This window comes from Setaria viridis, chromosome 9, assembly GCF_005286985.2.
Source record: "Setaria viridis chromosome 9, Setaria_viridis_v4.0, whole genome shotgun sequence".
Lineage (NCBI taxonomy): Eukaryota > Viridiplantae > Streptophyta > Magnoliopsida > Poales > Poaceae > Setaria > Setaria viridis.
This window is the reverse complement of record NC_048271.2, coordinates 49,744,588-49,816,676: the sequence shown is the minus strand read 5'-3', so window position 1 is coordinate 49,816,676 and position 72,089 is coordinate 49,744,588. Positions and strand designations below refer to the sequence as shown.

Here is a 72,089-nt window from a genome sequence, read left to right as displayed (position 1 = left end):
AACCGATTCCAACTAGAACTTTAACACCACGTGGGATTTGGTCTCAAACAAACTCAGATTCCTAGTCGGACTTGAACACAAGGATGTATTCGAATTCAGTCAACAGAAGGTTTATATGGTAGCATACGGCTGTGACTAGAACGTGACAAGAACTCAAAACTCTAAAGGACTAAAATTAAGACTAGCAACTTGACACAACCGATGCAACCGAAAACTCAACAAGCCCTAACTAAGCAGTGCTAGCAGGCTCAAAGGGTTTATAGGATTGCGGGTAAATTAATTTACTATTTTTTTGGCTTTTCTGGACTACAGGAAAATTAAAAACAGCGAAGGATTGGAAGTCTCTCACCGATAAACCTTGCTCTGATTACCAACTGATAGAAACCACTTGGGTTGGTTCTCGATCTTTCGATGAGAGGGTGTGGGGTAACTCGATTGGTGGATGGAGACGACATTCACGACCTGACTACAACCTTTCAAGCTGCGCCTTAGCAACCGATACACCACCTCCAATTGCTGCCGTGATCTTGTGGAGCGCGTCACCCGGCCACTAGGGCACTCGTCTTGTAAGCAATCGAAGAACTAGCAAGAACAAGTATAACAAGTACTGAATTACTAGATATAGATGAAGGTTCAAACTCAATCTCAAATAAGGTGGGGTTCCGAAGATAGGAAGACGGACAGCTGATCCATCACGCGCACTTACAAGCAAGTAGCAAGAGCTAAAATTGATCTAAATAAAACCTAACTGTTCTTGGTGGCGGCTAAGGGGTATATGAAGGTGGGAGGATGACCAACAGAGTGTTGGGGTTGTGATCCAACCCTAGTGCGCGTCCCTAATGAACCCGACTTGATACACGGTCCATTGGGCCAAAATAAAGCGACACAACACCTTTGGACAGAAAACCTCTCAGTAGAAATTCTGTCATTGCGGCTGCCTCAGGATAGATATAGACTTGAGTCTAGATCCATATGAAAATAGACTTAATAAGGATTCCATGAAGTACTTGAACGCCCCAATCCAAGTCTGTATGCGACCGTGGTGACCATCACAAGCTGGTGCTGTCCTGCAGTCCGAATCCAGCATGCGCGAATCCGTATCCCTTTTGATCTTCTCCCTGGTTCCTAACCAAAACAAGAGTGCACGTGTCTTCATGGTATAAATATGGTGGACAGAAACTCAAGAGTGAAATTACTTGATGATTAAGTTGACGAGCACGGGCGCGAGTAATAGGATCAGAAACTTGTACTTGTGTTGGCGTGGATGTATCGTTGATGGTGATGTCCTCATCACCAAATGTCTCTCTGAACCCATCGACCACCTTCTTTTCAAGAGGTCCCACAAACTGCTCTCTGAACTTGCTATGATCATTTGCATCAGCATTCTTACCTTTCTCCAGTGTCCCACATTTCTTCATCAACAACACAGTGGCTTGCTCTTCCATCATCAAATTAGTCTTTGGTCGGTCTTCAAGTCCGTTACTCCTTCTTATAGATTCAGATGCTTCTTTTTTATTAACATCTACATTCTCTTTACCCTTTCCTTGGCGTACAGTCTTGTTCAGGGTGTTTGCTGCTGTTGGGGTTCCCAGGATTGCCGTTGAGACTGCCTTGGTTATTGGTGTGTTCATGCTTGGCAATATTGTCTCTCTGTTGACTGTAGCTGATCCGACAACTTGAACTTCACCATCACAAGTTTCTTCTTCAACTTGCTGGGATGCCTTCTGGTCCTCAGCCTGCATCAAGACCTTCCCATCCACCTTTGTGCCACTTACGAGCACCGGTTGAGGCAGACCAATGTCGATCTGCTCAAGATCTTGCACATGATCCTGTCCAATTTCATCTCCCCCTCACTTTTCCATTGCCCGTGCTGACTAGTCGATATCAACCACCATGCTGGCTTTCCCTATCTCTTCTAGCTGGCTCATATGCTGTGGTGCATAGTCCTGTTGTTGCACCGTAGCTGTCATCTTTCCCCCTGTCTCTTTGCTTTCTTTATTTTCCCCTGGAGTCTTTCCCTGCTGTTGTTTGGCCATCAATGTAGTTTCCTCTCTCATTGGGTCTGCACCTTCTACACTGATCAAACTTTCACCACAATAGAATGTTGGTTCTGCGTCTTGGAAAGTTGCTTTGTTCATCTTCTTCTCTGGTCCATCTTTAACCTAGCCCAAGCCCCCCTTGTGAGTATTGTCCCTTGTCAGGATCTCATCCTCTCTCGCAGCCTAATAGCGATGGCCATAATTACTGCGCCAGCCACCATGGCTGCTGCTGCCACCATTAAGCCTCTGTCTCAGCCATTTTCAAATCATGCCAGCTTGGAGGAGGGTACTACGGCGCACCCTGGCCACCGGCACCTCCTCCTCCCGGCGGCGACTTATCTCGCCACCCTCCAAGCTGTTTCTGAACCGGAACTCGATGACAAATAAAATGGTCGTTAGGAACACCATAATGCCACACAAATTTGTGTTTGACTTGGTAGTGGTGATTAATCGAAAACACGATCCAGATGAATAATGACTTCATAATCTAACATCTCTGTCGGGCATGTTCTAGTGGTTGGCAACTCCATGTCCCCCATCTGCCAGTAGTACTCCTCAGGGAAAGTGAGGGGTTCAACAACTTTCAAAGTTACCGTTTTGGCTAAACCATCGGGATTAGCTGTCCACACCCAGAGGCACATACAGTCTCTCTCTTGCAAAGTTACTCTCTCGGTGTCAATCGCTTCTATGAAGGTTGGGGCATTGAATAGCCTAGCTATGGTTTCAATCTGTTGTGCATGCTCTGGTATACCCTCAATGCAGATCCTCACCCAACACATGAGCTTAGAAGAAGATGCATTGACCTAGCGCGTCCACGGCATGAGCCGTAGAGCGGTGCACCCAGCAGCAAGTCCCCCAAGGCGTAGTGTCGCAGTGTGTCACTCGGGGGTAGAGAAATGGAGCAGGAAGGTTGATGCCATCAGGCACTTCACCCCCAAATCATGCTCCGGGATGTAGAGTTGTTGTAGAGCATCCCGGTGCACCACTTTACTGGAGAGCTTTGCGCGCCCATCGACCTGCATGCCGATGAGTGTGGTCAAGGACAGCTGCCTCTTTTCCTCCCTCAGCGCAGCTGAGTGCGGCACACAGATCGTAACATGGTCAGGTCTTCTATTGGCCGCCCTAGGGATGAGCTCAGGCTCCATGATAGCCGCAGCAACAACACTCCTCCCAGCAGCCGCTGGGCGCAGCCGTGAGGAAAGGTCCTCAGGAAGCTTGGGTTCTTGGCAGCTGGAGTTGTTGGTGGAAGCGGTTGCTGGAGCAGCAGCGGTGGTGTAAGGAACAACCAAGGGTTGTGTGTTGGAGCGGCAGTGACGAGCTTTGTGGCCGGAGCGCAAGCATTGGATGCACCTAGGCGGGTCTCTGCAAACACCAATGCGGTGGTCGGGAGCAAAGCAATTGAAGTAGCAAGTGCTAGCCTTTGCCTTGAGCAATTGAAGCCACTACTCAAAAGTATGTGGTGTTGCCTGAGCTTGGTTCACCCTCCCCCTATCCCGTCATGAATGCTCCTCTATCCAGCTCCAAGCCTGGACCATACCGAAGCAACACGCTTACGCGACGTCCTTCTTCTCTCTTCATGTTGCCACACTTGCTTGATGTGATCTGACGAAGTGCTTGGGAATCTTGGCTTGAAGGTCCTTGCCTTCAATAGGGCGTTCTTGTACGATACTCTGTGATTGCTTGGCTTTACCACGACCGAGGGAATCCGGCGAGGGGCCTCAGGTGCCGTGTCGTTGCTTGTGCTATCCTCGGATTCCATCTCCTTTCTGTCTGCCATCTTGAATGCCCTCTCATTGATGTGATGAGAGCAAAGGCTTTCCTCCTCTGTATCCGAGCAGTAGAGCAGGTCGAGGGTCTCCTCCGTAGCGTGTGAGGGAGCCGGTGACCTGTGGTTGGCTATGGTGGTAGGTTGTAGGTTGGGTTGTTCGGGTGTCGCCGGTGTGTGGTGGGGTTTGGTTGATGAGCTGCGGTGGAGCTTGGCATTTGCCGGCGGGGTGCCGAGTGGTGTGGGTTGCTCTCCAGTCTCTCCCATCTCCCACTACAATGTCAATGTCATCCGTGGCTATGCTGTGCGAGCTGTTTGTTTGTACCATTCCTTTTGGGTCAACATCTAATCATGGCCACCTTGTGATGGTTATGAGCATGTTCACAAATATTGGGCACAGGTTTTACTACTCGAAAAGTTTCATGTCATTTGGGCCCGAACTATATAACTGATGAGGTGTGGTGCTCCTTAATGGCATTTGTCATTTTGGTTTTTGTTTGTGTAAGTTGTCTTTTATGTTAGGAAAAAATTATGGAACGATAAATGACAACATACACTATCTTATAATTAAGTCTTTAAAAAAACTATCATGATTATTAATTTTGTATTTGTTGGGAGCACCTGATACTCTGGTCTATGTATAGATATGCTACTGGATGTCGTATGTTTTTCTCAATCTAACCTCAGCAATTTGTGACCTAGATGTTGTTCTCTCCATCAAATAATCTTTTTGGTTCATCCCTTTGCTGTCATCTTCTGTGGTCATGATGCTTATGATCCAATCCAAAGTCATCGATCCATCTCCATGGACACAGTGTGGAACCAAACCATAGGGCGACCGCCAACCATGGCACCATCCAATGATGGAACCTGGGCCATTGCCTTGTCTAAGCATTCATGTACGTGGTGTCCCACTGAAAATTTTGCAGATCTTTGGCAATCAAGACATGGACCTATCTTAAATAATGTAATGGTGAGTCGTGAATTAGGGGCTAAACATATGATGTGGAATGGCTCCCTTGCTAAGCTCGACAAGTCATCTAATTGCAAATTCAACAATGTTTATCTCAAAAAAACAAGTTGGCCAATGGCCCAACAGTTTCATATTCACTACTAAAAACTGAGTATTGGTTCTAACCCTTAGTGCCAGTTGGTTTTTGATCCGATATTAATGTGAGTATTAGTACCGGGTCTAACAGCTAGTTCCCAGGAGCCCCCGGTGACCCCCTTTAGTACCGGTTGGGAGCTCCAACCGGTACTAATGGGTAATCTTTAGTACCGGTTGGAGCTCCCAACCATTACTAACTTCCCTCGTATAAATCAGGCGTCTTCTTCCTCCTGCCCGAGCCACTTCCTCCAGCTCGGGCTTCATCCATTCATGGCGAAATAGAGGAGGTGCTGCCGGATTTTTGACAATTTCATGGGGATTTCACTCATTCAAGTGTTCTAAAGGTTAGAAACTTCATTCTTCCTTGATACATGGTTAGTATACTAAGTTTTATGTTTTAGAGCTAGAGTAATTTGTGATTTTTGAATAAGGTACAATGGAGAAAAATTTCATTTATATGCATGTGTTATTTAGAGCTCATATTTGTGTTTTTTAAAATATGCTATAATTTTTTGGATGATATATTTTGTATTAGTCAAAGAAATTGATATGAGGTTAGAGAAATAATTTTATAGTTTAGTTCTTTACAAATATGAGCTAAATAAATTATGGGGAAAAATATAATTTGTTCATATTTTAGTCATTTGCAAATATGAGCGAGCTAAATGGTGGTACATAGAGATAATAAGATGAAATAGTGGTACGTAATTAGTCATTTTAGAATAAGCTACAATGGAGAAACTTTTCATTTATATGTTATGTTTGAGCTAAATAAATTGTGGGAAAAAATATAATTTGTTCATAGTTTAGTCATTTGCAAATATGAGCTAAATAAATTGTGGTACATAGAGACGGCTACTGCTGCTGGAGGTAGTGGCGATGGTGGGGGCAATCGTCATTCTTCTCGTGGCAAGGGAAAACCATAGTTGGCCCTCATGATAAGCCAAAGAAAATGAGCACGTGGGAGAGAGCAATGCTTCGTTATTTGCAAAGATGTTATAAAGATGCTGTTGCGGCAGGTGAGGAACCTCCTTTTGGTGGTCATTATGCTCAACCGCCAATCCCGGGTATTTTAGGTCCACTTAGTACTACCGTTGTAGGAGGCACAAATAAACCACAGGATGAGGCCAGGTCAGTGAAACCTTCGTCTTCGCCGTCCAAGTATACTTAAAGTCCTCCTAGGTAGTACTCAGTGGATGGTTTGTCATAGTGTATCATATTGTTTGGGTCTGAAATTTTGTATATTTCTATCTAAACTTTCAGCAACATTTGAGTTTGTCGTAGTCTATCATGTTGTTTGAGTCTGAAATTTAAATTTGTGTATTTCTATCTAAACTTTCAGCAACATTTGAGTTTAATGGTATTTGTATCATGTTTGTTATATTTCATGTATAATTCTATGAATGATCAGAATATCTTTGGTTCGATAATACTTTGTAGATGAATCAGCAATGGATGTACAATGCAGACAAACGCTCCATGGAGTACATTAATGGCTTGCGTGGTTTTCTCGATCTAGCAGAATCCAACAAACCGCCATCTGGTTTCATTTGTTGTCCATGCAGAAATTGCAAAAATGAGAAGGATTACTCATCCAGAAAGACTATTCACGCCCACATATACAGTTTTGGATTCATGCCTAACTATTTTGTTTGGACCAAGCATAGGGAAAGAGGAGTTATGATGGAAGATGATGATGAAGAAGAAGATGACAACATTTCTGACTGGATTCAAGGAGGTGCCTTTGCAGATGCTCCAATGGGCGAGGCTGAAGAAGAGATGGGCGAGGTAGAAGGTCCAATCAATGGTCTAGGTCAAAAAAGTTTGAGCGTATGTTAGATGATCATAAGAAATTGTTGTACCCAGATTGCAAACAGGGGCACAAAAAGTTGGGTACCACACTGGAAATGCTGTAATGGAAGGCAAAAAATGGAGTTTTTAACAAGGGTTTTGATGAGTTAATGAAAATCATAAAGAACATGCTTCCCGAGGGGAACGAATTGCCGTCCTCAATGTACAAAGCAAAAAAGGTTGTTTGCCCTCTGAGTTTGGAGGTACAAAAGATACATACTTGTCCTAATGAATGTATCCTCTATTGCAGTGAGGAATACGAGAAATTGGAGGGTTGTCCTATGTGCAAAGTGCTGCGTTATAAAATCACGCGAGATGACCCCAGCGATGTTGAGGGACATGCTAGCAAGAAGAAAGTTCTTGCAAAGGTAATGTGGGTTTGGAGGTACAAAAAATACATGCATATCCTAATGACTGTATCCTCTATCGTAGTGAGGAATACGAGAAAAAAGCACAGAAACCACCGTTATCTGACTACGACCAGTAAGTAACAAAGGCTTTTCAGAAGAAGAAGAAAAGTGGGTCAAGTATTCCACAGCTCAGAACCCAATCCAACCAATTGATTGCCCCGCTCCAGGTGCTTTCGGAGTTTGATAAGAACCTGATTCTATTTTCCAAAGATACAAATCTCACCCCAGCTCAACTTCGATGGGAGGATTACATCCCAAAGCACCCTATGCCTGCTAAATGGAAATTTGAGTTAGGAAAACCACTTGTGTGGCCGCAGTTGGTAGACCGTTTTCCAACAAAGATGTACCAATTACACCAATGGTACATAGAGGCTTCAGCCAACGGTTTACTCATGCTTGAAGTTCGGATTGGAGATCAACATTATTTCTGTCTGCTAGAGGACTCTATTTCCTTTACAATCAAGACGCACTTGATAAGTCACTCATCAGTTCCTGGGTTCTGTAAGTTTTTAATTTTCTCTAACTTCAACATCCCCACTCTAGTCATTGTGCGATGTCTTAACTTCTATTCGATTTTGTATCATGCAAGATGGAGATTCAAACTTGCCGGAGAAAAGGATACTATGACATCAGCTTTATGGACCCGGATATTATAAATGATTCAACTATAAGAGATAGACCAAATCGGACCTTGAAGAACATATATAAGTTCCTAGACAACCAACATTACAAGAAGTACATACTTCTACCGTACAACTTCAATAAGCATGTTTCCCATCTCTTTTCTTTTTCGAACTAGCAGTTAAACATAAGACTAACTAGCTTTGGCTATGCATATATGTACAGCTTCCACTGGATACTCCTTGTTAGCGCGGTTGATCGAAGCGCGATCTATATCATGGACTCTTTGAGTAAATCAAGAGATCAATACAAAAACCTCATAGACATTCTGTTGGTGCTAAAAAGTCAGCCGATTGACCCTTAGCGTCGGACACACGACCCGGGAGAATCTGCTTAACTCCTGTTCGGGTGATCGCCCTGGTGCGGTTCGCGCAGCGTGCCAGCCAATCTGACCTATTGATTGGCAAGGAGTAAAACGTGTCAAATTCCAGGGGTTGCGATCGGCTAAAGTTCCGATCTCAAGGAGCATATCAGCGAATCGGCCGATTTGCTATAAAAAGATAATCGGCTATGATACAGCCGACAACCACGTAGCAATTATGAAGAAAACTACTAGAGTAAACTAAATAACGCTACAAGAGCAACACTTGAAATAGATCTAATCGGCTATATATGAAAATTATAAAGAAAGAATAACAATAATAAAGCCGATAGCTCAAACCTCAAGCTGGATAACTGGTATTAAAATATAAACGAAACGACAGCGATGCGCCCGAAGTTAAAGCTTAGATATTACTCGATAAACGGAACTTACAGAATCGGCCGGAGATCGTGTCGATGCAGCCCTGCCAACCCGTACGAGCTCGTGAAAGAAGAAAAGTATTGGCGAAGTCGCCGACTTGAAGGTAAAGTACGAGGAAATAGTAGATTGTTGTATTGATTGATGTGTTGTTTACAAATCTCCAAAGATGGCTATATATAGCCTGTTACAACCAATTTCCTAACCGACTAGGATCTATCTCTAATTTTAAACGAAAACGAATATTTACAAGTACAACTCGTATCGGAGTTGGTTATTGTACTTCCGCGGGCCAATCCCCCTTCATCTTCTCTTTCTGATCCACTTTAAGCCCATATTAGCCCAATTGCTCCAACTTGCCTTTCAATCGGCCGATCTCTACCAACTCTATCCGCCAAAACACTGCAGCCAATCGGCCGATCTCCTACTGTAGTACCAATCGGCCGATCCCCAATCGTGACCTTTTAACTTGCCGCATCGGCCAATCCTTTCCTCCTTGACGCCGATTCCATACGTGTCAAAATCTGGCGTCAACACATTCTTAACAAAGCATGGGCTCACTTCCGTCGACACCACGTAGGTGAATTTGAGGAACTTGATTTCAAGCCTGAATTCCCGATATGTGTTGAATTTCCACATCTCGTGACACTTCCTTGAACACAACAAATATTTCATAACTTCTTTTGCCATATATATAGTGTTGAGACAGAATCCGAGGAATAATTTATGTGGATACTACGTATGTGAGTTCATCCATAGCTTTGTAGGTTCCAAGCGTATAACCGACCACGAATTCAGAGTACGTATACAAATTTCTTAACAATAAATTAGTTGTGCAGACCCATTGATCTACTATTTAATAATCTTTGCCAATAACACATATGAGAGACATGAAGGAACAACTTGTCGAGACAGAAAAAATCAGGGCAATTCAAGAACAACTCAGTGGATTTCTTTTGGATGAGGTAGTAAATCCAGCGGGGGAGTTCCATAATGATGGATCAAATCTGCATCACCTCAGGACTCGGGTTCAGAATAGTTGATCTAAATGTTGAACTTCAAGTGTTGATGCAATGTAATATTATTCATAAATGTGAATGCAGAAGATGTCTATATATATAATATTATATCAAATGTAATATTATAGATAAATACAACTTTATATATATATTAGCGTATTAGAACTAGTATATGTAAAGGAAACAAATATGAAATACTAATATAGAATAAGAAATAGAAAAGAAAATGAGAAAAGAAACAGAAAAGAAAAAGACCTTCAGTACCGGTTTTTTATACCAACTGGTACTAAATTGGGTGCCACGTGCGACGTGGCATCCAATTTAGTACCGGTTATTTGACCCGGTACTAAAGGCCCACCCTTTAGTATCGATGTAGCAATACCGGTTACACAACCAGTACTAAAGGGGGTTAGGAACCGGTTATGAAGGTGCTTTCCCCAGATTAGTTCCATAATTGTGATATTAGTTTATCTATCATCAGTTCAATGATTAGCCGATGATTATTCCAAAGAAGGGCATGATTAGCAGGCAATAAAAAAGATTGTGATATTTGTACATTGACTTAATCGGATTCAGAGAATATTGGATCCAAGTTCTAGCAAAGTTGCCCACTGATCCATGGAGTAGGATCAATTGCCATAACCTGCAAGGCTTCAGAGATGACAGATGTTGGTGTGCTGCAGTGCAACTGCTAATAATAAGGCTATGGCTACCGTACCCAGTGTTGTGGGGGATCTTGCATTGGACTAGTAGCTCAAATTATTGAAGGTGCGGGAATGAACAATGACCTCACCATTGTTCTCTTCTAGATCAAGTAGAAAATGGAATACTTTTTGGGGGTGTCTTCCATGATTCTTTCACCATTTGCACGCCAATAATGCTGTGCCTGTGTGTGAGGTCTTTACTTTTTTCTATGTGCACGAGTACCGATTGTACTAGCTGCATATGCTTTCGCATGCAGTATTGTTCTTTCTGTTTGTCCGTTCTCGGGATTGGACCAGGGTGATCTAGCTCCTCAACTAATCCGACACTTGTTAATTCAGTTCATGATTGTTAAGACCAACCCCATGATGTATCCAAGCATTAGACAGTAGGATATGTAACTATTAGCACCCATAACGTGTACACCTTGCTCGCATACATTATGCAGCCTAACTTGCCCTATTTCTTGATTTAGCAGGCTGATCTAGGCTCCTAACCGATCCGTTTTGTCCGTATCGCCTAAGCATATCGATAATTTTGTCCTCATCTGTGTTTCTCTACAAGCTTCTGATCGATCCACACGTTTCTCAGAGTGGTTCTTATCTTAGCCGCAAGTTGTTGCCGACTATTCGGTTTCCCACTAAACAAAAGCACACTAGAGAGCTAATGACATAATTTGGCACAAAGGTGAATTGTATCTGCTAATGTCTCAGGCACTGTGGAAATCTACTCATGTGCGTGGGAACGAAATCGCCACATTCTTCCCAACTCAAGAAGGATTCCATGCGATAAGGCATCAGGTTTGATTTGTCCATGTGCTCAAAGTGTCTAGATTAGTCGCAGTGCTGCCGAAAACGCAGCCAAGGGCCCCGGCGAATCATATGCCGACGAATAATTTTCAGACAGCATGATGAGCAGAAAGAAGTAATTCTGATTTCCGGTGTATCACAGGGGGGAAAAAAGAAAACAACATTAGTATCTCTCTGGCCTACAAAATATCCTCTGAGAGAAAAGCCTGAGGATACGGCTGCGGCCTCCGGCGGCAAAAAGTCGACGTACTCAGTTCACCTTGCAACACTTCTGGCTCCTTTTCTGAATATTGCTGCGGCGTAAACACGCCCACGACGTGCGAATAAACCTAGCAGTTTGTTTTATTGTTCACAGATTCTTGGTGTCCTGCGGGAAGTAAACAGGCAAATGATTGATAATAGCAACCTGAGAGATCACGTCGAGATCTTTTGTTTGCTTTCTGTCCGGTTGAATTGGCCTATTCGAGAGGCTGAGATAAACCACTCCCCCCATCAGCCCAATAACAAAATGAACAGGCCAATCATTTGGTCATGCAAAGCGCTGATGACATATAATTGTGCCAAATGGCCTTCAGAAAGGGGCTACGGATAACCCTCTTCTGTTTGCACTGTTTGGGCTTAATTTGTTAGGTCAGAACCAATGGCCAGTAAAGAAATCGTCGCAAAGCAACGACGCATAAGCCGGGAACAAGATCCCGTAGTATATTGAGGCATTATCCGGTGCATTCGCAAGTCAAATGGGATGTGCATCGCAATGAGCAGGCCCTAGCTAGTTGCCCTTTTAGAAAGGCTATGCGTTTGACCAGTTATGATGAGGTGGAGATCATTAGGTGTAGGGACAAACTTCTCCTTCACTGATTGGGATGGTCCTGGTTTTCGATTGCGTAATGTGTGAATAGAGAATCGAAAGGATGTGCGATAAAATAAGTGATCTAGATGGGAGCAGGGAGATCAGATAATTTTCTCTGAACATTCATACATACGTTCGATAAGCATGTCAGCATGTGTGCCTTGGTGTTTTGAAGAATTTTTGACTGGGTAGAGTTAGTAGGACAGAATTTGGTTTCTGAAGAACTGACATACGTGCTTATGCAACAGGAAGAGGAGGACGACAAAGACATGGCGGCCGAGAGCTCGAGTTCAGGACATCAGGTCATGGTTTTACCTGCTTCCACATCGCACCTGATCGTCTGAAAGTTCCAAGTCCACTGAACATACGCATAGCTGAAGAAATAGCAAGTTGGCATGTTGCCTTCTGCGCGTGTCCACCGAAGCAAAGCTGTGGAATTCCATGGCATTTCTGTCAGCACTGAAAGCCCTGTACCTACAAGGACAGATGGAGGGCCGTGGAGCTAGCGATAATGATTACAGGATGGGATTAGTCACGGTCCACCAATCATCCGTGCAAATCACTTCAGTTCTTGCGTGACGCCGTGACTCTCAACTCCTCGTCCGACAAGCCTCTGACTCTGCCATTCGTGATCGTCATCTCATCCCTGATGAAGCTTGTCGTGCAGGAACAGTCTGCACTTGCAGCTGCAGCGTACCAATCAAAGTGAAACCTATCATTTGTTGTAAGCAGGTGACCAGAAGTCCCCCAGACCGGACCAGCAGCTTTGCCTAGGCTTCAAGCACAAGCCGAGAGGTCACAACCGCACGAGCCCATGACCATATAATCAAGCGGTGAAAGCGTGGTCAGCGACATCCCCATGGTTCCCTGACGTTGGCACTGAAAGCGGAAAGGCTTCCGGCAAGGCCCCCCGCCGGAGCTGTCAGGCTGCCAATGATGGCGCGCCGGAAGGCAGGCAGGCGGGCACGGCGAATGATACAGCCAAACCACCAGCAGCAGCCTGGCATCGCCATGTCTCACGCAAGGAGCAAAGCGACGGGGCCTAACCAGAAAAGAGCCCAGCGGAGCCCCGCACCCGGGGGTGCAGATGGATCGCCTGCGTATGCGTCGTCGAGCGGCGATTCGGCCGCGGCCATCATGATTGGAAATTCCGACCAAGGCTGGCCGGGGAACCAACGGGATGTCATCATGGGCGATGATGAACGATCGCTGTTCGATTAGTTGGGTTATCCCGCGGGCAGGTGACGTGGTGCTGGTCGGGATGTGTCGGCTCGGGAGAGGGGGAAGTGGGGGGAACCGGGGCAGGGATGATATGGATAACAAATCAGATGAGGGCAGTGATCAGGGTGGGGGACGTGTGCGCGTACCTAAACACTGTTTGTAAATGGGGGCGGGCGAGCTTGACCGGACCGAATCCATCCATCATCGGGCTTGCTCGTGCGTCGTCGTCGTTGGGTGCCAGCGTGCCGCCGCCTGATTGCCCGCAGTCGGTAGTTGCCGCGCTTTTGTGCCTTTGTCTGTGCTCGGCTGCGGAATTTTGTTTAGTATAGGTAGGTCGGCACCGGGTTGGTTTTTCGCCGTAGGCTTTGAGAGCCCTTTTTGAACCCATGATGATGTAGAGAGCGAGCTAGCTAGGCCTGCCTGATGAGCAGCCTAGACAGAGTAGAGCCCGCGTCCGCCGCCGGTAGAAGAAACTAGAAAGAGAAGAGGCGGTTGGGTCTTTGCAGCCCAGCCGCCGCGGCCCGGCGCCGGCGCCCGCGGGAGAAACGCGTAAGGGTGTTATCACATCGGAGGTTTAGATGCTAATTAGGAGTATTAAATATAGACTAATTATAAAATTAATTGCACAGATGGAATGTAATTCGCGAGACGAATCTATTAAGCCTAATTAGTCCATGATTGACAATGTGGTGCTACGGTAACCATTTGCTAATGATGGATTAATTAGGCTTAATAGATTCGTCTCGCGAATTTAACACAGGGTTCTACAATTAGTTTTATAATTAACTTATATTTAATTCTCCTAATTAGCATCCGAACATTCGATGTGACACTGTTAAAATTTAACACCTCTAGCGCCTCATATCCAAACAACCCCTTGCTACTCACCGCCTCTCCTCGTGTGCCGGCCAGGTGGCCTCTGAATTCTGAAACACCAGGCGCCGGCAGCGGCCCGTCCGTCCGCCCCCATTCCCCGCCGCTAGCGTCTAGCGAATCAGCAATGACGTATTTCGGGTGAACTCGCGGCGCAGCTTTATGCAGGCCGCAGTTTTGGGCTTTTTAAAAAATGTCCTCCAGCACCCTCGCTGCTCGTAGAACAGCAGAGCTGCAAATGAGGAGGAACAAGCACGTCCGCTCCCGTTTCAGATCTCCGGCGCAAGCGCAACAGAAGACACAACAGTGGGGGTCCATAGGGCGGCAACAAGAGTGCTGAAACGAATTTCTGGCTACGCACCGGCAATCACTCACCAGGCGTAGCAGAAGGGCACCATTTGTATCTTGGACTTGTAGAGCTTCAGTCTCATGGCCATGGGGGATGGCACCGAAATCTGTTGCTGCGCATTCCTTGCGGATTTTGCTTCCAGGGACGCCTCAATACCAAACTGCTGTCGTTGATGAAACCATACCATATAGATCCTCAACGATCACTCGAAAGCACATGTGAAGGTAAAAATTCAAGCTCAAGATGTAATTAGGACTGCCAAAATGATTATCTGCCCATATCAATATCATCAATAGCAGTTGAGAATGGCTTGGTTCTCAACAGCTATTTGTAGCTCAATCCTGACTTCCATTATTCCATAGACCTCCAACCCTCTGCTGAACAAACCAAATAAAACCCCAGTCACCACCATGCTGCAGTGTTCAGAAATAACGGGAAGCGCAACAGCAAGCAATTGGGTGAAGCTTGGCCCAAGAAACCGGTCACCAACTTATTACGATTAAAGGAGGCCATCACGACGAAGGTATTCATTCGGTAAGCAACATCTTACAACATGGGCACAGGGCATCCAAGCATTTCCTTGTTTATTTCCTACTCCGGACCCAGCATGTACCACCACTTTTGAAGGAACACACACTGCGACTTCCTCGAGCCTCCGGCTTATGCTTATGTCTCCAGAATATGTACATTGGTGGGGAAGCACAGCTGCCACCATTATATGCCATTTTGTCAGTCTCCACTCTTCGCAAACTTCCTTGCACTTCAGGTCCCGCTTAAGTACTTTTTGTACTTGCTTTGGGCAAGACTAAGTAAGAAGTCGGTGAACATGATCTCATATCCCGGCATTTTCCCAAAACCTGCGCAGTTAAAAAAGTCAAGAATATACCATCAGGAGATACTATTGTAAGGAAATGACCATGTCCTAGTATTCAATACAATGTTCTTCTAATGTATTTTCTAAGAGATGAAGCACCGCACGGCATGGTGGTTTTAAGTGCAAACTGTATCCACAATATTTTTCGGTAATGGGAAAAGGAATCGTCTTCTGAAGTGGCAAGGATTCCTATCTCCATACAATATCATAGAAAGGACCATAAAATCATGCACATGACGATTTGGAGGAGTTTATTCACAACACAAAATACTTCTGTTATGAGGTCCCTTATGGCCAAGAACAACTGTATCTGGAGACGAACTAAACATAATTAGCTAGGCTACCTTTGCCCCAACAAAAACAAGATTTGTCATGCAGAAGATACCATACTGGAACATTTTCTGTGTGGACAGAGATAGAGAACAACAGAAATGAAGAGGACAAATGCCAGGTATGAATGACAGGGTCGCAGGGATAGCAGGGATAGCAAAGTAACCACACCTGGGAAGTAGTTGATGTCAATTATGTAGTACCGATCTTTGGTTCCAAGTTCTCTAATCATATCTACGTTGAACAATCTCAAGCCCTGCAAGTTTTTTTTCCCACGTCAGAGTGAGGAAACAAATAAAACAGATATGTGCAGTTCAAAACAAGAACTCTCATACCAGCCGGCTACGAAGCTCCCTCCCTAGTTTCTCTAGAAGTGGCCTTGGAGGAAGCTCTATCATGTACAAGAAAGCCATGTTAAGTAATGTAACCAAAAGTTCATTTGCTGCAATTGAAAATATGCAGCAAGAAAATCACATTATATAATCTATTTTTCTAGTTGACCAAATTTTGTCCAGGACGTCAGAATCATGACTGACTGAGATATTGACTGTTCAACTCATTTGCATTGACAATTCTAAGGACAAATTGCATCTTGAATTAAGGAGTCGCTTATATTAATGAAAAAGGTAACATCAACACTGCAGAAGTCCCACCTGCAATAAGAGGGTCAAGTTCTGCATCATCCGCACTTGCTGCAGCACATGAAACTCTTGGCAACCGATAGACGCCCACATTGTTTAGTAAGTCATATGCGTTAACATCTGGTAGAGAGAATCTGCGGACAACCTTTACCGTTTCACCAATGATATACACCTTAAAGAGGATCCCGCCTGTAGAGGCAATAAATCAGATCCCACATTTCTACTGTTTCAGGGCAAAGTGTCAGGATACTGAAAGAAACTAACAATATAGATGGAACCAGAAAATCAGAACCTACCATGGTTTATGAATTCCTGTAGAACCAGCGGTGGATGAAGCATTGACAAGGATGCCTCATCATATGCAAGATAGAGCTCATGGCCTTTAGATGTCCCATCAACAACCAATGGCTTGGCAACTGCAAGAGGATAAGTACTTTCAGTCAAACAATTTCCATTATTAGCTCTGGATAGCAAAGAAAAAGTCTATGTAGCCAGTTATTTAAGTATGGAAACAGCTTAAGCACAAAGCTCCAGCAGCAGAGTGAGTTGAAATCTGCAGCTGAAACAATGGCCGCAAAGCCAAAAGTGTTTTTGGCGAGAAAGGAGAAGAAGGAATCAACCCATTCTGCTGTTTCTGGTTTCTGGGATTCTGCCTTCTGCAGCAAATCTAGGAAACAAAGGTGTGCCACGTGCATTTCAAGTGGACTGAAAAATTGGAGCAAAGAAGCTCACAAGCTATTAAGCAAGCCATATATAAACAATAATGATGGAGCTTGATGGGAAATGATTTTGCAGCCTAGCTACGGTAGCCCGCACAATGACAAGGAGAGAACCAATCTACCAACATAAGGGGAAAAATAGAATAAAATATTGTAATCAATTAAGTATAAAATGCAAGTCTCAGAGCATAAACCAAATTGAGCAGACCTGATTATTTCAAACAAATTACTCACAGGATGACAGCATTTTCCAATGTTCTTTATCCAAATAATTGATAGCTTCAAGATCAGAATCAATTACCCAAGGGCCAGGTTAGTCCAGCCATGGCTACAGCTGTTGGTATGGAGGATGGATCCTTTGTGATCACCAGTTGGCGTGGGGTACAAACTTCTCCTGCGATATTTCAAGGCACATATAATCACATGTTTAATGCTAACACAGCATGTCCTCTGAAAATTTAAATTAAATATGCACTTTTGGAAGACTTTTATGAATAGCAATATGCTACATCTTTACGATCAATCAAGAAAAAATTTCTGCCAATTTGAACGACAGTTGTCCTTGAAATCTCCCAACAGTAGACATGAAGGAACTCAACCAAGACATTCCATTTTTCTAATAGCTAGGAGTAAATATAGTACCGTGATAATTCATAAGTTCGAATAAAGAACTAAATAGCAACCTTAATTAGAAATTCCATGGTTCACAATCAATGGAATAAAACCTTACTGAAAGAAATTAAATGGCAAACATTTTATGTGCCATTATTATGAGAAAAAGTCTCTTCCTTCCTAGTATTGCAGTTGCACGATAATTTGGTTGGAACAGGATAGGTGATTGTGTTAATATCTTAATGATCAGATGGAAGTTAACTTAGACTATGAAAACATTAAAAAACTAAATGAACAGTATCATCATTCCTTCTAAACCTGCGTGTGATATTACCATAGAGATTTGACAGGTTCAGATCAGCCACTTCCTCGAGCATTGATTGTCGATTGTTCAGATGCTCAATAGCATTAGGTGGGTCAAGAACAGTAACTTCTGGATGTTCTTCGTGATAGTCCTACAAGAAAATGGAAGAAATTAAGTTAGCAGAGCTATGCAAAGCGGTAATATCAACTTGCAAGCCAAGAACAAAGTACAGCAATTATGATAATCTTGTGATCAACTGATATTGCAAAACAGAATGCTGGCAGCAGCTTTCCCGAAGATGTGTCAGCGGACAGTTTTAAGGGAAAAAATAGAAGAAGAAAAAACATGCAAAGTGAGTTATATGGCATGATCTTACCTCCAGAACCTGCTGCCACTCCTTGCTAGTAATCTGCAGAAGGAAGCAAGAACTCTTTCAGGATGGTTAAATAACATAACCTGCACAGATTCTGAGGATCTTTTTTTGGGAAGCATTAAGAACAATTCGCCTTATTCCAGGATCAGAAAGTTCACGAGAAAGAACGGTTCTTCCACAAAACATAAGATGATATAGGTCCTGTGCAGCTGCATTCTTTCTATTACAGTTTAAAATAGGATGTGACTGACCTTGTGCAAAATAACATCAAAAGGGCCTTGTTCTGAGAGGGGAAGAGACTCATCAATGGATACAAAAGTGATTCCATTCTTCCTGCCAAAGCACATGATAAGAAACTCATCAAGCAGCAAGAGGAAAAATAAAATATTGGCAAGAGCCACAACATTCAATTCAACATGCAGAGCTAGAAACACAAAATATTACAGAAAATATTCATGCAGTATGCCATCAATTTAAATTTAGCAACGGCATAAGACTCAAATCAGAAACATAAAGGGATGTTAGAAGGGTGTACCTCCAGGGGTAAAGAAAGGACTGTTACATGAGTGAACTACATTGTATCAGAACATTTATTGTTCAAGTTACAGAAAGGACTACAGGAGAAACTCAATTGGTTTGAGGGTACGAAAATTATCAAGGAAAACTGCTCAACTTTGTGAAAAATATTTTCCTTGTCAAATTTTTTTTATTTTACTTTTCCCACAACTTTCCTTATGTCTATAGCCTGGGAAGCATTTTACAAGGGCAAATTGCATCATATCAAAATGCAGGGAAACAGGGCATTTACTTTTAGGTTACTTACAATCTCAAGAAATCAGAAACTCAAACGATCGCAAATTAGACAAACAATTCAAGCAAAAAAACACTTTATTGTGCATAAAAATATTCTCCTTAATTGTGTTTTTCTTTATTAGTGTACATGTGTTCCTTAATTTTTGTCACAGATGAATCAACAAGTAAACAATTGAATCAGCTTGGCTCTTAATCCAGAGAACTAACATGAAAAGATTGTTTGTTGGCGGCCCATGTTGCCATCAAATCTAGCGATTGAGCAAGTAAAGTATTAATGAATACGGCAGACACACTCCCATCAATAAGTTGTCATTTTCCATGTGATGTGCTTATCCACAGGAATATTCCAAATTAGAATCCCAGATACCAACCAACAAGGATTAGCGCGCTTTGGCCCATTCCGCCAACTTGATACGATAATATAAAGCTATTGACTATTGAGACCCCCTCAACATGGGATGCACATATAGGGCATATCTACTGATGCCATAGGAATTCCAAATAAACACTTGCCAGCTGCATCTGAGTACTAGTAAATCATTAACCCAGCATGCTTCACTCAGAAGCCACTCTCACTGGCCGCTCCCGCCAACTTTGCGCTCCAGTGGAGGTCCGATTCGATCACTATTTGACTAGTGCAGCAAGGAATAGAATAGCATTCCCCTCCACCCCATGCCGCGGAAATTATAATTCTTTCAACACCAGAATACTTTCCTGGTAATTGGTATCGCATTACCCTGTTCATTCAAAATTCTTCTGGCCAGCAAGAACTAGGCAGAACAGCATTGGATGAAGACACAAACGAAAGTTTGCTTATCAAACCATGCATCGTCTTCATCCCTCAAAATTTTCACCATTTTCATCCAACAGCAACATCTTCCAAACTCTTTGGGCTATTAAAAGAACAAAACGAAACAATCGCGGAATTCCTCGCCGCCCGACCAACAAATACTAACGAAAAATCACTCATTCCCCTAGAAATCCATCGCCACTCGGCATCCCGCAAGAAATCTCAAATCGTCACTACATTCCCTCTGGGCGGTGATCCAGGCTTTTACCTCGCCAGCTGGAGCAGCTTGGGCTGGAGGAAGCTCTTCACCTTCTTCTTCGTGAGGGCGTAGCCCACCACTAGCCTGGGCGCCGCCGCCGCCGCCGCCGCCGCGCCCATGAGCGGCGGCGACAGCACCGACGAGGCCATCGCAGCTCCCTCCTCTCCCTCCCCTTCCATCTGATCCAGTACATCCGCGTGCAGGCGCATCCCCGCGGGTCTTAAAGCTAAATCTCGTCGCAAATGGACAAGGAGCGGAAAGATAATCGGAAGCGTCACGGTTAAGCCTGCGGCGTGGGGGTGGGGTCCAGCTGGGGTGGTACTTCGCGCGGGAGAGGTAACTGAAGCGGGGTGGCAAGCAAGGCGAGGGGAGCGGCACTGGCAGCGAGGATTCGGTGGGCGAAATTTTGGCCTTCGCGGAGCTCTTAATAATGGCGGATTGGCGAGACGAGTGGAAAACGGAGGAGGAAGAGAGCGGGCGGGTATTTGTAGACGACGAAGGGAGAATGGGTGATTCTCTGCGCCTACAATTCACCTGCCCCATCCTTTCAAAGAAAAAAAGGTCATCTGCAACCGGATTATTTCAACTTGCTACAACTTGTGTAATTGTGTAGCACCAACAAAACCTACAGTTCTTTTTAGCTCACAAAAAATAACTATTTTACGGATGTTAGATGAGAAATTAGTGGAGAATTTGATATTTCGCATCTTCACTACCTATTTCGTAACGCTCTCGTCCATTGTCCTACCTTCACAACTCTAATCTAGATTACCGTGGTCTAGCAAGAGAGGGTATAACAGGATATGGATGCCAGCATCAAATGACGACTGGATAATGACAAATCAAGGCATGTTAAGATTTAAGAGGATATAATTGGAGCCTTATGTAGCTACAATATAAAGTATCGATATGGTGCCAATAAGTTGTTGGGTTGACCAGTTAGCTTTTTACTGGCGATTGTGCATAGGTAGCATGAATAGTAATATGGCAAATACGAAAACAAGTGATGCACCCCACAACCCAACGTAGAGTGGGAGGGATAGCATTAAAGTATGTACTTATTCAGAACAATCAAATCATATGTCAATGAGATTTTTAGATAAAAGATAAAATCCGACCTACTATATTCACATCATGAATATATACAACCAAAAGTTACAAGAGTTCTTATACTCTAATCCTTAATACTGAGGGGTTAATAACATAAGAAAGAAAGTTCTAGGATAAAGGAAGAAAGCTAAAAGCCTAAGCTTCAGTCTTCTTCTTCATCCATATTTCAACCTTGCATTGTCTTTATGCATCACCGATCCATCGCATCTCTCGCCTGCTTAGAAGCTTGATGTCGGAATCGTCCTGCCAAAAAACTCGTAGCACAGTGACTAGGGAATGAATATCAGTCTAAAGGACCTCCAAGGCGACGCCTCCAAGGAGGACACGACATCAAAGACACCATCATCGCCCATCCGGCAAGCCGGAGTTAGATTTTCACCTGGAGCATCACTGACCTTTGCCTGGAGATAGGTGAGTCCTAAAATTTAGTAACAATATCTATGAAAGGTTAATAGTTAACCATATACAACATTTACAAACAAAGCATATGGACTAATTTTCTTCCAAACCGTATAATTAATTGTTGAAAAACCCTATCGTACGTACATCTATAGGCCCACCAGAAGATTTGGACAGTTCTGCATATAGGGCTGAACGCCGAGACGCATCTGACATGGAGACCATGGTGCATGGCGGTGGCGTCTATATGGAAAGATAGGAACTAGTCGAGAATTAGGAAAGTGCTCGTTGTAATAAGAGTAGAACTCCTCTAGTCGTATCCAACTAGTATTCTTGTATCAACCAACATGTAACCCTACTCCTAACTATATAAGGCGAGGCAGGGACCCCCTCTAAAGCAATTCAATCCAACCAACACACCAAATGTAGGGTATTACGCTATTCAACGGCCCGAACCTGTCTAAATCGTGTGTCTGCATTTACCTTCGAGTTCCTGATCTCAACAAGCCCCACCAACCAAAACACTACCTCGGGCATCCCCTCGGTAGGTTGCCGGATCTAACATCGACAAACCCTGACAGCTAACACGTAGTCTTATATATATATATATATATATATATATATATATATATATATATAGGTATATAAAACTGCATTTACCTCATATACTCAAGTGGTTTTGGCATGACCGCATGAGCATTCCATGTACTCGTATGACTATATCAACAAAGAGTGACAAGGCATACAACAAATACTTATATAGACAATGCTTTAGAATTCCTGAGCAACTACAACTAATTCAAGCGGATCAGAACAGCCTTGACAACTCGAATTTTATCATTCACCGAAAAATTCCCAGTATGCGTTCAACCACCAACACATTACGTTCTTGGGTTGAAATTCAGACCAAAACTACCGTGACATTGGCACATTGCCACCACTCGGAAGAGCACATCAAATCAAATTGATTATTATAGAAGAAGGGGAAAAAAACCATGCTAGCGAACCAAAAGTTCAACTCTGCTGCCTGTACGTAGTGCTACTAATCCGTAGTCCGTGGCAATTCCACGTGTCGTTGCACTGTTTTTTATGTCACCAAAAAGATTTGATGACAGGCGTAGGTCTATGGACTATGGCCACAAAGATTCCTTGTCCTATTTCCCCTCGTGCCTCAGCCGTCCAAAGATCCGCGTGGAGCGTCTACGCGGCCACGAGGCGGGCGGGACACACGTGGCGGACTGGCGGTGGAAGCGCGCACGCTTCACGAGCCGTACCGCCTGCACCCTCTCTGTCAGGTGGCCCCGCCTGTTCGGCCCCGATGTCTCTGAATCTTCCCTTTGCTCCTTGCGATCTACGAGCTGGACAACGACCGACCTACGTGTGTGGCTAAGCATACCCTGGTAAGCTACTGAATCGCAATCACTGATGATCGCTAGTCACCTCCCAGCTTCACGATTTGCTCAGCTACAAGGGTTTCTCTACTGATGACTGTCTAAACAAAGGTCACACTCAACAGCGAAACGCAATAATAGGCTCAGGTGCTATTTGGCCGGCCCACGATTCAATGGTTTCATGCATTAATCTTTTCAGTCTATACAGATTACATGTTACACAACACTAGTAAAAAAATAAGGATTGAAACATCTCAGAAAATCAGAAACTGCGTCTATCCTGTTGGTTAATGGAAGAATAACATTGCTGCGAACCCCCCTCTACGCCCTTGACCAACGGAAACTAAAGCGACAGAAACAAAAGTAAACCCCCTCTACTCGGTACACACAGCTGGCACGTACTGCATCGTTCGCTGGAGTTATAGATCCACCGCGTCCACCACCACCACGGCAAAATCAGGAAGGAGAGAGACCTTGCGCCGCGCACTAGCAACTTAGCATCCTCGGAGTTTCTTGGCCACGGTCGTCAGCACTTTGTCGCCGATGTAACTGCGAAGGAACCGGATGAATTGGTCTTTCTTGATCTGCCCCATCTGCAGGAGAGAAAAATTGTGTCATTGGAAGTTTCAGGCTGCTGCTGCGCTGTTGCTAACACTACAAAGTGCGGTCTTGATCCAAAAAATCATCTGCCGTTTTCAGAATTATAAAGTCGTTTACAAGGGAGCAGCAAATTCTGCATTTTCCCGGATGGCAGCTTATGTACCAGTCAAAAGAACAGCTAAACTAGTTGTCACAAAATTGTCCGCATATGAGTTTATCAAATGCTTGCAAAGGAAGTAAACGATGACAAGGCATAAAATTCGTCAATCAAATGCCACAGCCCACAGTCCTCCCCAACTTGCACACTCGAGGATCAATCTAAACAAGCTGTGAGCACACTCGAGGATCAATCTAAACAAGCTGTGTGGAAGTTTATAGGAAATGATCACCAATTTACCTTGAAGCTGCTGTAGTACTCCTGCAAAAGACCACACTTGTCTGGCACCAGCAGCTCGATCTCAGCAAGAAGCCTCGGGAACATGTCCCGAGCCGGCGAAGGCGTCTTCGGCTTCGAGGTCGCTTCCGATGATTCTGAAACCGAAAGTTCATCGAGTCATGATGTGAATAACAGCTCCAACCTTGTATATGCAAAACAGTTTGGACAGGACGCTAACCTTGTACCGGCTGCAGCTTGGGGCACTTGAAGCTCACCACGTACTCGGGGAGGACCCTCGTGTTCATGTCCTTGCTCCAGACAACGTACCACTGCGGATTCTCCAGCTTGTCGACGGCGCTGTCGTAGTCGTCGCTGCTGGGGCGGGACTGCGAGGACTTTGCCGGGACAACCTCCGGCCGGCCCATCAGCACGCGGCACAGCACGATGTGTGCCTCGCCGTTCCCGTCGGCCTTGGTCAGCATTGCACTGATCAAACACAAGTTCAAAAAGATCGTTAGCTCATATGATGAGCTGCTGAGCCGGACAACATATTTCAGGACTGCAGTTATAGCTAATAATGCCCCATGCTTTTCAGCTCAGATGAAGTATGCTGGTTATAATCAGAGATCATCACTCTGTGGTGTGTAGTGATGCTCCCAACTGGTGGCAGCTGTTTTCCACAGTTCTCACATATACAAATACTGAAATACTTCTATATTTGTTTTTCCATATACAGATGATGGGTTAGCAACGGATTCATTTTGATATAAAACAACAACTGATCAGTATCTTCGTTATTAAGCAATCAAAGGGCCAAGAAATGTAAGAATTCGGTAACTCATTTCATAAGAAAGGACAAACAAGCATGAAATTTGTTCAGCCTTTAATATGATATGCTAAATGCTAAAGCTAGAATACTCCTATATGGAGAAAGGAACAAGAGCTTTACTCAGGTTCTTATCATAGGAAAAAACTAGTACAAGAATCAGATCAGCAATTCCATGATTTATTTACTAACTAATCAGAAAGGCTGGCTAGACAGAACGGGGATTATTTATGGTCAAAATTCAACAAGAAAATCGTCGATGCAGCTTTTGTTTTTCCCCCAAAAAACAAGAATTGATGCAAAATGGAGAAATTCGAGATTTGCCTGAATCGAGACGCCAGGTCGGAACTCACCTCGAGTAGGGGCACTGCGGCGGCGAGAGGTGGAGGCCGTCGCCGTGCTTGCGCGCTCCGAGCCGCGGCGCGTTGGTCCTCGCGAAGCCACGGCCCACCACGGTGGCCACGTCCTCCGCGGACGCGCCGTACCACGCGAACTTGGGGGTGCCGGCGGCGTCGCCGCGCGCGGCGGCGAGGAGCTGCCCCTGCCGCTGGAACGCCCTGGCCCTGGCGCCCTGCGCGACCTTGCGGACCGCGGTGATCGCCGCGCCGAGGTTGGCCATTCCGTAGCTGAGGAAGAGCTTGCTGACGACCTGGTAGTACTTGTCGTTCTCCTCCAGCCGCGCCGCCGCGCTCCCCCACGCCCCGCCCGCCTTCCTCCTCTTGGCGGCGGCTTCCGCGCCGCGGCTCTCCCCGGAGCGCTCGTCGACGCCCGAGGAGGACTCAGCCTCGTCCTCCGCCGGCGCGCCGTCCCTCCTCCGCTTCCTGCCTCCGCCGCAGTCCGGCGCCGGGAAGAAGCAGGCCCCGCGGTCGTCGATCCACCCCAGCGCGGCCTCCTCGCCGGTGGCCGCGTCGATCCTCACCATGCGAAGAAAGTCGAACAGGTACGCCTTGCCCCCGCACGCGGCCTCGACCATCGCCCTCCTGTCCTGGAACGCCCGGCGCAGCTGCCCGACCGCCTCGCCGTCGACGTCCACCCACCCCCCATCGTGAAAGCAGAGGAACCTCGCCGGCGCGGCGCTCCTCTGGAACTCAAACCACCCCCGCACCAGCGCCGGCGTCCCGGCAGCAGCATCGCCACCGACCACAACACCCGCGGGCCGCATGATCGCCGCCTTGACGTCGCCGGAGGAGAAGTCCATGCCGAGTCCGATCGATCTGTTATGGCTTTTATGCAAGGCTCTGCTCCGTTCCCTACGGCGGGGTATATCAGGACTCGGGTCAGGCGGCCCGCCGGAGGGGTTAAATGCGCGGGAGATAGGTTGAAGGATTGGGAGAGGAGGAGCGTGGCGGCGGCGGCGGCGGCCGGGTCGGACTCGTGCGCGGCACGTCGATGCGACGTCGGTGAGGACGTCGGTTACAGAAGCGGGGCGTGGTGTGTTGCTCGTTTTATTTCGATCTGTGTCTTCCGGCGAGGCGGCGCGTTTTTAATTGCTTCGTTGGGCAATGTCGGTTCTGCCCCTGGGTGCCTTGCGGGAGGTGACTTGGTGGAGAAGTCTAGAAATGTCCAGTTAGCCTGACGACGGTTTTGTGAGTACCTGCCTTCTTCTTTTATCTTTTTCTTTTTTTGTCAACCACGCTTACTTGAATCGGAAGGTACTGTAGAGGACATCGCGCAGGGTCGTAGTATGAGGGCGCACAGTTTGCAATGTAACGGAGGAAAAATAAGTTTATCCGCATCCGAGTATGTAATTGATGTTAGCTATTTTGACCGATTAACTGTATTCTTCTCCTCCATCAATCGATTTAATCAGTACGTAAAAGGAAATAATCAACAAGAAATCGAAGATCTTTCATGTTCCAATGGAGAATTAGCACCGGGCAGTTCTAGTCCCACGGAGTCGTCAGCTCAGGTCCTTGTTTCGCCAGACGGTGATTAGCAGAGAGCCATTTACTCAAATTTGTCGCATGAAACATGCCGGATGTGCAACCCAGCTGCCCCGAATCTGGCGCTGCTGGATCTGCCCTTTGCTTCACCTACCTACTTGAAAATTGTTTTCCTTGCATGGCAGGTTTTTCGCTTCGCGCACGAAACGGCGCGTTCCTTTCACTCCGGGTCTCGGGCAGGCGAGCACCCGCTCCTTCTGGTCTCTGGTGGTTTTCGGCGATTTTCCTTGGCGCGTAAGGTTCTCTCGTCCGCGCACGCACCCCGCCCCGCGACGACTTCTTGAGACGCAAGCACCACAACCACACGAGGCCAGCGGCTGGCCTGGCAAACCCGCGCTGACCTTGTGCTCGGGCGTCGACCATCTCCCTGTGAACGTACCACTCCTGGTACGTACGTATTCACGTGGTGGTACTGGTGTTGATTATTGAATTCGGAAACGAGATGGCCGACTTCGAATTGGCGAGGTACCCATACTTTAATCCACCGTGACGGTCAAGTTATTTCATCAGCAGGACGAGTACTACTGAGAGTAGCTTCGATCATTATCGCGGCACATGCGAGCGATCCATGAGGATCAACTTGCCGGTTCTGCTCCAAGCACCAAAGCTGGTTTGCTTACCCTTTTTTTCCTCTTCTGTTGTGTCTTCTCCCCTGCAGCTGTAAGGCTGCGGTCGAGCCTTGATTGTGCTGGAACACTCTCACCTGGTCCTCCCGTGTCTCATCCTTGCACGCATCTCATCACCTCGCCGTCAGGCTGTCAGGAACCGGCCGCCGTTGTGGCCTCGTCATCGTGGGTGCCTTGGCTGCCTGCTCCAATTTGTGGAGGCCCGCAGCTTTTTAGGCCTTCGTGTTTACACACAGTATAGCCATTTGCAATTTTTTTAAAAAAGATCTATGGTTGAGAACAGCAATCCAGATTTTCTTTTCTTCGTCGTCGTAGCGGTAGCTTAAGTACCTTGCCCCTTTGGTCTCGATCGATCGGTTGCGTGGGAAAATTTCAGAAGTAGTAACCTTAAAAGGAAAGCTGGATTCTAACATCTTCGCTTAATCAAGCAAATCGATAGGGTTTATCTGTCCTCCTGACAAAGCAGGAGGCGCCGATCGAAAACGTGGCGAGCTTTGCGTGACCGGCCAATCGATCCATGTGGCATACTGTTATGGGCATAACATTTGGTAATCGAAAGTGACAAGGATTCATGGTAAATATCTTTTTTTTTCTGGACACTGCAAGCAAGCAGATATTTTCTGCTATTCGGGATCAGGTTATAGCCATCCGCCAACGTGACGTTGAGCCCTCGTGACGCAAGCCAATAAATTCGATCCCCTGGCACGTAACCTTACCATTTTTCTTCAAGAGAGCTGGCGCGCAAGGTCCAAATCAGGGGGATAGATAGATAGCGCCGCTGAGTTTTCTACGCCGCCGGAAATCAAGTGAAATCCCAGGTCGGCCGTCGGCGACCTGGCTACCTAGTAAAACGCCCAAGCAACCTGACTGCTTACTACTACTCATTCCAAGTACACTTGCGCGATTAATTAACAAGTCCAGCACGAGCACGACCCCCTCCCGACGTCTCGACCGGCACGTCCGGTCCATGCGCGCACGCACGCCGGCATGGACTGGCCGGCCCGGCCGGTGCAAGATCCGCGGACGTGGCAGAAACTTAGGGCCTAAGCTAACCCGCCGGCCTTAACCGCCGTGTTCAAGCCGACTCCGGCCGCCCGCGCCGGCTTAATCACCTGCTGCTCCGGCCGCGCCAAAGGGGAAAACGAAATACTGAAAAAAAAAGATGCCAAACAGTTCGATCTAATGCATGCTTTGTCTTTGTTTAGCGGCTTATTACTACGTGGGTCCAGTCCAGGGTCCATGCACGAACTCGAGCTTTAATAATCTGGTTCGGATCAGGTTCGGTTTGGGTTCTTTCTCTTTTTTTTGTGCGTCCCGGCGACTTTGCTTTGGCGCAAAGCAAAGAACAACGGCCGGCCTGCACGCTGCGAGGGGGAACAAAGGAACCAGGTGGCACGTTTTTCTGAATTCCTCCTCCTCTTCCCAAGAATTTGCACCCAGGCCATTACTGGTAGAACCTCGGTTTATTTTTTTTTTTCAGGATCTTGCACCGCCATGAAAGAAGAAAATGGCGTCCATATGTTGACATTTGCAAATTATCCGAAATAGCATGCTACTGTTAGGCGGCATTTTCCCAAAAAAAGGAAGCCTTAACCCCCAAGTTATTTAAGCTCCCAAGGTCCAAGGAAAGCCTTAACACACACACACACCACTTGACTACTGTGCTGGATAATGATGGTTTTATTCTTTCAGCAGGTAAGACAATAGATGGTTTCTCTATGAACACCCCCAAATTACGAGGTTTTTCTATGTCCGTAGCAGATGGGCCTTCTACACAATAGACCAGGAGCCAGAGGTGGTTGGTGCAAAGAGATTTAGGGGGAAAAAAGGCAGATTGCAAGGAGTAGGATTAAAGACGACCGAGAAACGCTGCCCCTTCTTTTGGGTTCTTATGTGATGGAAGGGGCGTCGGCATGGTCAGAATTCCACCTTGTTGACCCTTTTGACGCAACCCCTCCCGGCTCTTTTCAATTCGATCATCATCAGGCGCCGCTGCGTCACTAAGCAAGATTAAGGTTTTGCATGCATGTGCATGGGAGTCACTGAGCAAAAAGTAAGCTTCACTTACGAGACTTGACTGCCAAAGCCTAACTAGCTGTTCTTTTGATTTGTCCACGTAAATGGCACCTCAAGATTTTGCCTGCTAGCTCAACTTATTTGGCACCAGACAATTTTATTCAAGATCTTTAAAAAATAATTTTATTCAAGCGAGGCTCTTACAAATTACGATGAAAGCATTACGGAGATTAATTCAAGGTTGTAAAAAGAATCCTGTGGACTGGAGGTGACACTGTATCCGGAAGACAAAAGAAGATGGAGGACTTGGCATTCGGCAACTCCGAGTGCAAAACATGCAAAACTCTTGTCTGGTCCTAAAGGTGCTCCACCGGCTTCATCATCCGAGTGGGTCTGCCTGCAGGTAGAGAACTCGCCTTTAATCCCGGTTGGTAGGAAGCAAATCTCCTGAAAAACCATCCGGGATAAACCAACCGGGACAAAAGGGAGGGTCTTTTGTCCCAGGTCACTCAACCGGGACTAAAGACCCCTTTTATCCCGGTTGGGAATACCAACTGGGATAAAAGAGTTTTAAAAAAAATAAAAAAAAGCACCGGTAGGCGGAGGCTCGCCTCGGCTCCCGCACCGCCGCCTCCGTGCACCGCCGCCGAGCCCCCGTCCTGCCGCCACCGAGCCACCGCATCCCGCCGCCACCCGCACCCCGCGCCGGCGCGCCTGCTCCGGCCTCGCTCGCCTGCGCCGGTGCGCCTGCTCCGGCCCCGCCGCCTCCTGCTCCGCCACGCGCCACCTCCTCCTCCGCCGCATCCACCCGCCGCTCCTCGCCCGCCACCGCTGCCTGCAAAAACTCACCACAACAACACTGACACTGCACCGAGCTCGCCGCCGCCGCATCTCTTACTGCTGCTCCTCGCGCGACGCCGCCGCCTACAACAAAAAACTGCAAGAACTCACCACCACAACTACACTGACTTGGCCACTGAGTTCGCCGCCGGTCGGCCACCTCTTACTGCGCTGCCTGCACCTCACCCCGCTGCTGCTCCTCAATGGCAGTGAGGGGCGAGCAGAGGGGGAAGGGGAGGGCAGCAGAGGGGGTGGTGGCAGCACTGGGAGGAAGGGAAGCGGTGGCGGTGGCGCCGGGAAGGAGGGGGAGGGGGTGGCGGCGGCGCTGGGAGGAAGGGGAGGGGCGGCGGCGCCGCCGGGAGGGAGGGGGAGGGGCGGCGACGGCGTGGGGAGGGAAGGGGAGGGGGCGGCGGCGCCGGTAGTGAGGGTGAGGGGGGGGGCGGCACCGGGAGGGAGGGGAGGGGACGGCGGCACCGGCCGGTAGGGAGGCCAGGGAGGGGGTGGCGGTGCCGGGAGGGAGGCTAGGGAGGGGCGGCGGCGCCAGGGAGGCCTACCAGCCAGTACACGCGCCTGAGAGAGAGAGAGAGAGAGAGAGAGAGAGAGAGAGAGAGAGGAAGAAAGAGATAAGGAAGGAAGAGATAAGAAGCCTGGAGGGGAATAGGAAGGGTCACGCGCTAAGGGGGCGTTTGGTTCCCCTTGCTTATTTTTAGCACGTGTCACATCGAATGTTTAGATACTAATTAGGAGTATTAAACATAGACTATTTACAAAATTCATTACACAGATGGAGGCTAAACGGTGAGACAAATCTATTAAGCCTAATTAATCCATCATTAGCAAATGTTTACTGTAGCAACACATTGTCAAATCATGGACTAATTAGGCTTAATAGATTCGTCTCACCGTTTAGCCTCCACTTATGTAATGGGTTTTGTAAATAATCTACGTTTAATACTCCTAATTAGTATCTAAACATTCAATGTGACGGGTGCTAAAAATAAGTAAGAGTAACCAAACGACCCCTAAGGAAGGAAGAGAGAGGGGAACTGGAGGGGGCGCACGGAAAATGAGGGTAGGGACGTTTTATCCTAATCCCGGTTGGTGTTTCCAACCGGGATAAATCACATTGATCCCGGTTGGTGTTTCTAACCGGGATAAAATGGGGACCCTTTAGTCCTGGTTGGTGTTTCCAACGGGATAAAAGGTCCCTTCAGACTACTAGTCTTTACAACCGGGATTAAAGGGGTTCTTTAGTCTCGGTTGGTGAGCCCCTCACCTGTGGGGGGTGGTTTAGTCCCGGTTGGTGAATCTTTTATCCCGGGCTAACTTTAAACCGGGATAAAATGTGGTGGATGGAAGGTGAGTTCTCTACTAGTGAGGACGACGTGGGCACGAGAGCGTGTTCGCCTACACTCACTGCAGGGGGAGGTTGAAAGTTCACACTGGGAAGCGCTGCGCAACCTGCTCCCCGCGTACAGATGTATCACCAGAGTGCAGCTGGGGATGGCCAATCCACGGATTTCTGGGAGGATATATGGGAAGGTGGAGTGCCTATGTCGAATGCTTTCCCCGCTCTCCATAGCCATGTCGTCAAGACCGGCACGACGGTAGAAGAGACAGTTGAACAAGGGATCCTGCCTTTTCTTGCTCCGCGCCTCAGCTCTCAAGCCACGAGGGAACTGCAAGCCCTCGAGGAGCTCCTTGCTGACTTGATCCTCACCAGCGAGGAGGATGCACGCACATCTTGCTTCGAATCCGTGAACCATGGACTGCACACTGGGCATCAGTTCAGGACAACGCTGAGTGTGATATGTTCAAGTTCGTCTGGCAGAGTCATTCCACTCCCCGTGTCTAAGTTCTTTGGTTGGCTCATGGTGCAAGACAAGTTGCAGTGTAAGAAGAACCTGCTAAGGAAGCACATCGTCGACTCTGCCGTGTGTGAACCTTTTTTTTTTGAAAAGGAGCAGGAGCGCTGCTAATTCATATGAGGTAGAAGTTTGCGGTTACAGTTAAGTCGATCTTACATGATACAGGCTCAAATGACTCATTCATGAAAAAAACTAAAGAGACTTTATTCCAGCTCAGGCTTCCCGCTCGCTTGCTTCCTGAAGTTTATGTCCTCCTAAATGCGAAGAAGCAGCTGCATAGGCGATAGGAATTTATTTCCAAAGATCCTCCTGTTGCGCTCGTTCCATATATTCCATGCCGATGCCGTTATGATGCAGTAGGCCGCTAATGATCTCCGGCCGTGTGTAAACTTTGCCACCAAGGAGAGGAGGATGCCGAACATCTGTTCTCCAACTGCAGCTTTGCCCGCTTGTTCTGGACAAAACTAGGGTGGCCTGCCTCCTCACTCCCATCACCGACCTCCATATGGAACACACAGCCCCCCACTGGTATACCTGTTATCCTGCTCTCGACTTTCTTACCCCTTGTTTACTTACCTCCAAACTCCCAACTTTGACACTATGCAAAAAGAAGATTCCCCATCACATCAAACTTGCGGTACATGCATGGAGTACTAAATGTAGACGAAATCAAAAACTAATTGCACAGTTTTTTTGTACTTTGCGAGACGAATCTTTTGAGCCTAATTAGTCAATATTTGGACAATAATTCACAAATACAAACGAAACGCTACAGTGTCGCATTTATGGCAAAATGCCAATTTGGCAACTCCCAACTTGGGAAGTAAACAAGGGCTTAATCCTATGCTGTTGGAGACTTTGGAAGCACCGCCACGACATTGATTTCAGAAGTGAGTGTCTCGACCTCGCTCGTTTGTTCTGTGGATGTAGAGAGGACTGTGTACTATGGAGAGGTCGCTTGCCTCGCAAGCACGGCTCGATAGTTGGTGTGTGGTGTAATTTGTTTACTATGGCGTGAGTTCTCTACTCTCTCCCTCCTTTGTATTATCTAGCCGTAGGGCTCCCGACTATGTAACACGCACCGTACATTCCTGACTTGCCGGCATCTGTGGTAAAAAGTCAGGTGGTGACACTCATCCCCCTCATTCTCCTTAAAAAAAGGTTGTAAAAAAAATACGACAGGAAATTAGATAGACTTCCATGCAATCGATATCTTCTTTTTTCCTTCTCATGTGTATCTCATTGTTCTCTGTTTCTTTCCCCCCCTTCCGTGCAGAAACGGCGCACAAGGAATATGCATGCAGACGTGACATGTCCTCTGGGAATTTAAGTTTGGACTCTTAGCTATCCTATATATTCGAAAAATAGAAAACCGATGCCGAGATTGTTTATGAGCTAAGGAAAGCATTTTGGCCCAGCACAGTATATATTGTAAAATAAAAAGACCTTGTTGCTCTATCTGCAGGAAAGTTTCTCAAAAGCGTGGGCTTACGTAGCAGAAGGATCCTATTCCCCTTTCCACTTGGGGGCTAAGTAGTGCTCGACCATCACTCACGATTTGGTGCTGAAACCTTTTTTTTTAGAGAAAGATTTGCTACTTCATTAGTCTCTCTCCGAGTTGAACTCACTTGGCCCATCTTTTTATTTTCTTTGTCTATCTAGGTTCTAGAGAAAGAAAGGTTGGACGGAAGAAAAAAATGTAGAATCTTTATCTTCGTGAAGCATTAGCCCCAAAGGAAGGAATCAAGGAACCATTGAATAAGGCCCCACAAAAGTATAAAGGGTGGAACAATGCAGCTGCGAAAAATTCTTAAATGTACCACTTGGGCAACTTTCTTTGCAGATAAATTCCTGAGTATATCCCTTTCTTTGCTCGATTTATGGAGCAAAATAAGAAAAGGAAAATGGGCATTCTTCTTTCTTCAAATAAAGGGCATTCTTAATAGGCTACAGTAATTCCCCTCATTTGTTTTTTGTTCATGAATAACTCAGCCACACTAGTTCCTCTCATCTCTATTAAAATTAATTCGTATTAACCCAATACATCGTGACCGCATGTTGTTGAATAAAATGTTGCATTGTCTAGATGATTTCCAATCATGGATTATGGGGTGCAAGAGCATGAGGCCGGGTTTGATCTCCAACTCGAAAATGAAAAAGAACAAAATTGGAGTACACAACTGTAGCAAAAAAATCTACTACCACCTTACAAGATCTATATATATCGTTACCCAAGAACAAACATGCACAACCTTTACTCTAGACCAACAGGTCATACTAATGTCGACAGCACAGTTCGTACCATGAGGAATTAATTTGTATGGTTTCGTACATATTCCTAAAATTCTTCGCTTCCTAGCTTGCAAATGAAGCTGCTAGCTGGATCCTTTTGCATGATCTCCAGCCGAGCCATCGCTAGAGTCTTTTTTGATACTAGTGGATTGAAATGTAATGGGAGAGATTGGATATAGGAAATTAGTTCATTTTTAGACTTAATTCCCTTCACTCCCTTCCACTCCTCTTCTATCCAACCAAGCCCTAATAAGCTGCGAATATCTACATCAAATTCCACAACCTGGATCGGACGAGCCAGAGTGATGTGAAGCTGATTACGCATATACAGCGTGGAGCTCGTGTTAAGTTCTGGATATATAGGAGTAGTAATAGCTTAGCTTGACATGAAATTAAACAGGACCTTCCATGCCTCAGTTGAAACATACCTAGAGCTCGAAATGGGTGAGAGCAACGGCAGAGATTTGCATCTGGCCGGGCCCAGCCTCAGAATCAGTTCACGTGGGGGAAAGGGAGGGGAGAGAGGGAGGGAGAGAAAGAGACTGCACGTGTCATGGTATAGTGATGCTCAGATTCTCAAAATTTGAATCACCAACATGTTATAGTACTTGTTTGAAATTTGATTATCAGTCTGTGGCACCTATAGTTGTTCCCTAACTGCGAAATTACTGGACACCGTTAACCATACGTTATATCATCATCAGATCATCGATAGATGGTGCGTGAGCTTGAACCGTCGGCGCATCATACATAGAACGCAGTCTACCGATCCTGCTCTGAGTGCAGGATTTAGCTTATAACCCACGTTGTTTTACTCGTTTTAGTCGCAGCTGCAGTTGGTAGTAAAGATTAATAGAACAAATTTGATGGCCAGAGCCTATTAACACCGTTGGTGGCAGATGTCGCCGGTGAGTTCCTCCTCCCCTCCCTTCTCTTCTTCTTCATTTTTCCTAAAAATTATGGAGGAGCTTAAGGGGGCTCCATTGAGCGGCAGTAGGGGGACTTGAGCCCCGCCAGCCCCACCGCTAGATCCGTCCCTGAACGCCATCGATCCAACGGTATGATTGTACGAACAGCAACTGTAGCATTAGAAGGCTTCAACACTGATGGGCGTACGATGGCGTTTCAGTATTTCACGTTGGAGCTTAGAACTTTGTCAGTGATGTAAAGCTGGAGTTTCAATGTAAAGAAAAGCAAAAAATGGATATAGCTCATAGAAGGGCACGATTCCAATAGGAATATGATCGGGAGTTCATACAGTCAGTGAAGTCTTGGATCTACTAGAGAATACATGACAAATGTTGACTTCGAGCCAGAAAATAAATGACATTCATTTTTCCCCACGCTACCTTCAGAAGGCTCCTAATTCCTAAACCATATCTGTCAGCATCTGTGCTCGTTTTCCATCGATATCCACGATCCACAATTCCACATGAATTCAGAGAGAGAACGTTGAACGAAGTGGATTGAAGAAACAAAGCTTGTTACAATGTACTAAGTATTAAAGAGTTCCATAAAAAATAAACAAGCAGCTTTCGTAGCTCAGTTGGTTAGAGCACCCGTTTAGTAAGCGGGAGGTCTTGAGTTCGACTCTCAACGAAAGCAACTAATTTTTTGTTTTGCCTGCACTGCTCCTACTGTCTGCATTTCTGCTTGACTGCTACCTTGCATTAGTAGTTTAGTACAAACCAGCGGCTCCCTTGTTTATCGCTTTGATCTGAATTCCTGAGCTATATTCTTCATATGTATAATAAATTTAATCAAACATCACATATATATCGACATAATAGGAGTTGAAATACGCTCGCAAGAAGCAGTTGAACGCCTAAAAAGAAGTTCAGGATCATATTATCTAGGCCAAGCCCTTGGTCACAAGGTTCTCGATCCAAGGGGTCAACGAACGAAATCGTGAAGAGCAGTATATCACCTACATCAGTAACTATTGCTTACCTACACCATGAATTAGCTGCGGGAAATTTGAATACAGAAATGATGTGCCATAGAAATGATACATATGGGAAATTCAAAAGCAGCTTAAAGTGTGTTTGGATGGAGAGACGGGATGGACGGGATAAGGTCATCCCGGATGATCCTGTCCCATCTCATCTCAGCTCATGTTTGGTTGGAGGGACGGGACGATCCTTATTTCGTATTTGATTGGCGGGATAAGTCCATCCCGAATGGTCCCGTCCCATTTTTTGCTGGAGTAATTAGGATGGATGGCTGGATATGATCACTCATTGTGTTCAGTTGGTAAGGTTACCTCTTTTGGAGGATCACAAGAACACCAGTAATGCAATTAGAGGGTTACAACAGTAATACATTCCATAATGCAAGTAGGAGGCACCAGTATTCACACGAATACCAGTAATGCAATCAAGTTGGAGGATCACAAGAACACCAGTAATACATTTCACAACACACATCAATACATTTCATAACACACATCAATAAACTATACCGATTAATCAAGTAGGAGGCGTTCCATACATTCCATAACTGAAATGAGCACAGTCCAATCACACAGTACCATGTTTAAGAGGGTTACAACCCACAAAGCTAACAAATTTAAAGCAAATTGAAACCTCAGTGCATTGTTAGTGGTACAAATAAAAGAAAGGTCGCAACCGATAGTTCTCCTGGTGCATCCTTCATTCTTTAACACCTAGAAAACTTGTTGGCGATGAAGAAGGCAACCCAATTCAACTTGTAATTGAAAGGCAGCTTGTAGAAGGCCTTAGCAATGTGAGGATTAGCAATCAGGTATGCATAATAGTAGGATATGTGTGCCTCCTCAAAGCCTGGAAGGCTTGTCAGGACATTAAATAGATCTTCAGGCAGCTCATCTGCTGGAGGGGATGGAGGAGGGGGTGCAGGAGCAGCAATCTTCTCTATAGCATTGGAGAGCTTCTCACCAACAAACTTGAGTACACCAACCAGAGTACTGCCATCTTCAATGTCAATAATTGTCTTGGCTCTCTTGGGTTTACTAGCATATGATGGTGCCCCATTGTCATCAGGAGTGTCCTCCTTCTCTTCAGTTTCACCATCTTCAGTACCAAGAGGATCAGTTGAGCTCTTCGCATATTTTCCTTTAGCCATGGTGTTATCGAAGATTATAGACATTTCATTGTAGTGCACCAAAGGTTTGTTTAAGTACTCAGCATCATATTTGTGATCCTACAAGAAAAACCCAAATGTATTAATATTATACATATAAGAGTAGTAGAGTACTATAAAATAAAAAACTGAAATAGACATATGTTGCAATTTTATCTTAATATATCCATTATAGTGCTCTTGGTCAAGAGAAATAATATTACTGTCTTCATCCCACAAAGCAGCACTCAAATTTTGAAGCCTCAATATATTTTTGTACTTGCGCTGCCATGTCTTTAAATAATTTTTAGTCTATTCTCCACTAAGACTGGTATTGCATTGTTCATTCAGAGCACGAGCACACATATTGAAGTGCACTTTCTTGAACTTTCATGATGTCCTAGTACCACTGACTATCAAATTGGACATGTAAGAAAGTATGAAAGTGGACATGTTTGATGTCCAGGTTGCAATGCCATTCCCATCAGAATGCTCCCCTTTTCCCTCAGGCTCCATTTCATGGCATCCATTAGTTTCATATGAATACAAATAAGATGCAAACTGAAAATTGTCCATACATAATCCAAACAAGGTACAAACTTAAAATTATCCATACATATGAATACAAACAAGATGCAAACAGAAAATTATCCATACATAATCCAAACAAGGTACAAACTAAAAATTGTCCATACATATGAACTACAAATTAGTTTCCATTGTGGTTCTGACGGTCTGCCCACATGTGATCAGCAATTTGCTGCCTAAAACCAACCATGGCAGTATGTTCATTTGCTTGGCCCGATGATGATGTAGAGTGGTTTTGAACTGGCCAATCTGATTCTTGTATGATTAGCTCATTGCTGCCATCTTGTATAACCCAGTTGTGGATAATGCAGCAAGCTACAACAATATCTACTTAAGTAGGGAAAGGAAAAAATGATTTTGCATCATCAAGTATTTTGAACCTCCTCTTTAGTGACCCAAATGCCCGCTCTACGGTGATACGAAGACTGGAGTGCCTAAGGTTGAACAACTCCTTCTCATTTTGCACTGGATTAGTTCCCCATTCATTCAAATGATACCGGACAGTACAAAAAGGAGGCATGAATTCAGGTTTGGCTCCATATCCAGCATTAACTAGGTAGTATTTGCCTAGCATATGAACCACAAATGGTATGAGTATTTGCCTAGCATATCAACTAGGTAGTATTTGCCTAACATATCTACAATCAACATAGTGTTATGGAGAAATTTAGCTAGAAAATTAGTCTATTACCTTGTGGAACACGAAGGCCATTCTCACGTTCTAAAGCATCTTGCAAAACTAGAGCATCATATGTTGTCCCCTCCCAACCAGCCAAGACAAAAGTGAACCGAAGATCAAAATCTATTGTTGCCATAACATTTTGAGTTGGATAGGACTTTCTACCATGAAAGGAAGGTTCCATTTCCTTAGAAACACTTGCTCTTACATGTGTGCCATCAATAGCTCCAATACAATCCTATTTAGTGTTGAATACATCCAAACAAGATATTAGGAATGATATGAGTAACTAATTAATTAAATTGAGATATGGTTGTTCCTCACACCTGAAATAAGGATCCCACCTTGGGTTCCCTGTAATTTTTGTTGGAGTCTCCAATAAAGGTGGCCTAATTAGTTCTTCTCGTAGTTCTCCAATGGCATGAAGAACTTTGTTGAAATATTGGCTCACTGTTTCACCGGATCTATCAAAATTAGTAGCAACTAGCCTATTTCTAAGGTTGTGTGCCACTGTATTTAGAAACATGGCTACTTGTTGCTCAACACACATATGAACCATGTCTCTCAGTAGGTCACGATCCCTAAAAAGTTTGCAAAATCGAAAGAAACAAGCTCTATTGAGTCTAAGCATTTTTACACAAGTTGTATCGTCCTTCCATATTTTTACATTTAGGTACTCCATTCTAATCCTATCCCTCTCTTCAGTTGGCCCATAACCAATGCATTCTCTCCTCACACCCATCTTTCTTTTTCTAGACTGAATCACTATTGTCATCATTAACAAAAACATATGGGCTCCAGCATCACAAATCAAAACCTTGATCCTTTGTTACATCTACAATACAACAATCAAACATAAACATATATGGCACCATGTCATACATGACAGTACATTGTTTCCACGGAATACATGCCACAAATTATGCAGAAGCCATGGCTAGGGTTTTATACCTTGGGATCCTTCAGCGTCGAGGAAGAAGCCGGCAGTGAAGAAGCAGTCTTGCGTCGGGGATGGTGGGGAAGCAGTCACTGGGCGGTACGGATCTGCACCGGGGACGGCGAGGATGGATGAGGAGGAGCGTCAGTAGGCCGGTGGCCGAATCTGCACCAGGCCGACGCAGTCTCAGCCGGCAAGCGGAGGGGCACCGCCGGGCACCTGGTGCGTGGCGCGGCACCGCCAAGGAGGAACGGGAAGGTCGCGTAGGAAAAACGGGAGGGGCTTGGTGCGAAGGGGTGCGATGTGGAGGTGAGGGGTGAGTCACAGGGGCAAGCAGTGACGGGGAGTACCCGCATTATTGGCACGTGACGTGGGCAGGACGCGAGCGCGAAATGGGGATGGATCGGTCCGACCATTTTTTGCGGATCGTTTCGTCCCGGATCTACATGGAATATTCCGTATCTGGGATGGTTCCATGCCCTGTGACTCCCAACCAAACACATCAAAAAAGGGATGATCCTGTCTCGTCCCGTCCCGTCCCTCCATCCAAACGCACCCTTGCATGTCGTATTCAGCAGCAGCGAGTTCAGATGGTTACATCACACCTGCTGGGGATGGGGGGAATGACTAAGGCAAGATTTTGTTTAAAAAAGAAACTACAATGCAAGATTGGTTGCTATTGTTTACAGCTCGGCAATAGAAATGGGCCTTAGAAATTTGAACATAATTGACTCTTTAATATAGTCTAAATTTGTCTTGCTGCTAAGAAAAAAAAAGTAAATTTGTTGGTTTCTACATTGACAATAGGACTTGAGGAGAAATTGTTTCTACATTTCAGTCAATTATGAACTGTTACCATACGACTTGAGGAGCTGAGGTAGACTACAATGGTTTGTTATGAAAAAATTTTAAGTACAGAGTCAATTATACATTTGGTTTAGGAACATTCAGCTAAAGCCGCCTACCATCATATGTGTGCCACGGTCCACCGTCGCAACAAGAAGATAAGCTCATTCCTGGTTGATGACCAATTGATCACCCCACACGAAGCCAAAGCCGCCGTTTTGCTGGATTTCTACCGCGATCTTCTTGGAGCTCAGTTTGAAAGCAGCCCCCCTCCTAGACTTGCACGCCCTCTGCACTAGCACCCGGCTTGATTCCCATCAGGCCTAGGAGCTCATTCGCCCTTTCTCTCTGCAAGAGCTCAGAACGGTAGTGTTTGATATGAAGACTGGCAGTGCGCCAGGGCCGGATGGGTTTTGTCCCGCCTTCTACCGTGCTGCTTGGACCTTTGTCAAAGATGACCTCCTGCAACTTCTCCATGACTTTCATGCCTAAGATGCTGATTTGCACCGCATCAATCTGGCTTACATTGTGCTTCTGCCCAAGAAGAAGAATACTTCCCATCCAAAGGACCACAGACCGATTTCCCTTCAGAATTGCTCCACTAAGATCTGCACCAAGGCTCTGACATCACGCCTGCAGCTGTTTGTCAAGTACCTTGTGCATGCCAACCACACATGATTCATCAAAGGTCATTATATTGCTGAGAATTTCATTTACACCACTAAGATTGTTCAGTACTGTCACAAGCGACGTGCTCCGGCAGTGGTTTTGAAATTGGACTTTTAGAAGGCATTTGACTCAGGTCCTAGATTCGATCATGGAAGCCAAAGGTTTACCTATTCTCTAGCACCACTGGATCTCTCAACTCAACTGCTCTAGCCAAAATGCGGTGCTGCTTAATGGAGTTCCTGGTACTCCCATCCAATGCAGGCGAGGATTACGACAAGGAGACCCCCTCTCTCCTTACCTTTTCATACTTGTGGCAGATGTTCTCTAGCAGCTCATTATTCGGGTGTCTCAAGATGGCCTTCTCAGGCATCCTTTAGCTCCAAAGTAGTCATGTTCTGTTCTGCAATATGCCGATGACATGCTTATCATCATTCAAGCAGATTTTGATCAGCTTACCACTCTCAAGTGCCTCTTTTATGATTTCTCCTGTTTCACCGGCCTGCAGATCAACTTCGATAAAAGCACTCTGCTCCCCATGAATGTATCTACAGAACAAGTAACTTTTCTAGCATCAGTGTTTGGCTGCCCAGTGGACTCCTTTCCTCAAACTTACCTTGGTCTGCCTCTAACTCCCTACAAACTTCGACCTGGGGATCTCTGACCAGTAGTTGACCATTTTGCTTCTTCAATTTCTAGGTGGAGAGGGCGTCTCCTCACCCCAAGTGGCTGCACCACCTTGCTCAAGTCAATTCTGGTCAGTTTACCGGCTTATCCCATGCTCTCCAATCTCCTCCCCCTTGAATCCCTCGGTGCCATGGAGAAACTCTGCAGAGCTTTCCTCTGGACAGGAGATACAAGTTGCTCTGGTAGCCAATGCAAAGTGGCTTGGGAAACTGTTTGCCTCAGGAAGGATCAAGGGGGCTTGGGGTTAGAGTTCTATCACGGCAGAATGAATGTCTTCTCTCCAAAATGCTCCTCAAAATTCATGAACCACTAGCTACTCCTTGGCAGCTATGGTTTCAGTTCAACTATGGCTCTTAAGGACACTGTGATCTTAGGGATCCTCATCACCTTAACACCCCAACCTGGAAGGTCTTCCTCTCCATACTACCTACCTTCAGGCAGCACACGTCAGTGATTATTGGTGATGGTTCTTTCACTTCTTTCTGGTCTGATCATTGGATTGGCTCTGCACCTCTGGAGATGGCCATGCTGGTCCTGTTCTCGCACGCCCTGAGACCCAATATCTCAGTGCAATCAGCTGCTGAAGGTGGCCACTAGGACCTCACGCTCCAACCCATGATGACTCTTATAGCACAAAAAGAACTCTTTACTCTTATGCAAGTTCTCCAAGATGTGCAGCTCTCATCGGCAGTCGCTGACCGTCGGGGCATGAGTGTGGCGGAACCGCCCAAATTAACCTGACTAAAATGCATTGAAGTCGCCTGATATGCGATTATGCACCTTAAGCAAGTCAACTTGGTCGACCGTCGGATTTCCTCCGATAAACCACGTAAACAGGATCGAGAAGCATCGCTCACGCGAAGGTGAGTAGCACAGAGATTACAACATTCCATCATGACAACATAGTTCAACAATTTATTACATCAGAGTTTTTGGGAATTCAAACCGAAATTTTGCATGGTCCGAGGTCAAATTAAAACTAGCGGAAGCTAAACGTCGATACAAGACATCATGACGGAGCCGATCATGACATCAAAAATTCCTTCCTTCGCCGTCGGAGGAAGGATCCCACTCGACGGTCCAGCCTGGAGGAAGCTGGGTTGGCCAAGTGGTACCAACACCCAAGCTACTGACATTACCTGAAAAGATTAGCCACAACAAGGCTGAGCAACTAGTACTCAGCAAGACTGACCCGTCAGAAAGACACGACCGAGACCTAGACATGCACGGCTTTCTGGCTCTGGGGTTTTCTTGCCAAAAGCGTCTAAAGTCAGTCCTTACTTTCACCCTTTTAGCTCATGTTCTATGTTCTTTATCCATTCTAGATTAGCAACTTATACTAAACAAACATGGTTTCCAAGCAATTACTGAACAAACATCAAGATTAAAATCATCATCATGTTCCATCTTTACTCAGTGCAGAATAGCGATCAAGTAGTCCCAAACTGTGAGAGGCAGACGAATCGATTCGAATTTATTGACCATGCATGGCAAACCTAATCTCACGACATCCGCGCACCACGAAGGGTCGCTTCATTTGTCAGCCGTCCCCATCGATCCCTTAGGCACGTGTCAGGGCCAACTTCCTTTGGCATGCAATGCTCCACAGTCCCGGCCTAATGCTGCACTGTGACCGCACTTGCACCCACATGATGCACCATGGGAACGACGTTCCAAGGACAACCAGAAGGTATGCCACGCCCCAGTTCAATCAGGTACTAGGCTTCCCCATCCCATACTAGGTATGAGATTAGTACTTTCAAACACTTGATCACGAACGCCGACACGTTTCGACCTTAGTTCATTTTCATTTAGACAGACGGGGCAATCCACCATGTACCAAACACAAGCCTGACCCCGTCCGTCATCCTTATAGTTGCGACAAATCTAAAACATTCAACTCCTATAACTCGCGAGTGACAGGAGATCACTCGACTTTTACCGAAACCTATTTAGCAATGCAACTACTCGGCCTTAGCAACTAGTATTCAAAAACAAGGTACTAAGTTATGCATCTAAGGTTTCATTACAACTCCTCGAAACGTAAATGCGCAATCAAGTAATCAATAAGTGGCATGAAAGCAAAACAGGGAGTTCATGCACCGGAGCTTGCCTTCAGAAAAAGCTTGCGGGTCCTCGGGGTCTTGCGCTGGCTCGGGCTCTCCTTCGAAGGGGTGCAGTTCCTCGGCGGGGTCTTCTTCCGGTGCTGGATGAAGCTCGTATGTCCCGTCGGCGAGATTCAACTCTACACGGAAATGCAATGCAGGGGTTAAACATTTTAGATGGTTATTTTAACACACTCATGTTTTAACATGGACACTGGTAGCAAAGCTACAGCAAAAGGTGGGGGAGTTCAACTTCTGTTGGTGGAGAGCAGGATGGGAGGGTCGGATTTGGGGAAAACTCAGGGTCTGACCCTCAGGTTTAAGGAAAAACCATATCGAGGTCCTCAGACTCAACACAGGGGAATCCCTGAAAAAGTTTCACCGATACCCTCGGGTCAAAGAAAAAGTTACAACCGAGCCCTCGGCGAGGCGGAGAAAGGGTCGGCGAACTTGGCAGGGTCGGGCGAGGCGAAAAGAAAAGGGGGTCGGGCAAACCGAAACAAAGGGGTCGGACGAACCAAACGGAAAGGGTTCGGACGAACCGAACCGAAAGGGGTCGGACGAACCGAAAGGAGAGGGGTCGGACGAAACGAAAAAAAGGACAGGGGTCGGGCGAGACGGAAAGACAGGGAGGTTAAGTAGCTTACCTCCAGGTCTACCGGGGCGAAGTCTTGGGGTCGAAAGGAGCAGGCTGGGGCGGGAAGGTTGTACGCACGAAGGCTTGGGCGGCGGCGAGACTTTGACGGTGGTCCGGCGGCGGCGGTGCTTCTGGTGGACACAAGCAAGCTCTAGTACCGCGCGGAGGAGCGGACGGCTGGTGTGTTGGAAGAAGCGGCTTGAGGGTGGCGGCGAAGTCGCCGGAGTGTGGGGGTGGCGCAAAGGGGTGAGCTCCACGGAAGCTCAGCGGCGGCGCGGGGAGAAAGCGGTGGCTCAGAGAAGAAAACCGGGCGCAGAGGAGAAAGCGGCGGCGCGGTGCGAGCGGTGGCAAAGGGGTGGCATTGCCGGTGAGGGGGTTCCCTTTTATAGGGTCGGGGTGGCGCGGAGGGTCGAGGCGGGGCTCCGGTGGGGAAAGGATAAGGCCGGGAGCGGCGAGTGCTCGGGCGAGGCGGCCATTGGCCGACGACGCCATTGGGCAGAGGAGGCGGAGCTCCGGGTGGTCCTCGACGGCGATTGGCCTTGGGCGGCGCGCGTCTGGGGCTTCCAGTTTGTCGGGCGGGCGAGGCGGAAAGGCTACCGTGGGGGTTGGGCGAGCGGGCGGAGGCGCGGGATGTCGGGGGCATCTCAGCTTTCTCGGCGAACGGGCGGAACAGGGTTGGCGGAGCAGAGCCGTGGCAGGCAGAAGGCGACTTGCGCGCGGCCGGCGATTGGCTCGCTCTGCGCTCGCTCCGTCCTGTCGCGGGCGCGGGTTGGGCGCCGTGGCTCTCGTCCGGTCACTGTCGTGCTGGTGATAGGGCGCCGGCGAGCTGCCGGTGGCCGGCGGCCACGCGGCGCGCGGCGCGCGAGCGAACATGCTTGGGCGCGCGGGCGTCGAGACTTCCTTCGGGCTGCAAGCCAGACCAGCTTTGGAGCGATCCTTCTCCGAATCTTTCAACACAACTCCCGAAACTCCCTTAAACAAACTTGCCCAACTCTGATCGTTCTTCAAACTTTGTTTAAGGTGCTGGTTTTGATTGTGAGAGGATTCAAAGATATTTCCGGCCAAAGTTAGCCAAAAAACTGGGATTCCAGACTTAGGATTTTTAAGCATCCGGGGTGAGTTGACTGGTTTACCTCACTTTGACCGGGATTTGAACAAGCTCGGGTCCGATTTGGAGCTGGGTCAGTGTAACAAAGTTGGAACACTCTTGAGGTACTACAACTTCTATTAAGGCTCTGACTCGAGTTTAGATAGGAAAACGGGAGATGAAAGCTTGCAAAGATGGAGGAAAACTCGAATTCCAGGACTTAAGAGATTTTCAGGGTCCTTTAGGAAAAACCGGCTTTAGTTGTTGTTTTTGACTGCTTTCCACTCTGAATTAGATAAGGTGCCTTTAACCAAAGTTGTTGGAAATTAAAAGTTTTACAACTCTTATTTGGGCAGAAACTTAAGTTTGTATATAGAATTTCAAGCTTTAAAACAAACTCCAAACGAGCTTCTTAGATTTACGAAGGTCATTTCACTTCTTAACTTAGGGATCTTTTATCGGTTTAGAGTTAAAGCACTTAATTTAGGTAGAGTTGTTACAATGAGGACAACACTCGCGCCTTTCTCCACCGGACTCCTCTACCATGCCCTGTCCCCACTAATTCCACCGGATGGTTTCCTTCCTCTCATCTGGCATAGCTTCACAACGCCGCAAGCTCAACAGTTTCTATGGCTCATCCACCACTACAGGCTGCCCGCTGCTGCTCTACTGCATCATCGTAACATCGTCGGCAGTGATGAGTGCCTGTACTGCCACCAAACTGAGGATCAACACCATTTCTTCCTCTCCTACCCCAAGGCGGCAGCCTGCTGGACCATGCTGGGAGCAAGTAACCTCAGCGATGCTTCGATCCCTCAGCTTTGGGAACATCCACTCCTGCAACTCCCGGAGTATCCATTTCGGTCCACCATCATCACTTGCATTCTATGGATCATCTAGAAAGCTAGGAATGCGCGGGTCTTCGAACATGTTGACAGAATCCCATAAGTGATCCTACGACAAGCTGCTGGAGAACTTCATCTCTGGTCTCACCGTGCGAAAGATGGACCTCAACGTACAGCTCTGAGGCAATGGAGTGTGAGGATAGCTGATGTAGTAGGGTGACTCCATCACTTCTTTCTCTTTCTTTTCCCTATTTCTCAAATCTGTGTATGCCCTGAACCTTGCATGCGTAATATAATTGTTCAGGTTGGCACTTTGCTAGCTGTAGATTCTTAAAAGACATTCAGCTATTTTTCGAACTCTAGTTAACTGAACAACCAGGTCAGCTTGATTCTTGCACTCACTGCACCGAACTGCTGAAGCTTGAAAGTGTTGTCATCAAGCAGGGGAAGAGCAGGTAACTGGTCGAGGTTGAAGAAGCTGTCAGAGTTGTTCCTGGTGCCACTCGGCACGCCTCGTGTGCAGCCGCTCCATGTTCCTGAAGAATCCCTCGAGCTGGTCCTTCACGCCTCCTCTTCCGACGATGTCGAACAGGCCGCGGTGTGTATCCCTACGACCGGCGGAGAGCGATAGGGAAGCGACCGTGCTGCGGGTGTAGCAGCGGTAGGTGTCGGAGGGCGTGCAGTTGCGGTCGTGGCAGTCAGATACCACAAATCTCGGGAGCGCTTCCACTCCTCACGTCGGGATACATAGGGGAGGAGCGGGGAACGGGCCGACTGGGGCGGGAGGCGGGGAGGACGCTGATGTTGGGTGGCGGCGGACAGCAATAGGAAACAACGAGGGGGCTTTCTACAAAAGTTTGAATCATGATTAATAGTCGCGATCCGGGGTATTTTGAAAAATACCGGATATCGGATCCAAAATAGGAGCCTCTCTCTAAAATTTGGATCCGGCGACCTGGCAGCGACAAGACTGCGCGCGACCGCCGGCGACGCCCGCCACCGGCCCACCGTGCCCGTCGCGAGCCTCCGTCAAACTCGCGCCCCCAGGTGCAACCTCTGTCCCGGCACGACCCCGCTCCCCTAGATTCTTCTTGAGGGCTGGATGCAGATCCTCCCGCGGCTCCATTGCCGTCCCTCTCGTCGCAACCCAAGAAAGGCGCCGCCGCCCTTCGGGGTTCTCGCAAGCCATAGAGGGTCCGATGGCGGCTCGCCGGCGAGTGGACTTGGCGAATGGGCGGGCAGCGAGGGAGTCAGCGGAGTCACTGCTGCCGTAGCAAGTGCTCTCCAGCGTCTCCCTTGCCTTGCATAATTAGCCACAAATACTTGGGTCATTCGGTGATGGAAAGTTGGCAACGATCTTGGATATTTGGATGCACCTTTCTTTGTTCCAAGGAATTTTCAATGGCAACATTGTTGATGGAAAATGGGACTGAAGGAAATCTACAGTGTCTGCCCGACAGACTGAACTCTGAAGTTGCTCCTGTGATACTGACAAAAATGATAAAGCTCATTCTGTAACGCACAAAGAAGGAATTCCTCAACCATAAATACTAAAGGAAACAATCACATCAATGGCTTTCCACCACTCTGTTCACATCATTCACTGAAGGTAAAACCGCACTGTCACAGTGAATAAGTAAGCAAAATTTTGTGTTTACTGTCCTAACAGAACAGTGCTGCAAGAGCGTAACGATTTCTCCCGCGGGGGGGGCGTGGGGTGGGGGGGGGGGGGGGGGGGGGGGGGGTGTTGGTGCTGTTGTTTAGGAAGCAACGACTTTGACACAGGCTTGTCTTAGCCTGGAAGTTCAGTTTTGCCATGACCTAAACATTCCTTTTCACTTCAATGTCAAAGAGGTAATTTAGCACATTTCGGGTGAGATATATCTCAGCCCATGTGATGACCATTGTACCTTAGATCATAGGCAAACATGTTGAGAATCACCAGAGTGGCCGACTAAAGGTTAAGAGATTCAGCCGTTAAGATGCCAGGTAGGAGTTGCATCTTTTTTTTTTTTGGCCTATCTAGGTTACATATATTTCTGACTTGCATCATCATACTAGCATATTTATCAACTAACACGTCTAATCATGCTTTCAATCTGCAGGATGTCACCAAGGGGTATGATCTACATTCCCTGTTACAAAGGTTTGTACGCCATCTTCAATTCAATCAGTCAAAATATTGTGTTTAGATGATGCCGGAGCACCAACGCCAAGCGCTATGTAACATTCCAGTTTTACCACACAAACCACTTGCAATATGAACAGGCTGCCGCAAAATGAATGGCTACTGAAATCATCTTTCCCATTGCAGGTTACAGCCACAAGCCTGAGGAATATGCCTCAGCCGGAGGACATGGCAAATGGGCTCAAGGTTCTAACCTTGAGCCCTTGACATTGGCTAAGCTATCCCTGGAGTGACAAGTGAGCATGCCGAGCAACCAAGTCTCCTGCATCTTTTGTTTTTTTGGAGGGCCAGTCACTCAGTCCCCTGCATCTTTCTTCACCAGGCTCGCTCGGCCAACACCTCCTTCACTTTCAGGTCATCCACCAGGCCATCAGCATGCACCATCCTTCCATTACACTTTCTCTGGCTGCATTACCAACTCTTCCAGTTTCTTCAGCCAGCAGCCAATCTCCTCCAGCTCCAGGTGACGCACCGGGCACAGCACGGTCCGATTTTTCAGCATCTGCAATATGGCACGCCACAGCTGCAGCAAACTGCGCCATCCACCATCCTGAAACTGAAAACAAATATAATTTCCTAGTTAACAACCACATACTTGCTTGGAAAGCATTTCCACTTCGGGAGGAAAACATCTATTCTTAACAGTAAAATTCCTAAAATAATGGATCAAAATCCAGCAAATTCAGGACTCACATTCTGCAACTGTTCCCTCATGTATCCTTCTCGTGAACCAGGTGCGAGAGCTACTAGCTTACATGCTAATATCCTCTTCCATCAGAGCCAATTTGTCTCCAACATCGAAGAGTCTGTTCACTGTTTTCCATAGCACCTAAAACCATACTACTTCAGAAATGGTATATATTAGCTGCGGACCTGCTAATCACAATCCAATCCTGCAGAATGTGCATACATGAGGCGGCCTGTTAAATGTTCAGACTTTTGGCTTTAGGACGGAAGTTTAAGTATCTACTCCCTCCATCCCAAATTACTATTCATTTTGGTTTTTCTACATACATAGCTTTTGATATGCATATAGATATGTACTTATGTCTAGATACATAGGAAAAGCGTTGCATCTATAAAAGCCAAAACGAATAGTATTTTGGAACGGAGGGAGCAGATGTGATGAACATTTTGAACATCATCAATCGTGTTCTAAACAACCTGAACTATCAGAATCAGCGCAAATAACGCTAAATTCAAACCCTACCTAACACACACACGACACACCTTATGAATAGAAAAACACTAATCTCTTACTGCACAATTGGATATCGAACTCACCAAGACGGCTCGAGATTTCACAGGACTTGCTCACCACCAAAACAAGTGCCAACATCACAGTCAAACTCAATCAGGCAATAGAAGCACCTCCTGTCAGCCCAACGAAAGCAAAGGATGACCATTAGTTGGGCGCACAAAAATAAGCAGCCGGCACATCCGAATTGAATCCCAGAAAGCACAAATCAAGGTCCCAAATCCTAGGATGCCAAAAGTTGGTCCAGGAAGCAAATGGTTTTGTGCTTGATACAAGTCTTCACAAATGGCCATACCAACATGCTTCTCTACAGCTCGCACAGCTTTTTCTCGAGTAAGGTCATCAGTATTCAGTACTATTGTTCTATCAACAAAATGGAATCATGACGAGAGCAACAGGAGGGAGTGCAAAACGAGATCAACCAGTTGCAAAGCAGAGAAGAATGCAGCTCTGCAATGATGGAACACCGGAAAGGATCTGTCTAATTGGACGGTTCAGGGCTCATCTGAGCCAGATTTGCTGGCATTAGCATCGCCACAGGCATCATCACCCATGCACAGAAAAGGAAGTGTCACTGAGCGCTAAGTAATGAAGTGATCCTGTCTCTCACTCAAGCACACTGCAGAGAGATATTGGGTCCTGCACTGACCAAAAGGGTAGCGGCAGATCAGAGGACCTGGAAAAGGCTGGGAAACCATGAGCCTCTGATCCCAAAATATAGAGATGCCTCGACAAAATCATTGCCAATGCGAAGGAGTTACGCGCTTCCACAATAATTCCTTCGCTTCCACAATCGCTGAAGATTGACGGCAGCGTCGTCGTGCATAGAGAAAAGGTGATGTAGAATCGAAGAGGATGTTGTGGTGATGAGGAATCGAGAATGAGATGTGCACGTTGGAAAAGGGGACGCTGTGATCAAGATGGAACTGCAAAGATCTGCAGAGGTCAATGATAATGTCCTTATGATTTCAACAGGGAACGTGAAAGCACAAGCGCAATGGATGATGCCTGCCACAAATGGAATTGGATCAGACGCCTGGAGTCAAGGTCATGCCTACAAAACATCCTGTGCGCCTCTGTTTATGCTGAATGATTGATTGGCGAGCGAAAGCAGATGGGCACCTGTAACTGAAAAACTGTATGAACATGACTTATTTTCTATAAAAAAAACAAGTGAATGTTGTGTACATTCTTTACAGGTTGGAACTTGAAACAGAAGGACACATCATCATTTACATAAAGGTACAGTTTTTTTTTTGAAATGTACATAAAGGTACAGTACAACGTGCATCGGCTCCCATTTTGTCCATAAAACATGGTTCATGAAGGTGTTTCAGCACAGTACCATAGCCAAAGCATATTTCTGAATCAGTAGCATGTAAACTCACTGGCAACGTATTGATTCTGTCAAAAAATACTGCCTACATCCAATCCTGCTTACGGTTAACAATTTCAAAGACTATTCAATGCTTCCACCTAGTCATGCGTCACATAGTATAGGTCTGCAGCTAATCTTATTTGCCTATTTCTTGGATCAGAAGTTAACTGATAGGAACCAGTGAGATGTCCTTGGGTGCTGAATGCGTCAGTGTACACTAGAACCTTCAGCTCAAGGAATCATCCCAAAATTCTCTCAGATAAAAGAAAAACTATACGAAACAATTGTTCCCCACCCAACCGATCTCCAAGTAGCAAATATAGGTGGAAAGAACTAATTCAGGAATAAGGATCAACTTGAGCTCTTGAGCAACTGGAGAAACATAACATCAGATTCGCATATTGGCAATCATAGCAAAGGGAATGTTATAAAGTTGCAACTTTGGAAAAATTGCTCTAAGAAAAGAAGTGTTAAAATTGTGATATGTACAATCAAGAATTTGAGCTCGTAAACAGTCTTCCCAAAAGAAAAAAAAAATAGAGCTTTGGAGACACAAAAAATCTACTAGAACAATATGCACAAGAATCCATTCAAGCATTCAACGAATCTAAGAATCGTAATCACATATTAAAAAGGGGATACATAGCCAAGTTTCTTAAGAATCCCAAACATGACTCACTAAAACAAATCTCAAACCCATTCATGCTCTCCATTTACTCAACCAAAGTCAACTGAAACCTCTGAAAACAAAAACAACCATCTAAGAGAAGCCAGGTATCCCCCACAGCTCTCAATTTTACTACAGTACTTTAGCGACATAAGAGCCAATGTAATAGGTACTGATGAAACTAGAATAAACATATAGATAGCAACATTCCTGTCTAAATATGTAAAAGATATCAGTAAATCTCACCATGTAAAACTGTTGAGCATTTGAACTTCCAATAAACAAAATTACACTAGAATTATATAAACTGCCACAAACCTAAATAAGTATTAAACCAACCGGAATATCTGACGATGCCTCCATGAAAGAAAGCATCGCTAAACTTCACTCTAGAATCTAGACAGTATCCCAGACCACACTGCACCAACAGTTCCACTACAGCAACCGTAGAGGCATGAGCAACAAGACAAGGATCACAAACATCACACTGACACCCAATTCAAGAAGGGATTGCAATTATCCAAACCATATAATCATATTTAAGCCTCAGGACACAGCAGGGTACGAGTGAACGATTCAAACTATAGTTTTGAAACACTTTACTTCAAGCAGAGTATGCACAAGAACCATTGCGGGAATGCACAAAGTTGACCACAGTAAACCAATCAAGCTCTTCATGCAAAGTGGTAATTTACAAAATTGGCAAGAAACTTGAGAATCAATGAGGGCCCAGCCTGAACAAGGTTTAGAATTTAACCACATTGGAGCCATACAAGAAGTCACCAAATTAGAATACAGCCCCCTCACCTTTCTGTCCCCTACCGCCCTCTCTAAACACGAAAACTGAAAAAGAAAAAGAAATGCAAGAGGATGCGAACATTGGAGGACCGCGCAAAGATGCCCTCCACTCGTCAAATTACAACAGAACATGAAAAAGAAAAGAAAAGAAAAGAAAAGAAGAAGCTTACAAAAATCACTCAAGAACACGGCGAGCGGCGCCGGGAACGGCCGTAGATCCGTACAATACGCCGCCGCCGCCTCCTCCAACCGTATGTATACGCCGTATATACGGAAGCACGTGCGCAAGCCAGCCTCGCGGGCCGAACCTCCTCCCTTCCAGTTCCATCCCCTCCCCCTCCTCCCGTCGTTAGTAGTAGAAAACAATGCCTGGCTCCACCCTGTCTGCCGTTGGCGGTGGCGGTGGCGCCCTCCTGCGCCTACATTGGCCGGGACGCGCTTGGGGATAGGGCGGTAGGAGGGCGGGGGTGGAACGCCCTTGGGGCGATAGGAGGGCGCGGAGGAGGGGCTGTTCGGTCACTTCTGGCGGCGGTCGCCAGGATCTCCATGGGAGGCGGCGTGGATAGAAGAGGAGAGGAGACGAGGAGCCCTTTCCTTTATGCGAGAGCGAGTGGCCTGCGCTCTGCCCACTGCGGCCGCGCGTATGTGTAGGTGAGAACTGAGCCGTGAAGAAAGACTACGTCTATGGTCACCGGCAAAGAGTTGTAGTGGTCCGATGAAAATTCGCGGAAATCAGTTTATTTTATCTTATTTTTCTATACATATATATACACACTCATCTTTATGGATACACGCACCTGTACGCATATTTGAAAGAGTGAGCCAAAAAATAGCATTATTACATATGAAAAAAATTCATAGTTTGAGTGACACATAAAAAAGCTTAAGATCCTAAATTCAAAAGAGGTTTTAAACTCTTAACACGTTTTTAACATGGAGCATAGGAAGAAAGCCTAGCTCGATTCTCGTTGGGCCGGCGATGACGGTGCCATACTGCCATGTATCGTTTTTCTTCTTGAAGACATTGCTGTGAGGATCTCAACCTCTAGGGACAGATGCAGGTGAAATCAAAGAACCGACTCGCTGGTTCAAGCGGCGGCAACATCTTGATGTTGCTCTCCTCTTGAGGTGTTGTCTTGGAGGTCTTGATGGTGACACTATAGTCAACTTAGAGCGATGGCAGTGCCCAATCTATTTGTGTGGTAGAGATCGACTCAGTGCGGTTTCTAGATGACAAGGGTTACCAGGCAATACATGACCGTCGACGATCCTAACATCAAAAGTTTCTAAGAAGACAACTGATGTGATGCGTTCCTTACTGCATAAGGATCAAAGCAAGGTTGATGGAAAGACGTAGAAGAAGTGCGAAGCTTAGTGTTTCAAGCTTTCTTTTTTAATTTCTTTCTTTCTTATCTTTTGTTTTTCTCGATTTGAGACTCGCTGGTTACGTAGCTAGATTTTCTTTGTCGTAGAAATTCATTGTGCAAGATCGTATATTTTCCTTAATAAAAAGAGCATCGGAAGAAAATATTTATTTCAAAAAATGAATAAATTTATTTATTTAATTCAAAAAAAGAAAAATATGTATTTGCTTTGCAAATTAAGCATAGCTCAGCTAGTAAAGTTTGATTTAAATCCTCGAATTGACATAAGTGTACATATTTTTCTAAACTTATTTTGAGAATTAAACGGCGTTATTCTAGAAAGTGCCTATAGCTTTATAGGAATAGAATTGTGTGCGTGTGGTGAGCATCCATGCATGTGTTTGTACTATGTTCAATATATATATATATATATATATATATATATATATATATATATATATTACGTTGGAACTGGGTTACAATGTGTTAAGACTCGAGGACTTGACCATTAAACGGGTTTCAAATCCTATAAATGGTATCCCAACATATCATATTTTCATGATTCCGTTTATAGCTTTATAGGCATGAACAGTTTTGTTATTAATACATGTATCTTGATGTGAATGCTGCTCGTGGACCGTGCCTATGGATGAAGGGTTCTGCAGGCGTGGGGCCCAAGAAGATGGAGCGAGTGGGGCCTCAAGTTTTTTTTCCGCCTACTAGGGGTGTGGGTCCGCCAAATTGATCGGGGGGAGTGGACAGGATGGGCTGTGGCCTGTGGGGCTGCAAAAGGACATTCTCCCCGCATATCTTTGTTTTTTCTTTCTTACGTTTAACCCAAATCATGAATCATGTCCCTTTCATATTTCATGAACGCAAATTATAATTAGCATAAGCTTTTCACAAGAGCATGCAGGAGTACGGCGTGGAAGAGGAAACTTTTCAAATGAATGTAGGAGTACTGTCGAGTGTGACATGAAGAGAAGTCAACTGCTAAAGTATTATTCGAACGTCATTCATCAAAATTTACTGAAAAAATTTCCTCATAAAGCGTGGACAAAAGATGGTGACAGAAAGAGAGTTGCATGTATGATGTATAGGACAATGTGGTCGCCTAGTAGAGCCCCACGCTAATAAGGCCAAGATTTGAGCCAGGACACATCATGCTACGCTCCAAGGACGCAAGCGTAGTTTGTCTGATTGCTCTGTGTTGTGGTCCTCTCTCCTCTTATATGCATTCGCGAGATGCATGCTAGCTGCCTGGTTAGTTTCATTCCAAGATGTTGGATGCTTGTGCTAACGTGAAAGAGGTTTTCCTCCTAGCCTTTTGCTCCCAACCGTGTCTTCAAGTCACTTTAAGAGATAATGGACGTTGACTACTTCCATTGTGTAAAACATACTCCATCCATCCCGCAAAGTGTATCCTTATAGTACTAATAATTAATCTAATTGTGATTAAAAATCTAGAGAAATAACACCAATTTGATCATTTTATTAGCTCTACGGATTCTCGATACGCTTTTTATTATGGTGCGACTGTTGTTTTAATTAGATGAGATTTGCTAGAAGGTAAAAGGACACTCTTTATGAGACAATTTTTAAAGCACTTTTTGCGGGACAGCAGATATAGCCAAGTTTGTTCTAAAGACAAAGCACGATTCGGCCGTTTCTGTCTGGTGGACCAGCTCTGGATGGAATCTTATACTGCATCTCATGGGGCTACCTGCATTTTGCATGCTTTCAAGTTTCTACCAAGGCTAGTAAAAAAGTAGTATACTGCATCCTACAGGCTTGTCCGGACCTGAACGAGTTTCAGGTAGCCAACACACAGCATTAAAGTTTTTGAGGTGTATCTGCCAGTAGCATTTTTGTACGGATGTGCTGGAAATTTAAGACCACGTATGACTGTTTACAAGCCATCATCTTTCGTACTCGCTGGCTCCAATGCATAATGGCCTAATGTAAGTTTATTAGAGTTGTTGTTTTTCAGAATTTCAGATTCAACCACTGATATTTTAAAATTCTACGTGCAATTACAGTGCTATGCTACTGTTAGATCCATCGTAAAAGTACTTTACTTAGTATGTCCTCTATTCCAAAATGTAATACTACATTATAGTTCTGTCCTAAGTCTATAGAAAAAATATACTAACACCAGAGAATCATGGTGGTCATAGCCCGCTATAGCTTTTTTTTAGAAAGCTGGCGCTAGCTATTGCCAATTGTTCCGCTACAGCCGCTAAGGACGTTTTAGCTACGCTAAACCCTGCTATTTGGCTTAGCCGCGAAATCTATTTAGCACTGCTAATCCTATTTTTCGCTATGTGGGTTGATGATACTTCATTTTCTCCACACTAAAGGCCCAAAAGCCCATTAGTTGCAAAAAAAACTATGGTAGTAGTACAAAATCCTAACTGTAACCTTTAATTTTTCAAGTGATAGATACGAAGACATGTTCTCTTGTAGCTCTAGAGATGCACAGTATCCATAAAATTTCATTAGGTCCATGTTTTTTTTTGCATGATTAACTAAAAAAATATCATATGTTTATAAAAATGCTAAATGAAATAGTTTCCGCTATATCCCGCTATCGCTTTTTATAGCTTTTGAAAGAGGCCGCCGCTAATGGTTTAGCCCGCTATTTAAAACATTATGGTGGACTAACGAAACTGATTCGGTTTTGCACATGCTAGAGTATTTTTCTATGAAGTTAGTCAAAACTAGATGAGTTTCTAGAATTGGAAAAGTAATATACACTTTGTCTAATTAAGATAATAATACATTTTTATAGATAAGTATTACTCAGTTTTATAGTTTAGGTTGTATGGTATTTCAGTAAACTCACATTTGCAGCCCATAGGGAATATACGTATGGAGTAGAAGTAATAAAAAAGTTCCATCAGGCTATGGAGCATTTTCGTGTGCCTGCATCAAGTTGGCAGATTGAACCTAGCTATTAAATGAGCTCTTGTTCCTGGGCGAAACAAACTGGACTAGCTAGCTAGTATAGCATGCATGGACGATTGATCATGCATGTGTTCTAGTCCGGGAGGACGAGCTGGACCAGATCCTCGAATTCATGGCTCTCTCAACTCGCTTCCCTGATCCGATCTCCCGATGACATGACGGTACGTCACGTACTCTCTGCTCTGGCTGCCAGTGCCACGCCCCATCGACGACGGTCAGCTGCTAGCCTGCTGCTGCTTGACTCCACCCGGTGGCGCGACAGCACGTACTCCACCCCACCCTGCCGCGACTTGATGGCTATATTGATGGGCAGATCAGGCCGCCGAGCCAACCGATGGTTACTCGGACTCCGAAAACACAGGCCAGCCTTAATCGCCGCTGTCACCAGGCCCGGCCGGCGGCCGGCGGCCTGAAGCCTGAGCCTGACCTGACCCGAGGGCGCGCGACGCGACGACGGAGCTAGCAATTGAAACGGTCCCGCGGCGCGGTGGTCATACGGCGAGCGAGCGGACCAGCAGCAGACGCGACGGTACCTGCGCATCCTCGCGTCCTCTCTCCCCAAGGGTCCCAGGCATCGCAGGCGCGGGCACGTACGGCACCGCGACCCCGACCCGATTCAATTCGGGCCAGAGGGCAGTAACCAGTAGGGCAGGGCTTGGAGAAACGTGCGTGCGTGCATGCATGCGCGCTCCCCCTCGCCGTCTCACCTCATCTCACGCAATCAAAACCAGGCGCGAGCGGGCCCCGGCGGCAGAGCAGAGCTTGTCAGAGCAGGCGGCCGGCCGGCCGGCATAGGGCAGAGCACCGCGGCCTCGATGGACGCCGCGCTGCTTGCCTTGCTTGGCCAGCAGTGGTTACTGGTCAGGCCGCCGGACGACGAGAGAGTCAGCAGCTCGCGCGCCCGGCCGCCGCCCCCACACCTCAGCGGATGCAGCGGCAGTAAACAAACGGGCGCGGTGCGGTGTCCGGAGGGAGTGAGAGGATCAAAACACCGGCCGCCGGCCCCAGGGTGGCAGTGTCGCCGCAGGTGGCGATGTGACCGGTCGATGGCATGATTACGTACGTAGTGCCTGGAGTTTTGTCCCGGCGCGCGGGGCGAGGAGGCGGTGGTAGTCTCTGGTCTGGTGGGCTGGTGCGCGCCCAGCGGCTGGGACTTGCCTGCAGGCGACCAGGACCTGGCGGCACGCCTGCGCTGCTGGGCCACGCTAGCTCGTGCGATGCCGCGCCCTGCTGGGTGCAGGGCCCGTCTCGCCAGGAGCTCGATCAGGAGCAGGGAGGGACCATCGATTGATGAGCGCTGGAAATGTGTTGGGGGCACTGGGCAGTGGCGCAGGGCGTGCAGCCCTTGCGTGCCGGTGTGCGCCGGTATCACCTATTCACCTCCCGCGTGCATGCACGCACCTGCTGACTCGACAACGTGGGCGCGCGTCAAAACATGCTGCTTAGCACCTCATGTGCAATCTTGTTGGACCCAGTCAAATCTGACTGTCAGCAGTGCCTAGCGCTGTTTACCCTTTTGCTAGTTTGCGTTCAGGGAGCACAAGCATTTGCTGGTTCCTGCATCGGCGCCTCACTGGATGAATTGAAGGTCCCTGGTCCACATTGATGGATAGAGTCTGGCGAAACGATGATCTCCGCGGAAGATGATTCATTGAGCGTTTGCAAAGGTAGCGCAGGCCCTGAGAGCTAGCCTGTGTTTAAGCTTGCAGGCTACGAATTGAAGTCTTTACGTTAAGTAAAATATACTAGAATTTTTTACACAGGACTGATGAACTTGATAAACACCTCGTTTTAGAACTACAAGTCATGCAGCGTTAGATGTTAGTTACATGCTGCACTGGGTAGGACAGTAGTTTGAGTAATCATAGCACATCAACTGATGAACTTGGACATTGCAACAAATCTCAGTTTGCATCCTTTATCAAACTAGTAGAGTGCACGTGCGGCACGTGCGTGTTTAAAAAAATAGATAAGAATTTTATATTAATAATTTTGCATCAGACAAAAACTTAAAACACACCACTTTGCTTCAAACAAAACGGTAACTAACACTAACAATTAAGAAAATCCCATTTGTTTCATATAAAACTGTTTTACTCCACTGCAACCTTGGATCCTAAATTAACAAGAAAGACTAAATATCCAGCTCTCCACCATTAGACTGGAAGTCATGGATCATCTTTATGGCATTCTTGATCTTGGCAATCTAAGATTGGACGTAGCCAATGATCTTGAACAAATGTAGACTGATTCGAAGATAGCTGCATGGTTATCAAAGTAGAGAGCCGCTCTTGCTACAATGTGGACTGCATCTTGTTCTACACGCACCAAAAATAAATTAGACAGCAAGCTACGTTTTCCAGCACATAACAACTTAATCGAGTTATTCACAATTTAGTTAGAACAACTAATCAGTTCAAGTGACCATTGAATTTCTAAAGGTTCTATATTTCATAGATAGATTTGAGTGGTAAAAGCTATCAGGGTCAAGATATAATTGCAGAGGTGGAGCTTTAATCTGATAAAAAAAGACATATTTTAACTACAATCAAGCAGATGCATCCAAGTAACGTCCGACAATAAGAGATTTCCATATAGAATATATACTTAATATTAGAGTTGTCATTATTATACATATGATAATCAAAGAAGAAAATTATTCATTTAACCTTTGATGGAACAATACACCAAAAAATAAAACACCATTGCTCAGGTAGAGCGCAATAAACTCACATTTTTCTATGCTTCCAATACATCCCTATAAACAATGTTCTTAGTTCTTTTCCCATTAGGGTCAACATCCTTGTTGGGCTTAGCCAATACCCATGTAGTCTTTCGGGAAACACCTCTAGACAACGCAACATATAGCTGACCGTGAGAGACCGTGAGAGAATACAGGTTCAGGGAGGTATATGCCAACATTCGGTATAGTTTACCCTTAGCCTTATTAATGGTCATTGCAAAACTCAACCTGATTGGGAGATGCTTTCTTTTGAACTTGAATGAAAGTGTAATCTTCTGAAGGGGACAGAGGTATCCTTGGTAGAAAAACTCTATTCCCGGCATGCTGGCCATTAACAATCTCAGCATCAATTGCATTCTCTTCGAAACCCCTCACCATCAACTGAGTACCATTACAAAGTTGATTATGAGGATCAAGATTCCGAAGGAGTATAACAGGACAATTTTTCTTGACCTTGAGCTCATGAGGAGGTAACCCGTTTGGTGTAATCGAGTTAAGAAATCAAGATTGTTGGTGTCATCGTCAACCGAGTCATGGCTATAGTACACCTTTTCTTTACCTGGAAACATGTCGATCATCCTAGCATTAAGCCCATCAACATGCTCATTCCTCGTGGAAAGAATTGCACGCTCGTGCATATATTGCGTAGAGTTACAATTACCTTTAAGATCCGGGAACACGTGCTCGATGAGTGTGTCGATTGACTTATCAGAGTTGTACTCCATGACAATGTCAACGGGGAGCTGTACATAATCATCGGTGTATGTTTCTTCAATCCCATTGCCAATCCTTAGCAGAAAATCAGAGTACCAACTATCACTCTGTGCTCTCATGTTCTGCTGCAATCGTATCATCCGTACCTTGTCCCATATATATGAGCGCTGCAGTGTCGCATCATTGATCTGGGCTCTTGTCCCGTGAGGCACAGCAGGAAGAACCTGTCTAAAGTCTCCTCCAAACACCATAACCTTACCCCCAAAAGGTTCAGTACAACCCATTATATCTTGCAATGATCTATCAAGCGTCTCGACTGCTTGTCTTCGAGTCATGGCAACTTCATCCCATATAATCAAAGAAGTTGTAAAGTTGCATACGGAATTATCACCGAGTTTGATGGGGATTTTGAACCTAGAGTGTGCAGTACGACCACCTGGCATGATAGAGGCTGCAATACCAGATGTCGCGGTAGTGATTGCAATAAGATCCATGAAGCGCACCTTAGCAAGCAATGCCCTATACAGGTACGTCTTGCCGGTTCCGCCAGGACCATCAACAAAGAATACCTTGCCTCGGTTAGTAACCACATGATCTAATATTTCATTGAAACCAGCCCTCTGTTCCGCATTCAACGTGTCTATAATTTCCAGATCCTCTTCTTTGAAACCAATTTTTCTCTCCTCTATCAGCTCTCTATAGTAGTCTCTTGACTTGTCATCTGTTGTTATTTGCCAAAAAAATATTAAGAAATGGTTATATGGAAATAAATGTAACTAACAAACAACAAGTAAAAATTACATACATTGTTTTTAGATGGAATGCACATGTAGTTTGAAATTTCCACGGTAAATGGTACCATTAATATACAATGCATCACGTCCTAGTGCAATCAGTAATGTGCGGTGCAACTATTTGATGTTTACAAAGTATATATGAGCAATAACAGAAAATGTTAGCGTGTCTATTAGGTAGGATAGATGGTGTTTTATCTACATATCACTTTACAAGTTCAGGTGTGCGAATTTGTTTGAATGTTGTAATACTAATTTCTTATCAAGGCGACCATCTAATAACTCACCATAGCCATAGCACTATGAAAATCCACTCATCTATTATACATTATCAACGGCTACCAGATTCACACCTCATGTAAGATGCTACAATTTTAGCAAGACAACAGAAAGGGTTCAGTTTGAAAAAATAAATTTCAAAAAAAAGACAACAAAAATCTGTCACTTAGTTTTTTTATTAGAACCACTACATATAGAGCTAACTGTTCTACGGAGGTAACAAACAATTTATACTACATGCTTATAAAACTACAAAAATTGTGCAAGTGACACACAGAATGCGCACAATGCTAATATAGTTACCACGATTCAAAACACAAACAATATCTTAAACTTTATACATTATTTCCATCCACTCATCATTCGAACTCTAATGGCATCATCAAGTATAAATAAAAATCAACATGAATATCCAAATAATGCCAAACAATCTAACCTGACTCATCAAGCTCAGGAAGACCATAGCTCCTTATGTCCTTGCCCATCAAATAGACGATATCTGCTATGTCCCTGAGCACGAGTTGAAGAACCAATCTGGAACTCCCATGAGTTCGACGATAGTCTTCAGCCATAGATTCGAAGTGCTTGTCCCAAAGTTCACGGATATTGGTGTACTCACAAAATACGATAATCGTGGCAACCAATCTTCTCAAAGCACAAGGCCTTTTAAGTGACGTAGCTTTAGTCAGTGCATCATCTAGAGACTTGTCAGTCTCCACAAGGCCCAGCACCTCACAAGCTTTTCTGAAAGTCGGACTTAGCATACCACGCACAGTGCGAAGTGCAGCAAATGAAGTTTCTCCTCTACCATGGTTTAGGAGAACTCGTAGGTAGTACCTATCACCTTCCGCGGGGTGTGCATAAACAAGCCTTCCAATCTGAAAGCGTTTATTCTTCCTAGGTTTCCAGTGTTTTCCAGATTTGATCCACCTAAAATGCTCTGGAAACTCCCTGTACAGATACTTGGGTGCATTAGGATCTTCTCTGTTCATCCTAAAATACTCTGTAAGCATTGATCGTTGCGACTGTGAACGCTGTGCTACTTCTTCAAGGTTGTTGATCTCATTGAATGGAACCATGTGCATACTGGGCATATGCACCTGCATTTGCAGAACAGGGGGTGACATAGAGTACATTGGAAAATGATACAACCTGTATATTGCTTCTATTGCAGTAATGCATCTTGCTTTCCTGTACTTCTTGATCTCATTGATCTCTATAGGTCAATTTTGAGCAGAATCTTTGACCGAAAAGGAGGCACAGTCATATCCTTTATAAATGTACTTATAGATATACTCAATAGATTTGATGCTACAACACACCTCCTAATAAAAACCTTTTGTCCATCTTGACGCCTTCTATAAATAGGATATGCATCCTTTCCTTGTTGAGTGACATCACAAAACTAGCGTGGATACTTGAAACGACACTGGCCATCCACCATGCATGCACAATGCGGGTTGAGAGTTCCACAAGGGCCATGCATCATGTGTGTACTCAGGTGGAGGACTAGATATTTCTTTTCATCAGGAAGCTCCACTGATATATTCTTATCAAAATCATCAGGCCCGCTTAGCTAAGCACTCTTGTCCATAATTAGCAAAATATGCTCATGCGGCAAACCCCTCTTCTGAAACTCAGTGACATGTGCCCAAGTAACCACCTTTCCAAAGTGTCCCTTATTGATCAAGAAATCATGAAGGTCAAGTAGTTTCGCATGATACACCCTTGCAACAATATATGGTCTGTTTGTCCAGGCAACAACTGTTCCATAATCTCTAGCTAGTAAGGATTGCAAGTCATTGTCACAAAATAATCTGAGGGACCATAGCATGCAACTAAGGCCATTGTATCCATGAACCTTGCACGGACATCGCGGTCACTTCCAAGAAAATTCTTAGTTAGCACAATTCATTTACCAGCCTTTAAAGGATCCACCTCTCCAAAAGCAAGGGTGTCAAGGATGCCCTGTTTTAAATTAATTAATTAATTAATTAATGTAAGAAACATTGATAATGGATATAACCCTAATGTAAATTCATATGCATTGACAGAAAGCACATTAACAATGATAAATGGTTTTTCAAGCCTGATACAGATCGGCCCGTATAATCTTCTGATGGTGGTCTGGATTAGAGTACCAATCCAAGCGCATGGACTCAATCTTTATATAGATATCAACAATCCACTATTGGAATAGACGTCCTCCATTAAAAATATGTTAGACACCCCATCATGTATTTGCATGATATAACAGTAATACTCCCGCGCACTCACGTGCAGCCGTGACCCTGAGTTACCTATACACATATGATATTTGCAAAAAAAAAAGTTAAAACACATATATCATTTAAAACGACACATTTGATAAAATTATAGCAAAAAATACAATGTAAAAACATATACACACACACCTCCATCATGGTCGTCACCATAATCATTGTCCCCATAGCCACCATCATTCTCTCCATCAATCTCTTCATTATTATCTGTATGAATCACTTGTGATTAGATACATGTATGTTATAAAAATTGTGAGCATGATAAATCTAACTCAACAAATCTAAAATGGAACCTTGTTTGGCACCACCACCAACAATTCTTGATGACATTCTTTTATATCTATCAACTTGTGTAGTTTCAACTCTTGTACATGAAGATTGACTCTTATCTTTCAGCAATCCAACATTTGTATCTGCAAGAAAAATGCAACAAATAAATAACATTACAACCGGTAGATATCATAATCACACAGTGAGCTTGCACATACCTGGCTTTTTATGCTTAGTGTACTTTCTCCTTTTCCTTGGAAAATGCACCACTGGTATTTCTTCCAACAATATCTTTTTATCCTCCCAACTGGTTTCTCCTCCAGGATAGAATAGAGGACAAGCCAACGGATCATAGCAGCCATGGTATGCTTTTATAAATTGTGCATCACCTGAGTTTGCATGTACCATTATACTGCTTTGGAAATTTACGCTACTCGTATGATCCATCCTGCTAGATGGTGGCCACCTGATCCATTGCCGGTGCATTATGTAACAACTCTACCTAAATTAAGTGCTTTTAAATATAAACCAGTGGTTAATCACTAAGTAAAAGAAGTGAAATGACAGTTTTAACCCTAAGAAGCTCTTTTTGGAGTTTGAAATAAACCTTGGAATTTTATATGCAAACTTAAAATTCTGCCCAAATAAGAGTTGTAAAACTTTTAATTTCAAACAACTTTTGTTAAAGGCACTTTGACTAATTCGGAGTGGTAGGAAGTCAAAAACAGCAATCAAAACCGGAGTACTAAACAACCCTATAAACCTCCTAAGTCCTGGAATTCAAGTTTTCCTCCAAACTTGCAAGCTGTTATCTCACAATTCCATATCTAAACTCAAGTCAGGCTCTTAATAAAAGTTGTTGTCCCCAGAGTGTGTTCCAACTTTGTTACACTGACCCAGGTCCAAATCGAACCAGAACCTGTTCAAAATCTTGGTCAAAGTGGAGCAAAACAGTCAACTCAGCTCCTGAGCCCCACAACGCTAAGTCTAAAAAACTGCTCAGAGTGCACCTCTTGGCGAGGGCGTTCCTCCAAATTTCTGAACTAAACTCAAGAAATACCCTAAATAGAAGTTGAAGTCCTCAGTTTGGAGAGCAACTCCTTCAATAAAACTTCGGTCTAATTCAACTTGGAAGCTGCCCTAAAATCGACTCAAACATAGCTAAGTTCCTGAAATTCCACCTCTCCGGCCAAAATTGGCCAAGTCTGGATTTCCAGATTTTTTGGCAAACTTTGGCACAAGATATCTCCAAATCCTTTCACAATCTAAACCAGCACCTTAAACCAAGTTTGATCTACATCCAGAGTTGTGTTGCAAAATCTTGAGATAGGATCTCCCAAAGCTGGTCGGGCTTGCTGCCCGAAGGGGGCCTCGACGCGGCTCTGCTCCGCCAACTGCGCTCCGCCCGTCCGCCGGGGAAGCCGCCACGCCGACGACGTCCCGCGCCTCCGCCCACTTGCCCAACCCCCGCGGTCGCCCTCCGCTTCGCCCGCCTGACAGACCGAAAGCCTCAGACATGCATCGCCAAAGGCCAATCACCGCCGGAGACCACCCGGAGCTTCACCTCCTCTGCCCAATGGCGCCGCTGGCCAATGGCCACCTCACCTGCAGTGCCCTCGCCTGCAGTGCCCCTTCCTTTCTTCCTGCCACACGCTAGCCGAGCCGCCGCACCCAATCCTCCGCTTGATGCGACCAGACCCGCACTCGCCCTCACCAATCCTTCTCTCCGGCAAAACCGCACCTGCACAAGCTCTGTCTCCAGTGCCCAATGACCAAAGACCCTATCCCCGAAGCTCCGCTTCGCCGACCAATGGAGGCGTCGCCCAATTGCTGCCACGGCAGAGCACTCCATTCTCTTCAACCTGATCCTCGCGCTGCCCGGACTCCCTCTCTTCTGCACAGCTATAAAAGGGAGTATCAGAGCTCCTACCGGAGTTACCTTCGCTATCGTTGCCTTGCCGCATCTTCCTCTGTTTCGTGCTCAAGCGCTGCCACCTAAGCTCTTGAGGAACTCCCCTCTCCACTCAACACCCGTCTTTTCCAACCCACCAACCGCTTGTTTCCTCCGCACGGTGCTAGAGCTTACTTGTGTCAACAAGAAGCACTGCCGCCGCCGGAGCACCGCCGGACCTCGCCGCCGCCCAAGCCTTAGCACCTTTCATCACTCCGTCTAAGTCTGTTCCTTCCCGACCACAAGACTTCACCAGTAGGCCTAAAGGTAAGCTGCTGACCCCCTTCCCGGTTCGCCCGACCCTTTTTCCGTCTCGCCCGACCCTTCCCGGTTCGCCCGACCCTTTTCCGTTTCGCCCAACCCTGTCTGTTTCGCCGACCCTTACCCGCCTCGCCCGAGGGCTCGGCTGTATCTTTTTCTTTGACCCAAGGGTATCTGTGTAAAATTTCGGGGACTTCTCTGTGTTAAGTCTGAGGACCTCGGTACAATTATTCCTTAGGTCTGAGGGTCAGATCATAAGTTTCTCCCAATCCAACCCTTTTGTCTTGTTCTCTATCCACTGAAGCTTGAACTTCCACACCTTTTTCCTGTAGCTTTGCTACAAGTTTCTGGGCTAAAGCTTGCAAGTGTTGTTGAAATAACCGTCTAAGTGTTAACCCTGCATTTGCATTCGTGTAGAACTAAATCTCGTCGATGGAACCTACGAGCTCCACCCGGCATCGGAGGAAGACCCCGCTGCGGAGCTTCACCACTTGGAAGGCGAGCCCGAACCGGAGCAAGACCCCGAGGACCCGCTAACTTTTCCTGAAGGCAAGCCCCGGTGAATGAATTCCCTGTTTTACTTTTATGCCAATTGTCGATGCTTAGGATTGTGCATTTATGTTGGTAGGAGTTGATTGAAACCGTAGATGCATGAACTTAGTACCTTGTTTGAATACTAGTTGCTAAAGTCGAGTAGTTGCAATGCTTAATAGGTCCCGGTAAAAGTCGAGTGATTTCCTGTCACTCGCGAGTTATAGGAGTTGAATGTTTATTCATGTTGCAACTATAAGGACGATGGACGGGGCAGGGCTTATGTTCGATACTTGGTGGTTTTCCTCGTCTGTCTAAAGAAAATTGATCAAGGTCGAAACGTGTCGGCGTTCGTGATCAAGTGTTTGAAAGTACTAATCTCATACCTAGTATGGGATGGGGAAGCCTAGTACCTGATTGAACTGGGGCGTGACATACTCCCCCAGCTATCCTTGGAACGTTGTTCCCATGGTGCATCATGTGGGTGCAAGTGCGGTCATAATACGGCAGAGGCGGGGATTATGGAGCATTGCATGCCAAAGGCAGTTGGCCCTGACACGTGCCTAAGGGATCGATGGGGACGGCTGACAAATGAAGCGACCCTTCGTGGTGCGCGGATGTCGTGAGATTAGGTTCACCATGCATGGTTAATAAATTCGAATCGATTCGTCTACCTCTCACAGTTTGGGACTACTTGATCGCTATTCTGCACTGAGTAACGATGAAACATGATTACGAGATTAAGTTGATGCTTGTTTTTTAATTGCTTGAAAATTATGCTTGTTTAGTATAAGTTGTTAATCTAGACTGGTTAAAGAACGTAGAACTTGAGCTAAAATATTGAAAGTAAGGACCGATTGTAGACGCTTGTGGCAAAGAAATCCCAGAGGCAGAAAGCCTTGCATGTCTAGGTCTTGGTAAAGCAATTCACTCGACGGGTCAGTCTTGCTGAGTATTAGTTACTCAGCCTTGTTGTGACTTAATCTTTTCAGGTGATGTCAATAGTTTGGTTGCTGGCACCACTTGGCCTACCCAGCTCCCTCCGGGCTGGACAGTCAAGTGGGATCCCTCCTCGGACGGCGAGGGAAGGGATTTTTGATGTCATGATCGGCTCCGTCGTGATGTCATGTATCGACGTTTAGCTTCCGCTTGTTTTATCCGACTTTTTGAACCTTGCAACTTGTTTGAATTTCAGAAACTCTGATGTAATAATTTGTGAGACTAAGTTAATGTGATGGAATGTTGTAATCTCTGTGCTACTCACCTTCGTGTGAGCGATGCTTCTCGATCCTGTTGATGTGGTTCATCGGATGAAATCCGACGGTCGACCAGGTTGACTTGCTTAAAGTGCATAATCGCGTGTCAGGTGACTTCAATGCATTTTAGTTAGGTTAATTTGGGCGATTCCGCCACAGCTGGTATCAGAGCTCGAAGCACGGTACGGAGAACAACAAACCTTAAAACACCATTTCTAACTAAAATTTGCAAGAAATGAGTCGAGAAATTTGTAAGTTCGTTAAGGATGAGTTTAGTACAAGGAGCCCTAGGGGAATTTTGGGTCTTTTAAGGTGGCTAATAATTATTGGTTATCTTCTGACTTCCAGCACTTGTTGCCACGTCTATCATACGTGCGCCGAGATCCATATCGCGAGTATGCGAAGGGTGATAGGAATTCGATTCCAACGAGCCTATCATCACGGTTGTTTCGCCCACATCTATTATACGTGCGCAGGTTCCGTATGTTAATGCATGCGAAGGATGGTATGGTTCGATTCCAACGAGCCTACCGTCACGGTTGTTCGCCCACGTCTATTATACGTGTGCATGATTCCGCATCACGAGAATGCGAAGGGTTATATGGTTTTATTCAAAGGAACCTATTTTCACGGTTGTTGCGCTGTCCATGCAGCGTTAAACGCATGTGTGCCGTTTCTATAGTGAACGGTAATGATTGTGGATGCTTTCGTGCGTGCTGGCATGGAAGGTTCAAGCTGTGATGTGTTGCAAAACAATACCAGCAGTAGTGGCGAGACAATGATCGACAGAGGCACTGAAGCTAGTGAATGAGAAGTGTGAGTTGAAATTATCGAATGTTCTTTCTAAAATACAGTGCATCCCTATCTGTCTGGCTTGTGAACAAGCGATGAAGCCCAATGGGAACATCTGGAATATATATATTCACCTTCCCCTTCCTAGAACAGAAACTATCTCCTTCGCCTGAAAATTTATAGCACCACAACACTCACAGTTCGGCACTTTGCGGAGAACATGGTGAGCAGTCGGCAGATCTTTATATACTGCATCGTACTGATCATGGTCTAGCACAACCACGTCTGGATCTCTACATGTCTCATACTGAATAGCTGTCACACCAAATATATGAAAACAAATAAATTACTAATAAAAAACTATGCAAATAGAAAAATGCTAATGTTTGAATGAACATATACCTCTCTCTTGAAACACCCTTGCTTCATCATCTTCATAAATATCACTATCACCAACCTCGAGCTCCAAGCAATCCAAATCTTCCTCTGGCATTCAAACACATTTTAATCAAGCGTGAAGACGTTCCTAATGGTGAGTGTGGACTAAGATGAGCAAAATTTTGCCTTCCAAAGCAACCGTTGGATCTTCTGGTTCCCAAATTCTAGGGTCCACTTGCTCTACGTTGTTTGAACCACTATTCATCCCTAATTGAATCAATATTATTTTGTTAGTGTGACAGTCACATAAAGTGTCATAAAAACCTATTAATTCCAAGTGAAAAAACCAACCATTGATAACCCCTCTTGTTTTAGAACGTGTTAATACTTTTGTTACGACAGACTACGCGGACCCAAACACTGGAGCTTGAGAAGCCAAAGCTGCATATACGAAAGCATTATAATCAGCACAACCCCATTAATAATGTCATTATACGTACTGTACCTTGGTTAGACATGTTCTTGCATTTCCGACCCTTGTTATTTTTTAATATCTTCTCTTCTCTTACCAAGTCTGACAGGTTTGCATATCTCTTCCTCTTTCTCTATCCCTCTTTAGCTCTATTTGAGACACCTCCTTAACACCAACTGTATACATATAGTATACAGATGCAATAAAACCAGGAAAAAACATACATATATAATTTATGCAGCTGTTAAGATAACAAACCTGTGACGGAAGTAGTGTTTATCGCAGCAATCCGAGACGAACCACCAATACTAGTCAACGCAGACCGTATGGTTCTGACCGGAGGTGACTCGAACACGACACCTGCAACAAGGAAAAAAATATGAGTAGAGCCTCAATAGCTTATTTAACGGAATTTATTTCATCTATATTTGCAACACCCGCAACAAACCACAAAATATAAGCATAGACCCAATAGCCTACTCAAACTAATTTATTTTCTTCACTGAAGAATTTAATAAACATGGTCGTACATTGGCTTTGTAGAGTCATGTTGGTTGCAGGATCGTTGCCATTCTTACGAGGGTAATTTTCTCGGGATTTTGCATTCCTCTCGGCCTTATGATCCTCTGTCATCCTAGAATATCTGTTCCTTGACTTTTGATTCTCTTTCTCCTTCTACATTTCGTCTATTGACACCTCCTTATTAAGTGTAATGTTCACTAATATTAAAGACTCAATAGAACAAATGAAAGCATGCAAGGATTTTTTATTATAATACTTGTTGCTGATAATACAATTTCACCAAATAGCGTGTGATCAGTTACGGATTTGAGTTTGCTTCTAGCTGTTGCTGCATATGTATCATTGCGACGAAGCCAATCTCCACCGGCATCATCTGGTTCAACACCCTAGGATAAAACTGCACACAAACACATATAATAATGACCATATGCATGACACACTAAAGTTACTGTTCTAGACAAATCTATCTGCACTATAAAGATCCATCGCACGGACAAACTTGAGAGTGGGGTTTGATTTGTTGCGGCAATTACTGATGAAGCATCTGCAAATACACATTGATCTATATAACCTGATGGGTAAGGGGAAAAAATATGAAAAACATTGCATTAGACATTGTACCAGGATTTTGCATAGTCACATCGGTTGCTTGTTTTTCAGCCTTTCTACCATGGTAATTTTCTCTTTTCTTTGCATTGAGCTTCGTTTTCTTCTGTTCTGACATCCTTGCGTACCTTTGCCTTTTGCCGTTTAAGTTCTCTCGGATCAAACTCTTCATAGATAAAATCACGCTCAATTGAAGACAACATTAAAACTTAAATACAGATATAGTGCCAATTACTGAAAAGAAAAATAAAGAAAAATACCATGGTCGTCCCCAGCAACATTTTCAAGGTCGTCCCCAGCAACATTTTCACCTTCCAATGTTATTGGCCCTGACTCCAATCTTTGCCTTTTACGATTTCCACCAGAACGGCAATTGGATTTGTTTGTCACATCTCCAAGGGGTATACGATTGTCCATTTAGAAGAAACAAATCACGGCATGCAAATGAATATGCAGCTTGTCAGCAAGGTAATCACGTCCGGGTCCTATCAATTTTTTTTGGATTTTATAACAAACAACATAAGCACATGGAAGAAGCACATGTTTCTTTCAATCCTTCAACCGTCGTGGTAATTTTGCGAAACCCCCCCTCATGTTTCGTGAAATCAACCCGCAGTCCCGTCCGCTTATCTTCTACGCCTCGCAGCGGCGCCGGCTTCTGCGCTCCCCCCGCCGCCACCCTGCTGCCGGCTTCTGCCCGCCGCCACCCTTCCACGAGATGTGCCCGCCGAGACCGCCGGTTTCTCTTCTACGCCCCGCAGTCCCGTCCGCCGCCGGCTTCTACGTTCCCCCACTGCCAACCTTCCGCCGAGATATGCCCGCCGCCACCCTTCCACGAGATGTGCCCGTCGAGACATGCCCACCGGCGGCGGGAATGGCCGCCGCGCACGAGGAGTCCTCCCCCCACCCTTCCTGGTATAGCCCCCCCTCCCCCCACCCCCACCACCACTCTCTCTCAGATACGTTCCGATCCGTATTGTCTGTCGTAATCAACATGAAATCGAACTTGATTCGTACTCATGAA

General features: G+C 45.6%; 2 protein-coding genes, 1 long non-coding RNA gene, 1 other non-coding gene and 1 pseudogene across 4 annotated transcripts; 2 read left to right on the top strand and 3 right to left on the bottom strand.

The window, feature by feature from the left end:
- Positions 1-14,978: 14,978 nt before the first annotated feature.
- LOC117839800 (inositol-tetrakisphosphate 1-kinase 2) lies at positions 14,979-20,623 on the bottom strand. The gene is made up of 10 exons (XM_034720221.2): positions 20,141-20,623; positions 18,521-18,602; positions 18,273-18,305; positions 17,927-18,047; positions 17,282-17,374; positions 16,558-16,677; positions 16,274-16,450; positions 15,956-16,011; positions 15,792-15,876; positions 14,979-15,273 (listed from the first exon to the last, which is right to left on the bottom strand). Exons 1-10 carry the CDS (start codon positions 20,338-20,340, stop codon positions 15,179-15,181), a joined length of 1,062 nt encoding a protein of 353 aa, XP_034576112.1. The 5' UTR covers positions 20,341-20,623; the 3' UTR covers positions 14,979-15,178.
- Positions 20,624-23,184: 2,561 nt separating this feature from the next.
- On the bottom strand, positions 23,185-26,296 carry LOC117835877 (inactive poly [ADP-ribose] polymerase RCD1). The gene is made up of 4 exons (XM_034715196.1): positions 25,187-26,296; positions 24,246-24,493; positions 24,029-24,162; positions 23,185-23,624 (listed from the first exon to the last, which is right to left on the bottom strand). Exons 1-4 carry the CDS (start codon positions 26,029-26,031, stop codon positions 23,526-23,528), a joined length of 1,326 nt encoding a protein of 441 aa, XP_034571087.1. The 5' UTR covers positions 26,032-26,296; the 3' UTR covers positions 23,185-23,525.
- A 9,653-nt stretch (positions 26,297-35,949) lies between these two features.
- TRNAT-AGU (transfer RNA threonine (anticodon AGU)) lies at positions 35,950-36,023 on the top strand. The gene has a single exon. It is a non-coding gene; the product is annotated as a tRNA-Thr (tRNA).
- A 2,203-nt stretch (positions 36,024-38,226) lies between these two features.
- On the bottom strand, positions 38,227-39,619 carry LOC140221457 (protein ALP1-like; annotated as a pseudogene).
- A 7,488-nt stretch (positions 39,620-47,107) lies between these two features.
- On the top strand, positions 47,108-49,239 carry LOC117836015 (uncharacterized). The gene is made up of 4 exons (XR_004635996.2): positions 47,108-47,641; positions 48,700-48,740; positions 48,909-49,018; positions 49,105-49,239. It is a non-coding gene; the product is annotated as an uncharacterized lncRNA (long non-coding RNA).
- Positions 49,240-72,089: the final 22,850 nt, after the last annotated feature.

Bases quoted from the DNA above. Each gene is read 5' to 3' on its own strand.
- LOC117839800 (XM_034720221.2), bottom strand. From the start codon at position 20,340: ATGCGCCTGCACGCGGATGTACTGGATCAGATGGAAGGGGAGGGAGAG. The intron at 16,678-17,281 runs GTAATTGATTCT...ATCCTCTTGCAG, and splicing joins TGGACTAACCTGGCCCTTGG to TTGCCAAGCCATTGGTTGTT. The intron at 15,274-15,791 runs GTGTGGTTACTT...TTAACTGCGCAG, and splicing joins TGACATCAACTACTTCCCAG to GTTTTGGGAAAATGCCGGGA.
- LOC117835877 (XM_034715196.1), bottom strand. From the start codon at position 26,031: ATGGACTTCTCCTCCGGCGACGTCAAGGCGGCGATCATGCGGCCCGCG. The intron at 24,494-25,186 runs GTGAGTTCCGAC...GTGTTTGATCAG, and splicing joins CCGCAGTGCCCCTACTCGAG to TGCAATGCTGACCAAGGCCG. The intron at 23,625-24,028 runs GTAAATTGGTGA...TCTCTCCTGCAG, and splicing joins AGTACTACAGCAGCTTCAAG to ATGGGGCAGATCAAGAAAGA.